The sequence below is a fragment of the Gopherus flavomarginatus genome, chromosome 6 (genome assembly GCF_025201925.1).
Source record: "Gopherus flavomarginatus isolate rGopFla2 chromosome 6, rGopFla2.mat.asm, whole genome shotgun sequence".
Classification (NCBI taxonomy): Eukaryota; Metazoa; Chordata; order Testudines; family Testudinidae; genus Gopherus; species Gopherus flavomarginatus.
In genome coordinates this window covers 128,278,636-128,350,724 of record NC_066622.1, presented here as the reverse complement: position 1 = coordinate 128,350,724, position 72,089 = coordinate 128,278,636, and the positions used below count along the sequence as shown (strand labels likewise).

Genomic DNA, 72,089 nt, shown 5'->3' with positions numbered 1-72,089 from the left:
CTTTTTCATCCGTGCTGTGAGATTGTAAATGTTCCACTTCAAGGAACTGAGCCTTTAGTTTAATTGTTGGCAAAACATCTGCTGTGTGAACTGCGTTTGGAGACAGGCAGGATGCTCCTTAGAGATCCGTCCACTAAAAAAGAAAAATGATATTTATTCACCTCCTTCACTATGTCCTGGCTAATAGCCTGGCCCCCGATTCCAAGAGCATCTCATGCCAAATCTGTCTGCTGTGGTTTATTGAGGACTAGCTATCCTTTTCAAGTGTGTGGGATAGGAGAGAAGGGGAGGGGGTTGCCTGGAGGAAGGTGGCCTGTGTGTGTGTGTGTCTCTCTCTCTCTCTCCCCCTCCGTTTTTGGGTTATTTTATGTTATCATTCTGAATGCTAAGAACTGAAGTAGTAGATACAAAAGTTGCAGTGTAATATCTTCTGTGTATCCCATGAAAGAGGTGGCAGCTGTTGTGTTTCATCTAGCAGGAGCCTCCGTCAGACCAGAGGGGATCCTGAGTCTATAAAGTAGATTCAGGGTATATCTACACATAACTCTACAGCAATACTGTAGTGCTTCAGTGTAGCCCCTACAGAGGCCGACAGCAGGGGGTTCTCCCGTCAGCATCGGTAATCCAGCTCTCCGAGAGATGGTAGCTAGGTTGACAGAATCCTTCTATCAACCTACTACTGTCTATTCCGGGGGTTAGGTCTCCCGGGGTGTGGATTTTTCACACCCCTGACACATGTAAATATGCCAATGTAAATTCCCAGTGTAGACCAGCCCTACAAGGGTCTGGTTTCTCCTCCACCTCTGGGTGTGGCTTGTAGCCAATGTTACATCAGAGGAAAGTAGGCACGAGTGCCTAGGCTTGGGTCTGGGGAAGGAATGAGATCATCATTCTCCCAGCCTTAACCTCTGGGGGTCACTTCCTCCCGCTAAATTATGAATAATAATCCTAGCGGCCACCCCCTTTGCAAAGAGCACAGTAAAAATAATACCTGGGAAGAGTCCCTTCTACCACCACCCTTGTGACAAAGAAGAAAACAAGAGGATGCCAAAAAAAGGGCAATTGCTCATGAAATATTTTCTATCCAGGAAAACCAGATAGCAAGGGGCTTTTCTCTGTAACAGGTGAGAGAGCAGGTCTAGTAATTGGGGATTAACACTGGAAAGGTTCCAAAGAGGATGGAGCTCGGCTATTCTCAGTGGTGACAGATGACAGAACGAGGAGCAATGGTCTCAAGTTGCAGTGGGGGAGATCTAGGTTGGATATTAAGAAACACAATTTCACTAGGAAGGTGATGAAGCACTGGACTGGGTTACCTAGGGAAGTGGTGAAACCTCCCATCTGTAGAGGGTTTTTTAAGGCCCAGCTTGACAAAACCCTGGCTGCAGGGCCGGTGCAAGGATGTTTCGTGCCACAGGTGAAACTTCCACCTTGCACCCTCCCCAGTCCCCGAGCCTCTGCCCTGAGGTGCCCCCCTGCAGCAGCTCCCCACCTGCCCCGAGGCACCCCCACACATGCCAGCTCACCCCTGCTCCGCCTCCTCCCCAAGCACGCTGCCATTGCTTCACTTCTCCCGCCTCCCAGGCTTGCGGCGCCAATCAGCTTAGGTGTCGCAAGCCTGAGAGGCAGGAGAAGTGAAGCAGCCACGGCGTGGTCGGGGAGGAGGCAGGGCAGGGGTGAGCTGGGGTGGGGAGTTCCCCTGCATGCTGCCCCCCACCCTTACTTGCTGCAGGCGGCCCTCCCCGTGCCCCAGCTTCCTCCGCCTAACTGCCGGCAGCGACCAGGGCAGCCGAAGATCCGGTCGCTGCTGAAGAAAATGCTGCTCCCCAAATCCTAGCACCCTAAGTCGCTTAATAGGTTGCAGCGGCCTTGCCTGGCTGGGATGATTTAGTTGAAGCTGGTCCTGCTTTGGGCAGGGGATTGAACTAGATGACCTCCTGAGGTCTCTGCAGGCTCTGGCTGAGGCTTTTTTGTTGCCCCAAGCGGCGAAGGCGGGGGGAGGGGAACCGCAATCGGTGGCACTTCGGCAGCAGCTCAACTGCTTCGCTTCATTCCTCGGCAGCAATTCAACAGCAGGTCTTTCACTGTGAGAGGGACTTGCCGCTGAAGACCCGGATGTGCTGCCCCTTCCCATTTGCTGCCCCAAGCACCTGCTTTTTTGCTGATGTGTGGAGCTGGCCCTGGGTCTCTGCTAACTCTAATCTTCTATGATTCTGTGAAACAGGTCTCGGAGGCCTTTGCGCCATCCCCCCAAGCCTACCCCACAGAATACAGTACTGCAGTAAAACAAAAATGACATGCAGGGTAAGACAATTCAGCAAAGCACTCAGCATGTGAGTCGTCCCACTGATATCCATGGGACTAAACACATGCTTTTAAATGCTTTGTTGAAATGTGCCTTGGACTGGAGAGCAGTCATTCCATTTGGTTTTATTGAATTTTAGATTTATTTCCCTGCCTCTTTGCTTTTATTGTCTGCAAGCTTACACATATCTTCTTTCCTTGCCACCATTATTACACATGACCCCACAGTTGTTACATATATGGTGCCCTTCCCATTGACTCTCTCCACAGTATCTATAGGGATGCTCAGGTTTTGTTTCCTTCCTCTGTTTTGTATCTGTGCACTTTCTTTTCCCCAAAAGTTTGATATATATATTTTCCTTTTTTATTTATCATGCTTTCTCTGCTATTCAGGAGCTATTCTGCTCCACTCCTGGTCTTCATTTGGATAGATTAGCATTCCATTAGCTTTGTATGTGTTTACAGCTCCTGGTAGAATTAGTGAGGGCTCTCTAAGCATTGTTTGAGCTTGTGCATCTCTCACCTCTACTACATATCTCAAATTAGTTCATCTTGTCAGATCTGATACAGTAGAACTTCCAAGTTACAAACTGACCAGTCAACCACCACCTCATTTAGAACCAGAAGTATGCAATCAGACCGCAGCAGACACCAAAAAGAAAAAGCAAATACAGTGCGATGCTGAACACAAACTACGGTACTAAAAAAGTAAAAGGGAAAAATTTTTAAAACCAATTTGACAGGCTAAGGAAACAGTTTCTGTGCTTGTTTCATTTAAAGTAAGATGGTTAAAAGCAGCATTTTTCTTCTGCATAGAAAAGTTCCAAAGCTATATTAAGTCAATGGTCAGCTGTAAACTTCTGAAAGAACAAAAGAAGGATTGGTGCAATCCTGTTTGTTTACAAAGAATGTGCCAAGTCCTATTTCCTGGAGCACAGTAGGATCAAATAGGAGGCAGGTTCCTTCCTCATATTCCAGACTTGTCCTTCCAACCAGCAATTTGCCCACAATGCTTTCTGAGCTACCTCTCAAGGACATACTACCAGTAGTTTCTCACCGTTTGCTAGCTTACAGCTTTCTTCTAATACAGACATGCAGCTCCACCAACTAGTCCCCCAGCTCCTGTGTTTCTGTCCCCAGGAAAACCCCTCTGCCTGCATGGCTTAGCCAATGCCCAAGCCTTTTGTATAGTCTAGTCCTTGGATGGGGACTTCCACTGTTTGAAGATAGCCAAAAGAAAGGAGCATGTCGTTTCCTGGTTTTACCTAGCTCACCCATCTGCTTCAATGAGATTTGTAATTGCCCAGAGATGAGATATGCTTGCTGGGAGCCACGTGACCTCCTCCATAATACCATGAATAATTGTATCAGAAAATAAGCAGTACAGTCCATGCAGGAGTTCTTATTTATTTTTCAAGCAAATAAACTAGACATAATCCATCTTGCACAACTGAATGGTGCTTCACTGAGAGAACAGGCTTGGAAAACAAAAACGAGAACCTGAGAAAAGGAAACTGTTTAACATCCTCTCGTAAAAATGTAATCTGGTAGCCTTGCTTACTGGCATATTTACCAGTTCATCACCGCTTGGTCCTGCAAGCTTCAGTTATCCCAGAAGAAACAAGGAAAACTCAGTTTAAGGTGAATGTTATAAATTTTCCAGGAAGTGGTTGGAAGGTCTATCTCCATTTGTCAAAAACCAATTCAGCTAGCCTATTTTTAGCCATGCTTTCTTATTTAAGAGCTTTGTGTGCTCGGTAGCTCTTCCTTCTGTGTCCCTCAGACCAAGGCTTCAGGATTTAGCCACACAACTCCCTAAGTGTATGGTTTCTCCAAGTCATCTCTCGTTGTCTATCCCTGTTGGCTTGCCCCCTAAAAACTCACCAGGGCCTGAATTCTCTAGTTATGGGCAGTAGGTGAACCCTTCCATCGGGGAGGCTAGGCCAATCCCCCATGGCCAAAAGAGCCGCGGCTGGCTTGCCTGCTGTAGCCAAGCCAGCCCCGCGCCAGCACCAGCCTATCTGCTGGCTGGCCCAAGCTCCAGGCCACCGGCTTGAGCTGAACCCCTGCTAGCTTCAGGGTAGGGGCCTCCCGGGGAACATGGGCAGAGCCACAGCTTGGGTCGGGGAGGCTTAGTCTGCCATGGCCTTTGACCAGCCGTCCATGCCTCCAGTCCTTACATATGCAAAACTTGTTTGACTTCAGTGGGTGTTTCCACTGCCCAGGGGCTGTGACCCAGATTAGAAAGGTGCTGTGATAGTGCGGGCTAAAACAAGAGGGCTTGCAACTATCACTGTCACCAAATTCCTAAGTACTCTGCCCACTGCCAATTACATCCAGAGTCACTGAAGTATGGATCAGTCTACACATCTCGCCTTTGAACTGGCTGCTTGGATTTGGGCTCATTTTGATACAAAACTACTCCAGTTCCACTCTGCATAGGAGAGTTGAGAGATTTCTCCTGGCTTGTCCTACAGATTTTTACAAAAAGAGTCTCTTTTTAATTACTTTGTGTGACAGGTCAGGTCTGAATATCATTACTCTTCATACTGATTCAATGCTTTTAAGTCCTTTCCAAAAACCATCTACTAGGGGTAATTTTAATACCAATTTTGATAGTGATGTTTTGTGTTCATTTTTTTTTCTTTTTTCGGCAATTGTAATGAATAGAATGAGATGAGACCAATAGCTTAATACAAGCTAGTGAACAGCTGTCTAAAAACTTCAGATAACCAGTTACTGGCCAGGGTTAAAATCAAAAGTGAGCGGGAGGGGAAAGGCTCTGTATTCCATTATCAGTCCCCTGAGCCATCCGCTCCAACCACTGTGCCTGGCTAACCTCTTCTAGATAGTGTAAATTAAGAATGAAATTTAGGTTAGAATTTTCTTTCTTTAGTTAGCTCTAATCATTACATGGATTTGTTTCCTTGACTTAAGTCTCAGGAATACAGTACACCGGAATGTCATTAAATAATTCATGTGCCTTCAGACCACAAAAAATCAAGTTTTCCAGGTACAACCCTGATTCAGGAAGGTACTTAAGCATGTGCCCAGCTATAGGCACATGATAGCCCCATTGATTTAAATAGGAATATTAACTTGTTTAAACTACCTTGCTCAATTAAGACTTCCCAATTATGTAGCACCCAGCAGACCCGAACATTCATAAACATACTGAAAGACGTATGTCATATTTACAGATCAGCTGAGAAGAACTTGTTCAGAGATGCTCTGGTATAACAGTCATCCACTTATGCATGCAAAAGTCTTACCACATCCAGCACAGGTCCATCTTTTTTATTTTTTGTTTTACTTTTCAAAAACACTCTACCCAGGGCCAGCTCCAGGCACCAGTGAAGGAAGCAGGTGCCAGGGGCAGCATGTCCGGGTCTTCAGTGGCAATTTGGCGGCAGGTCCTTCAGTCCCTCTGTTCCTCTTCGGTGGTAAGTTGGCAGCAGGGGAGGGATAGCTCCGTGGTTTGAGCATTGGCCTGCTAAACTCAGGGTTGTGAATTCAATCCTTGAGGGGGCCACTTAGGGTTCTGGGGCAAAAATCAGTACTTGGTCCTGCTAGTGAAGGCAGGGAGTTGGACTTGATGACCTTTTGAGGTCCCTTTCAGTTCTAGGAGATTTGTATATCTCCAATTTAAAAAAAAAACAAACTCAATTGGGTTTTTTTCTTTCCCCACCACTTGGGGTGGCAAAAAAGCTGGAGCTGGCCCTGACTCTACCTCTGTGACAAACCTCTGAAAACCAGGAAAAAGTCTAGAGTTTTCCAGCCCCCCTGGGCTGGGGGCCATTGGAATGTGGTTCTAGCCAGAAAAGTAACTGTGTAGATTTCCAATACTTTCCATATTTATTACCAATAATTTAATATCAGATTGGCTCAGTTTAAGACTTAAGTACTTATCTACTGCTTTACACCGTTAAAGCCCTTTACAAACACAACCTTACAATAGCTGTTTAAAGCAGGAATGCATCTTTGCCCCCTCTCCCCTATGTGTAGAACAGAGGTGAGATGTTACTTGCCAAACATTGCATAGCAAATGGCAGAGCTAGGATTAGTACTAGAGAATCTGCTTCCCTGCTCAGTTAGGCTGCTACTGTCAGGGCCGGCCTTAGACCAAATGGCTCCGCAGGCAAAGAACATCGTTGGTGTCCTCCCTCATTTGTTAAACTTTTACTTTATTTTTAAATTGCATGTGTAGAATGATTTATAGCTGTCATATAAGATGATAAATTTGCATGATAGGATTTTGAATCTCTATTTAGAGAAAGTCTGGAAGGTTCCACAAGATTCTACAAAGGTCCAGAACATTCTAGAGGTTAGTGGAAAAACGAATCCACATATGGAATACCTGAAACGTTACTTGGGCAGCATGGCTCAGGCGGTTTCCTTCATACTGGTGGGGGTGGGATGTAAGAGGCAAAACAAAGCTAGACTGAGCTAGTCTATAGAACTGACAGTAAGAAATGTTCTCCTCAGATCCTTATCCTGTTCCTATTGAAACCAGTTGGCATTTGCCATTAATTCCAATGGGAATAGAAAAGGACCTTTCTGTCATTTCCTGCCTTCACTTCAGGAGGGAGAGAATCTGATCTCACTTATCCCTAGTAAACATACTTCAAAAACTCAAGCCCCATCCTATAATTGAATCAATTAATGCAGATCTGTTGGCAGAATCCAGCCGTTTGTTGACCATTTTGGTTGAGAAGTGAAGCAAAATGGAACCCAGTTTGCTACTGCTCCAGTGGTGCTACTATATTCACCTTGCTGTCAGAAAACAAGCAGGTATGGCTTGTACTTATAAAAGCAGCTGATCTGTTAAGGTGCTGTTCTTGCAGTATTCTGGCAGCAGCAATTGATCTGGCCCATATTAGTGAATATTGGATTTTCAAGTTTTGTATTGGAGGAAAAGATATTTTAATGGTAAGGCCCAAATGTTGGAGCTGAATATAATAAAGAGACAAAGTGGAATGCCTTTTATTGGACCAACTTTCATTGGTCTCTCTAATATATATCCTGGGACTAACATGGCTACAACACTATAGTCAGAATAATACAAAAGCTCGATGTAGATCAGATCTACTGACAGTTTTATAGGATGGGAAAAAATCTGATTCTAGTTTACAGAATGTGCACAATTCTGAAATCAGTTTTACTGTTCGTGCAAGTGTATCTCCAGTATACAGTCACAATGCTGTACTGCCATCTTTTGTTTATGCAGTGCAATAGCAAGTTCTACTTACAGTAACAAGATTTACCAGGCCCAGTCTCTCAGCTTCTGTAACAATGGTTAATTAGAAACTATTGGCACTGTAGCATTTAATCTGACCACTACATTTCTAGACAGACAAGCAGTGAAATATATGCCAACTCATCCCCATTTTTTATTCAGTTTTATAATCCTAGATTCTAGTTGTTAGGGTCATATTTGAACAAATTCTGAATTTTGTTCTGATCGCTTAAGAACAGATTTGGGTAGTATTAGGTCCGATTTCTCTTGTTAAAATATTCTCTATTGTATAGTTTGAGTAATTACTCAGTTTCAGCTGTTGCCCCAGGAAATAAAGCCTCATCACCATGGTAGATTCATAGATTCTAAGGCCAGAGGGACCATTTTGATCATCTAGTCTGACCTCCTGTATACTACAGGCCATAAACTTCCCCCAAATAAATCCTAGATAGTATCTTTTAGAGAAACATCCAATCTTAATTTTAAAAATTTAGGAATGGAGAATCCTCCATGACCCTGGGTAAATTCTCCCAGGGATTAATTACTCACCATTTAATTTCCAGTCTGAATGTATCTAGCTTCAAATTCAAGCCATTGGATGGTATTACTACTTTCTCCATTAGAGTGAAAAGCCCATTATCAAATGTTGGTTCCCATGTAGCTACCTATTAGACTGTAAAAATCATCCCTCAAACTTCTTTGTTAAGGTAAATAGATTAAGCTCTTTGAGTTTCTCTAAGGCATGTTTTCTAATCCTTTACTCATTTTTCATGGCTCTTTGCTGAACCCTCTCCATGTTAACATCCTTCTTGAATTATATACAGCAGAAATTGGACATCGTTTTCCACCAATCATTCCACTAGTGCTGGACAAGTAACATAACTTCTCTACCACTACTCAAGATTCCCCTGTTCATGCATCCTAGGATCTCATTAGCTCTTTTAGCTGCAGTGTCGCAGTAGGAGCTCATGCTGAGCTGATTAGCCTCCTCCACCACCCCAAATACTTCAGTCACTGCTTTCCATTATAGTTCCTCATCCTATAAGTATGGCCTACGTTCTTTGTTCCTAGATGTGCATGTTTACATTTAGTGGTATTAAAACCATTTTGTTTGCTTGCTCCTAATTTACCAACTGATCTAGGTGAATCAGTGACCTGTCTCCTTCATTATTTACTGTTCTGCCAATTTGTGACAGCCACAGACTTTCAGTGATTTTTTTTTTCCAGGTAATTGATAAGTGTTAGTGTAGGGTCAAAACCAGATTCCCACAGGACCTCACTAGAAACAGATGCTCAATGAGTATTTTCAATTTACGTTTTGAGATTTAGCAAGTAGCCAGTTTTTAATCCTTTTAATGTGTGCTATGTTAATTTTATTCTCTAGTTTTTTAATCCAAATATGATGTGGTACCAAGTCAAATGTCTTGCAGAAGTCACCATAAGCCTGTGTTGATTTGCATTAATTATATTGCCCTCCTTTACTACTTTATTAATCAAGCTGCATATAAGCCACTCCATTATATTGCCTGGGATTGATTGTCAGGCCTAGACTTACCCAGTAAGTCATCCTATTTTACTCTTTTTTGAAATATTGGCACAAGATTAACTTTCCTTCAGTCTTCTGGAACTTCCCCAGTGTGCCAAGACTTACTGAAAACTAGCATCAACAGTTCAGCAACTTCCTCAGCCAGTTCTTTTTAAACTCTTAGATGCAACTTATCTGGACCTGCTGACTTTTAAAGTCTAAATTTTTAATAGCTTGTCTTACATTATTCAGAGATTCTAGTGGAATGGAAAGTTATCTTCACCATATGATGAAACCATATTTCTTTTTCCCCAAAGACAGAAAAGAAAGTTATTGAATACTTCTGCTTTTTCTGCATTAGTATTGATAATTCGACCATTTCCATGGAGTAATGGACCAATACCATTGTCAGGATTTTTTGTTCCTCATGTATGTTTAAAACAAAACAAAATCCACATCTTTTCCTTAGCTCTGCTGGCTATAGATTTCTCCTTGTCTTTTGGCTTCCCCTATCTAGTTTCTAAAATTCCTAACTTCTAACTTATATTCACTATCAAATTCCCCTTTATTTGCTATTTTTTAAATTGTTTGTTTGCCTTCACTTTGCCTCTAAACCAGGTGAGTTTTTTAACCAGTATGACATTTGTGGGATTGTGGCTTTTTTGGGCACTTAGTAAATTCTCAAATTCCCAATTATCATTCACATTTTCATTTAAATACTTCCTCCTCGTTCATTTAGCTCAATTGTTTTAAGCTTTGTGAAAATATATGTATTACTGGTCTGGACTCTATTCTGTTTGCATGACCAAGTCATGATCACTTGTACCAAAGCTACGGTTCACTTTTAGTTGGGTGATCAGTTCCTCTTTATCTGTTACAAGGTCTAATATAGAATTCCCCCATATTGGCTACAACACTTGAGTTAGGAAGTTGTCATCTATGTTTAGAAATTCCAAGGATGTCTTTAGTGCTGGAGGTCTCATGCTGCCAGTGCTAAACTCACTTCAAGTCCCCCCCTTGTGATCATGCATCTTTCTTTCATATGTGTTACAGATAGTGTGTGCTACAGACCACCAAATCATAGTTCAGAAGAGGATGACCACCTCCTTACACACTAACTAATACCACATCTTGAGCTTTCTTAGGACATTCATCCTTAACCTTGGAAGAAAGTGGTTTTGAATACTTGTCAGTGACTTGGAAACAGCTAATGCCATTTTTGACAGAGTGCTGGTCCTTCTCCCATTTTGCCCACTCAATCCTGCCTAAAAATAAGATACCATTAAATGTTAATCAATCAATGGTTGTACCAGTCATCCTCCCCAGGTTCAGTAATAACAATGCAATTCACTTTATGCTCAACAATGAGCAATTCTCTTCTTTGTTACCTAGGCTCCCAGCAATTGTGTAGAGGCAATTCAGTAATTTCTTTCCATGTCCTTTTGGTTCCTCTATCAATTTTGTTCTCAATAACTCATGACATCAGTTACCCATTTAGGGCAGATTTGCACTCCCACTCTGGAGAAAGAGGACTGGGCATGGCCCAGGATGTAGGCTACCCCTTGAAAGGGATATTGCATGGCCTCTCTGAAATATAGTAGCTATAACACTAGGTAGTATTAATAAGCCACATGTACATAAAGGGATATTAGAGGTGCTCCAAGGAGGTACAAAATACAAGCTTCTATAACCATATAACTGTCTGACCTTCCAAATACTCACTCTCTCCACCTTCTTAATTAAGAAATTAGGATGTAATTGAAAATCTGGGCTCTGGGCATATGAGCAAGTCTCAAACATCCAAAAATCACTTGATTTAAAATCATGTTTAGATTCTCCTACACAACTTGAACTCTCATACCCATGTCATAGGTTCCATCCCCAAAATGTTACTCCAAGTCATCTTATAAAGGAACATGCTACAAAAGCAAAGATTGGAATTGGGGAGCCTCTCCTTTTGAGGATCTGGGCCTTAGGTCTTACATTGCATGAGCAATGAGGATTTCCCAGCTGTGACACATACAAAAACAAGCATTCAGACATTTGCATGTTTATTATTTCAAAGTACACTATATACATAATGTGTAGTCATGTCTTGAAAAACTTCATTTTATACAGAAACATATCTACAAAATTAAATCAATAGTCAGTATCTTGTCAATACACATGTACATATTGGAAGATTGAACATTTTCACCAACAGAGAAGGGGTAAGTAAATAACCCCCTTTTTGGGGGTGGGGGAATCTCATAACTATCATTTTGTATCATAGCTGAAATACTTGGCAACATTTTTAGTTATCTTTTTGAGCATGAAAAGTTGGATTTCTTGTGCCACCTACTGTTACCATAGTTAAACAGTTGTGTGTCAATAGTAAAATAAGTCATGAATAAAAGTATTGATGATTTATGGACAGGCCTGTACATCTGAACTGCCTTGCTGCTCCCAAAGTAAGTTGTGGGTGTAAGGTAAGAACACACAGCAATTATACTGCAGTGCAGAACCAGTTTCAAAAGTTATACTTTTTTCAGCATGTGTTGCCAGCAACAAGCAAAGAGGATCAGTAAGCAACTGCAAAGCAGAAAGTGTTTTAGGAACAAACCAGATCTCATTGCTCTTAGAAGTCTATCCACAAAAATTAAACTTACATACACTTAAATGGAGTTAAAGGGAAAGCACAGCCAATCTCTGGTATACAACTACATATATACACTATTCAGATACAGGGGTCTGACTTTGTTTCAGGTCCTAAAGAAAATCTGCTTCTGACTGCCTAACTGTGGTGGGCTTTCCATGCCATGGAATATCCTATTTCAGATTACAATCAGCTTGGATGAGTGGTGTTACCAAAAAAAAAAACCCTGCAAATTCTACTTCAGCCTATAGATGCAACTGGCTAAAGGTTTAAATGGGTATTTTGAGAAGGAGCTTGAGGCAGTTAACTACCTAGTACCACTAAATTTCACTGGACAGTGGGCACCTAACAGCTTATGCCTCCTTCTGAAAACAGGAGCCTGTGGGGATACTATACTTTCCATAGTTCAACATACTGACTTTATTAAAAAACCCACTCTCTCCTCCCATATTTGAGAGCCTGGCTGATATTTATCACTGTGCAGTGGCCAGCACAAAGTGTGGCAACAGTTACCTTACCTAAACAAGGAAAGTGGATACAACTGTTGCACAGGCCTTGTGCTGATTCTATAGAGGGCTGGATTTCACTTTGATTTAAAGTGATAGTCCCCTAGAAAAAAGAGGCTGTTTAACAAATGTTTTTCCCTCCACCAAATAAATATCAGACTCTTGCTGTATACCATGAAAACACTAGCATATTAGTCAGACAAATTCATGAGGAAAATACAAGCCTCATAATTTGCAGCTGCAGCATCTTGCACATGAGAACTGACATCAGTAAAGTCAAGCAAAGCTTCTACAACTAATTATTCCTACACCAATCTGCCATCATACTTTTGAAATGATGCAAAGATGTGTAGAAGAACTAACAAATAGTGAAGTGTCATTTCCATCTGTGATAGGGGCATTAAAGAAAAAACCTATACAAAACATCTGACTAGAATATAATGAACACTAGAATGTCTTGGTCATGTACTACATGTACACTTTGTACTACCAAGGGAAAAAATCTTGCAAATGTGTAGTGTTTAACAGAGGAAGCAGCACTTTTCAGCAAGACAAAAGGATAACTGGGTGCCCGAAAATCATTTAAGAGCTGGAATGACACAAAGCAAGAATTTTCACAATATCATTGCACTTATCCCATCTGCATCACATTTCTTCACTACGTTCACATTAAACAGCTGCAGAACACCACATTAGAAGGTTACATTAATATTAAATACCATTTCTCTTTGCTGGAGTAAGCTTGGTTTCAGATTCTAAACATTAGAAACATTTTCTTTTTTTTAAAAAGCATGACAACAAATCTGGTACATGTAGGCAGGGCCAGCTCTAGCCATTTCGCTGCCCCAAGCACAGCGGCACGCTGTGGGGAGCGCGCTGCAGCTCGCTGGTCCCGTGGCACTGGTGGACCTCCCGCAGGCGTGCCTGCGTATGCTCCACCGGAGCCGCGGGACCGGCGGACTTTCCGCAAGGACGCCTGTGGGAGGTCCACCAGAGCTGCCTGCTGCCCTCCCAGCAACCAGCAGAGCGCCCCCTGTGGCATGTCGCCCCAAGCACACGCTTGGTGCACTGGGGCCTGAAGCCGGCCCTGTATGTAGGTATGAAAATTAAGTTCTCTTATTTAGAAACGTGACCTTTGTTCCTGAACACTTTGGGGTCTAATTCAGTCAGACAAACTTACTAGTCCACTCTGACTTCAAGAGGAGCCAGAATTTCACCCACTGATTTCAATGGGAGTTGTGCCAAGGTAACTAGGATTCTCTCTTTAAGAGGTTAACAGTTTCCTACCCACTTCCCCTCCTAGGAATGAAGGTGAGGTAATCCTGAGCCAGGGTGGCTAAGCTTTCATCACAAGGTTGCAGGACTGGCCTCATTTGTTCTTAGGTCTTGGGGGGGCGGGGGGGGGGGGAAGATGTATTTTAAAAAAAATTGTAATAAGGTTGAGAACCAGAGCTGGGGTTCTCCAAGTTTTAAATCAATAGTTTAGCTTCTTCCAAATAAATGCTCAATTTAAAAAAAAAAATTATTCAGGACTCAAAGAACTCTAAGCAGACCAGGCCTTGATCCTAAAACCACTTACATACACTGCTTAACTTTTTACATGCAGCAATAAATCTACCTGACAATCAATTGTTCTCATAGCTCAAGTTAAGCGCTCATGGATAAAACTTTCAGATGGGCTAAAGTGACTTAGGGACTTTTGACAATATGTAGGTACCTACATAACTTTTGCCCTGTGTTTGCAGGTTAGAGCTCAGTCTGCACATGAAGTAAGTGGGTAGGAGGTCAGTGGTATGAGAAACCATTAAAAGATTAATGGACAACACTGTAATAAGGTTTTAAATAAGTGGCCTTTCAAGTTAAAATGACTAATGTTAAATTGTGGAGTGTTTGTACGTGTGCACTAAATACTTTTCATGAGAACAGGAAGTGCAAATATTGAATAAATACAGTATAAACCCTAAACATATTTACAAGATGAACTGGTCTGACTTAAGCATTTTAGTTATGTGGGCATGAATTCCATAATATGCATTTACTGTAGGAGTGGAACCATTCCAGTCCAGCTCGTTACCTTTTTCTAGTATTAAACTAGAGAAAATATTGTGACTCAGTCTCACGGTGACACCATTCTTGTTATTTCTCCATCACTTTGTGAATGAAGGGTGGGGATATCAACTGAAATTTCAAATTATGGTCACAATTCCATCATTTTGAGACTTTAATTCATATTAGTAAAGTTGAGTCTGATTTTCGTACAGCTTCTACAGTTCCACTAAAATTGCAGCTCATCATTTAAATATACCTTTATGGTCAGTTTTACTAGTTGGGCTATACTTACAATTAAGATGACTAAACATAATGGGGGGGAGGGTTTTTTAAATGGACTGGAATGTCTTGGAATAAGGGAGTACGTATATAAATAATGGACAACTTAACTCTCATACTTTAAAAATTGTTAATTTATATTGAAAAATCAAATTTTACAAAATCTACCTGAGTTCAAAGTTATTCAGATTCATATGTCTAGAGATCTGGAGTTTATGAAAAACTTGGTGAGTTAATACAGTCTGCTATAACTGAAAATGCCTGGTATCAACAGCAGAAATTTCTCATTCTAATTTCTTGCTAGTTTACCTGCCCCTTCTCCTCCCCCCCCCCCCCCCCACAAAGTCAATTCATATTACATTTCCAGGGAAGCCATTAACCTTTTGTCCAATGGCAAAATATGCATCATGTCCTTAATTATTTTTACAACAGTTAATTATAAAGCCTCTTTCCCATGCATATGTTAATTTCTTGATCAACTTAAATATATCCAACACTTATAAAGTAGGGAATAAAATTCTGGAAGCTCAGTAGCACTGGGTATGTTCCACAGCAAATCAATTCCCCTCCCCTCCCCCTATCCCTCCAAGCTTTATCATTAGCAGGCTGTTTAATTGCACAGTGTGGAAATTCAAATCTCACTGAAATGGACTCTACATGCAGTGCACACTGCAAAGCCTCTGGATGCCTTAATTTCAGAGAAGAGTTCTAAGAATGTAGCCTATAGTAAAGTTCATCAATGGCTGAGGCAAAACAAATGTCTCACAATCCTACAGAGCCTCTCGTGTCCAGAAGGACAATTGGTGTGGTTAAAGGTTTGTAGGATTAGGCTCTACCATTGCTTGACAGTCGGTTTATAGGAGAAACATCAGAATGACAGTCTGCAGCACCTGTTTCTTTGTTCTGACTGTTCCATAGTTTGTTACACTTTCTTCATTCTCCGTTCCAGTTCATGCTGGTGCTTAATAAGCCGTTCTATTTCTGTTCCTAGTGTCTGCAGATTTTCCTTTGAAGAAAAGAGGAGGGGCAACAAGAGGGAAAGATCAGTAGATGCACCATACAATATTGAATTTAAATTACCACTTGCCATTAATATGAGTGGACTGCAACCTGAAAATAGCATGCTCACTTGGCAGTGAAATGGTGGGGAAGAAACCCTTCTCTCCCTGCATTATTAGTGAATGGGATGCTCTAAAGGAAAGTATCTTTCTTATAGATTTTAGGATTCTACTGAGCATGTCAAAGTTATACTGCTTCAGTTCAAAACTAATAAATATACAAAAAGATACAGACAGGGAATCAGAGCAGTTTATAGATACATTCCTTACTAATTGTTAGTCATGAGCCTAGTGGTAGGAGAATCATCCCCATTTTACACACACACACACACACACACACACACACACACCCTCCAATCTGTACAGAAATCAGAACGTGCGTCTCTAGAGCATATTTTTGCTCTCATTGAGTGCTATTGATATTACAAGACAAATCATAGTGACTTAATCTCTAAAGAGACCTCTTCTTTGGTACTTGTGTTCAGGGCAGTATTTATTTAAGAGCAAAAAAACTGACTCCTAGAATGAAAGGTACTCACTTTCAGTGTAATATTTTTTAATAAAGTATCCTCTAGCACAGCCTGTAGCTTTCTATTTATCTCTAGCGAGAGTTCTAATGTGAGCCCGCTGTCTGCGGGATGCGATGTATACAGGGATGCCATGATGCCACCGCGCCTGCTCAAATGGACTTTGTTAAAGTCCGAGGCTTCTGAGGATAACGTGCCGGCTTCTTCCCGCAAAATGTAACTCTGAATAATTCTGGAAAAAAGAGAGTGAAACTGCAGGTGTTGAGTTATAAATACTTCCTACAAAGAATCCTGTTCTATACTATATTTGGTTTACAACAAAATAGATCTTCACATGCATGATCTCAAGAGCAAAACGGGGATACAAAACTCCAGACTTAGAAGGGTGCGATCAGATGGGGGAGATGGCTGAAGCCATTTCTTGCCCCACATAGATTAATCTTTTTTCCACACATTAACAGCAAACATCACCCAAAATTAAAGATTTCCAGGGTCCACCCATAAGGAGGGACCAAGGGTGAAATCCTAACTCCCATTTAAGTCAATAACAAAGCTCCCACTGCCTTCAGTGGGGTTGGGATTTCACCCCAAGAGTATGCTTAGTGACAAAAAACCACCCCAGTACTGAAGGCCATGACTTTAGCAAAGGACTAAGCTCCTTGAGGAAAGGGGCCATCTTTCTTTTTTGTATTTGTACAGCACCTAGCACAATGAGGTCCTGGTCCGTGAGTGGGACACCCAGATGCTAGAAAAAGCAAATAAATAATAAAAGGGTGTGAACTGCAACTGTAACAGTTCTTGGAGACAGAACTTTATTATGTGCTTTGACTAGAATCCAAAGTATTTCCAGAAAAGGTTCTGTCAGTTTTATTAGCAGAAAAATTGAAGGGTGGGATTTTGCAAAGCATCTGAGTGACTCAAAAGCACAAATCCCCCAAAGTTGCAAGCTGTGCAAATGTAATTCAACACCCTTCTGCCTATGCATTATAATGTAGTTTTTAATTACATGATCACAAGACTTTTCCACAGTCCCCTGCCTCATTGTGTGCACAGGATGGAGCTGTTCTGGAGATAAATAAGAGCTGTGTAGTTAAGGAGACCCCTGCCTTGTCTGGTGAAGTTGGAAGGTGTGCAGTGACGGAGGCAAGGGATGACAGGAAGATAAAGAATGGTGTCCTAGGTAAGTCAGCTGAATGCTATCCTGGATAACTGGATACCCTACCTCTGCCACAGAGTTCTTTTGTGAGGGTGGGCAAATCATTTAATCACAATTTTCACAGATGGTTACTAATTGTGTGTTCCTCATTTCCTGGATACTATGCGAGACGATTTGCAGAAATGTTGAGCACTCATCCCTGCAACTGAAGTCACTCGCGGCCGTGTTTTGAATGTCTAAAGTGCTACATGATGCTAAGTACTCAAACGCTCGGGCCTGACTTTTCAAATTGGACACTAAGACCAGTAGGCACTGTCAACCATGCTCTCAATTCCCATCTGTAAAAGGGGGATAATATCTCCTCTTCTCACAGGGATATTGTAAAAACACACTGAAGTTTTATGAAGTATTCAGCTACTGTAGTGACGAGCCCCTTAGAAAAGCTAATGAGGAAATTAACAATTGCGTCTTCAGAGCAGGGTTTGAATATTGTGCACTAAATAAGGCCTAGGGCCACTCACTGAAAAGAGAGAGGATAAAATAAAATACTGAGTAGCTGCTTATTGGGTGAGCACTGTCCGTCTTGCTCAGATTGAATCTGCGCTGATTCAATTTACATGAAAGGCAGTAATTACTGAGAGTCAGAAAATTGCATTAGGTTTCTGAAAGTTTTTTTTTTTTTCCCCAATTAGTCACTTTTAAACCATGGCTGCTTTTCAGAACAGCCTGTATTTTTATACATAAGGCACCAAAACACATTACTTGTTTTTAGTATGTTTTTGAAGTGCCATATTTATTACTAATTGTTTGGCTTTGTTACACTCTGAATGAGCCAGCTTGTTTAGCATTTTGATTGTAGTAGTGCCTAAGCAACCCAGTGAGGGATCAAGGCCCTGTGTTACAAGGTACTGTACTAGCACTACAGAGGGTCCCTACCCCAGGGAGCTCACAAGCTATGATCTTTTATGAGACACCATCTAATGAGATGGCATCACCATAATAGATGAGTGCATGTGATAATGGTTAGATTTAATAGCAAACATTCCTTCAAAAAAGGTGAGTATACGCCAACTTCCTCCCCAGGACCCCCAGCAATACTGAACGAGCAGATCTTAGACAGGAACCTAGCCAGTAGGCTAAGTGACAGGAGAGCCTATAGCCTGCACGGCATGGAGAAGAGAAAACTTATATTGTATACTAAAGATGGATGGGCTTTGGCTCAGATTTTATTAGACTAGGCATCAATTATCATTTCTTATTTGTATTACAGTTGCACCCAAAGGCTCCCATCAGGAGTTCTACTAGCCTCTGCATCAACAGGGGACCTCTCAGCATAGAAGTGATACATCACAAGCAGCATCTTTTTGAGAGGGAAGAGCGTGACTCTCTATACCAGAGTCACACCTCAAACAGCCAGAGGGCGTCACTGTTAAAGCAGAGAGAGGCACTGTTGGCAAGGTGAGAGCCTGCAGCACTGGCAGCTCCTGACAAGTTCAAGGAGCAAATGGGACTAAGTCACAGATCCAGGGCCTTCCATTTGGTACTGCATAGTGTAGTAGCTGTTCACAGAAAATAAGGTCTGCTGTGGTTGCAATCGTTTTATCATTTAACATTTTTCTATCAAGTTAATTTTGTGCATTATGTAAGAGTCAGAGTGTTCTGGTGCAGGGCAGTAATTGAGAGCCAAGACTACGTGATCCAAATGTCATACATACTTGGTTTTTTTCCTGATTTCCTCCACCAGTTGCTTAATGTGATCTTCCATGAATTCCATCTTTTCATTTTTCCGAGCATGAGCCTTCTGTAGTCTTACTATTCTCTCAATCAGGACAGCCTTGTCCACTTCTGGGAAGCTATCCACAGCTCCTGAAGATCCAGTATTCTCAGGCGAGCGATCGTCGTTGCTGCTTCGAGCGTTAAGGGACCCTACCAAACAGTCACATGTTTATTAGAACACACACAGTTTCCAAGTACACTATTCCATCTCATCACAAAAGCAATAGCTCCAGACCGTGCCCAAATATTTTCTTAATAAAATGTTGATCTGTTTAGCTACTCATGGAGTGGCTGCACGTAACTAGTAGCATTTTCACTATATAGGTTCAGACAATGGTAAACCCCTCACTGTGAACACAGCCATACTGGAATAAAGGTGCTTCCATCAGTATATAGCCTATTTCTGTACAAGAACCTTTATACGGATAAAACTCTGCCCACGCTAGAGAGTTGGATTAGCTCAATTGTATTGTGTTCTAAACAGAGATAGTTAAACCTTTACCAAAAAACTGTGTATAGACCAGTGAAACTATTAAATACAAGAGTGCTGCAGGGTTAACCCCTTTCAGGTTGATAGCAGGAAAAGTACCGAGAAGCTCTGGAAGCAACTTTAAAAGTGACAGGGTGGAGAAGGATTATGAACGGAAAAGAAAGGGCTACATATCTCAAACACAACCTTATGGACTAAAGGTACATCAACTCTGATATAATTAACATTTTAAAACAATATGATATTGATCAGGTAAATAAATGCCAATGATACTGCAGAAAAAAAATTATTTTTCTTCATGGTAGAACAACGAAGAAATAAATTTTACACAAGCACACTAATGCCTGTAAATATGCCAGCTGATTTACCATTTACACAGTGCCAATTGTCAATTAGTGCAATTAATTAAATAATGGAGGCAACTACTGATTTTTGTTTTGCCTTTGGCTACATTTAAAGTGTCATCTAAGGTACCTCCACAGTAAGTTCAAAAAGACAGGAGTAAAAACAAACTAGACTGTCTATAATAAATAAGAACACAGGGCTTCAATTACATTAACAAGTGCCATTATTAGGCCTGAGACCCCTCTATCTATATTAAGGTTTTGAACCTCAATGAATTCCCCTGACTTTGCAACATGAGAAAGATATTACTTTCTCTCAGTTATACATACATTGACTTTTAGTTAAGGATTACTCATATGGGCAAGCACGGCAGTTATCAGGTTTACGTATCTCGAGACTCAAAGAAAAAGGGAGGATAGCAAGTGAAAATGGACCCCAGGATTTTTGCCACCAAGACTGACAATATTCCATAAGTCCTGGTGCTCTACAGGAGAAAGTTTTGTTGAAGTGTTAACAAGAGCCTTGTTCAGAAGTACATAACCCACAGAAATAACCAACAACTATTAAAAAAACAAACACCCTAAATCTGTGCCAGTAAAATAAGTTTGAGTTATTGAAAACTGAACAGTGAAGGCAGAATTGTTGTTTGTTATGTTACCTGATGAGCTGGAACGACTCCCCATACTGCTAACTTCTTTATCACAGCTGCCATTTTCAATCTGATCCAATTTCCTTCGTGCTAACAAGAAAACATGATGAGGGTTACCAAAATGGGGAAAAAATCTTAAGGAAATGGAACCCACACATACACACCACCCCAATCCACCAGGAGCTGAGACAGTTTTCTTTAATTGCCAAATCATCCATGTAAGAATACTAGTGACAAACAAACCATGGGAATATTATTAAGTGCTTGGTCTAATGCCCATTGAAGTCCATGGGCTTTGGACCAGTCCTCAAGTGAAGAGGTAACACAGAACATGTGTTGGGTTGTCTTGAGCTAATATTTAAGCTATGCTTCATCATTGATATGGCATGCTATTTAAATAGCAATGAGTGATGTGTAACAGCTCTGCTCTCTGGAAATCAGTTATTCTGTGACTGCTATCACTACTGGGAGCAGACAGCAGTGTCTGTGCCCAGATGTTGAATAGTGCTGGGAGAAGAAATATGAGCACGTGTGTTCATACCTGTATAAGGTAAACAGAATGTCCTCTCCCAATATATGAATAGTACACAACAGTTATGTTTTCACCTAAATTCCGAACACCTCATTAAGTCAAACTGCACTCTAAATTCAGAGCACGTGCACTTCTGAATTATAAATGTTAACTTCCCGAAACTACAAAATTAATAATCAGTCTCTATGCATTTATACATTTAAACAGATAAATCACTTCCTTAAAATTAAACAACAAATGCCACCACCAACAATTCTGGCTACAGTAGGCATTTAGAAAGCTTCTCATGCATCTTAAATAGCCTTCTGTATAGTGATCAGAAATCACATGTATCTGGTTACCATGGATGAAGTCTCAATTGTCACTGCCATTTGACTTCAGCTAAAAGGATATTCTATGAATACCAAGAATGTGTAGATCCCTTCCAGTACTTTTACATTTTAATATGAAAATTACACACGTAACGTGCAAGCAGTTTACTGCCTATGCGATTCATTTATGGCCCAATCCGGCAAGCCCTCCATCCACAAATCTCCTATTTGATACAAAGAAGACCTGCAAGTATTGCACCCTAAGAGAATATACAGATGCAGGCAGGAATCCTTCTCTAATAGTGTATGCTGGGAGTGAGGAGGACTATGTTAGTACACTCTAGCGCAGGGGTTCTCAATCTTTTTCTAAGCTCCCCACCCCAACATGCTATACGAACTCCATGGCCCACCTGTGCCAGGGCTGGCATTAGGAGGTAGCAAGCAAGACAACTGCCTGGGGTCACACGCCATGGGAGGCCCTGCAAAGCTAAGTTGCTCAGGCTTCATCTTCAGCTCTGGGTGGCAGGACTCAGGGTCCTGGGCTCCAGAACCATGAGGTGGTGCTTTGGCTTTCTGTCCTGGGCTCCAGCGAGTCTAACACTGGCCCTGATTGGCAGATCCCCTGAAACCTCGTCGCAGTCCCCCAGGGTGCTCCTGGACACCTGATTAAGAACAACTACTCTAGTGGACACAGGACTAGATCTGAGGGGGACGTGAAAAAGTTTCAACCTTGCTGAAGTTGCTTGGTGAGGTCTTTAAGATTTGCCACATGTTTACGCTTTTGAGTAACTAACTCGTCTTTTAATTCATCTACTTGAGTGTTCAGTGCTGTTTGTTCTTTCTGTTGAGAAGCCAACTCTGTCTGCAGGGTCTGGACTTCATGTTTGCGTAGTTCTTCCTCCTTTTGCAGTTTGTTTGCCTGAAATTTACAATAAAAAACAAACAAACATACATCTAAAATCACTAGACATAACCATATGCTTAACGTCAACATCACCACTGCTTTGCACCTATCCTTCATCTGAGAATCTCACATTTTATGAGCCATTAATTAAGCCCAATACCACCAGTGCGGGATAGCCCAAGGGAATAAACAGGGTGTACTACTTATTCCAGAATTTAGCCCAGTACAGAATAAGATTTAAGCTCCAAAAATAATCCAGTTTGTAACTTTTCAAAATATATGTGAAAACAACCTATCTGCACACAGTAAAATGGAATCATCATTATGAGGCTATTAGTAATAATTTTTATTATAGCCACAAAATTATTCTTATAGCTGATGGGAGAATGCAGATATAAGCACAAAGGCTGCTCTAGGTTGATTTTAGAAAGTCATTTTACGAAAGGACCTCCAGTTGTGGCACACTTGATACACAAAATCAAGCTGCAATCCTGCAAATGCTTACACAAGGGAGCAGTCCGACTGAAATCAAAGTGGGCCTGTTTAAATTATACTGTTAAATATGACAGGAGTACCTCTGCACAATGGGAGGAGCCTAAAAGAATTCTAGTCTTCCATATGACAAACAAGTTCTTTAAACATGAATGATTTGCAGAAGTCAGTTTCATGTGTGAGTTAAATCCTGCTGGGTATAAAAACTGGATTAAGGCAACCCATGGCCCTACGCATGCTGTGACCTTGGCCCCCTGCTATGACTCCAACCCCACTGCCCTACTTCTGTGCTGAGACCCCATCCTTCCTCTACCTAAATGACGAGGGCTGAAGTCAACTCTCGCCTCCTAGAAAGGCAGGAGAAGCAGCAGGGTCCGTCTCCAAGAGCAGTGGGTCTTCCATTGACACATACAGGGCAGTTCACACATCAGAGCTATGGTTCTATGGAGTCTGCAGGCTCAGGCAGAAGTTTTTGGTTACATTCAGATCACATTTCCAAGCTTTTATTCACAACCACAAGGGCTAGAAACTAACTTTTTAAACGAAAGCTGAAATTTTGCACTCGCTATGACACTGCAGGAGCTGGAGCCTCGGCACAGACCTTTGAGCCTTTGCCTTAATCCAGCCCTGATCAGATAATCTATTAGTACAAAATCCATCTGCATGTCATACTCACCAGATCATCTTTAGTCTGTCTCACATGGTCCAGCTGACTCTGTAACTCTCTTTCACTGTAGGTAAGCTTATCGAGCTGGGTCTGTAAGAAGTTGGTTTCAGACTGCAGCTGTGCATTCTTACTAGTTAGTTTTTCAGTGAATACAAGCAGCTCAGATTCTCTTTTCCGACTGCCTTCAATATCTTTTTGGAGATCAGTAATCAGAGAGTTCAGACTATCCAGTTCTTCTTTTAAAGTGTCGATTTCTTGTTCATCTCTACCAAAACAAGTGTATGCTTTAGGGGTGACTTGAGGTTAAATACATCAAATGTGAAAATAATGAATATTTATCACAGATATGAAATGGCTTTCAAACTCCAAGCCATTTCATATCTGTAACAACAACATCTGAAAAGTATTTCTTATCTCCAAGCTGTTAGTGATCCCAATCATATTACTGCTGGGTGAATTCTGTGCCACTGCACATGCACAGAATTCATGTCCCCCACAAATTTTTTTGCTTTCCTGCAGAAAGATGATTTTCTAACAGGGAAGCAAATAGAAGCTGAAAGAGCAGTCACACACCACTCCCTAGCTGCGCAGGTACATCATTTCAGGCACCCGGAGCAGCCAGTGGAGAGGTAAATCACTGCAAGTTTGGAGCACCCCAGCCAGTGGCTCTTACCCTGAGCCGGGATCAGCTGCTAGTCATGACTGGCTGGAGGCAGGAGAGGATGGGACTTCCTCTTCCCCTGCAAGGAGCAGCTGGCCTGTGTCAGACCCACCCCCAGAAACCTCCCCCAACTGCAGAAAGCTCAGCATCCTCCCATGCTTCCTGCCCCCATCACTCCTCAGCTGCAGGGGGAAGGGTAACTGTACGCAGAGCTGCTCCCCAATCCGCCAATCCCCATGCATCCAGACCTCCCATACCCAGACACCCCTGCCAAGCCTCACCCCATACACCCAGAACCCCCTTAGCCCTCCATACTCGAACCCCACCACACTGAACCTCAACCCCTGTATATGGAGCCCCGTGCACCCAGACCACCCCCCACTGAGCTCCCTGCACTCAAACCCCAACCCTGATGAGCCCCACCCTCCTGCGCCCCTACATCCACCCCTCCACTGAGCCCCAACACTTTTGCCTGGAAGCCCCTGCAGAGTCCCATTGTACCTGCATTCAGAACCCGCCCAGAGCCTCTTTGCATCCCAATCCCCCCACACCTAGACTCCCCACTATGCTGCCTGCATCCAGATTGTCCCACACAGAATCCTCTCATTCCACACCTGGATCTCCCACACTGAGCACCCCCACACTTAGATCCTGTCTGGTTGAGCCTGCCTGTCCCACACCTGGTGCACCTGGCGCAGAGGGCCAGGGCCCCATGGTGTTTTGGGGGCAGGCCTAGGCCTTGTGCTGTGTCAGGCTCGGGTGCAGCCTCACCATTGAGTCCGTGTCCCCGGGGTGGGTGGAGAGGCTGCAAAGTGATCTCCCACCTTCGTGCTGCCAGTGGCCTGCACTCCCCACTGCCATGCTGGAGCCTCTGCATGTATTTATTGACAAATAAAACTTGCAGAATTTTGCAGAATTTTAAAATATTGAGCACAGAATTTTTAATTTTTTGGTGCAGAATGCCCTCAGGAGTATCATATCCCTGATAACGACTAGTAAATATAGGAGTCTGAATGCTATATGAATTTAAAAATTCCATTTCATAACAGTAATACAATATTAAATCGACCCTGATGGGGGATTCACCTCATCAGAGTTCAAGTGGCTGCCTCCCCCTGCCAAAGTGTTCTACCAGTTTCAAAGCACTGCAGGGGCTCCATAAGAAACGTGATAGAGGAAGCCTGGAAGATAAGATGAATCCAGTGCATTCTCCATGACCCCAGCCCAGCTCCCATGACTAGCCTTGCCTATTCTGTAGGCCACAGCGCAGTAAGGTTTGCATGCACATGTCTAATCCAAAACCTCAGAATGTGATATCCCAAACTTTGGGGAGATTTAGAATCTGAATTCAGATCCAAGTTTTGCAACTGACCCCTATTCTTTACAAAGACTATGCCAAAATCCCAGATCCGAGTGTCTTGTGAAGTCTGGAAGGGTGGGTTCAAAAAAATCTGGATCCAAATTTTGTAACTTAATTCAATTCTAACCAATTTATTGGGCTTAACTTTAGTCTCTTTGGGGGACTATGGTGTGGTGCATTTTTCCTTAATTATCATTTGTCATTAAGATGTCAACTACAATATGCTCCTTGACTGTGCTAGGTGGTTGACTACCCATCAATCACCATTAATAAAAGCACAGAATGAGAAGATCTATTTGAAAACTTGTGTGAAGTCATAGGGCTTGATCTAAAGTCACTATGAAGTGAAACCACTCCGAATTTTGCAAGAGGCATTTAGCAACTTGCAAAAGTAGTAGCTTATGGGGTTAATTCTGCCAGTCTTTCCCAGTTAACTAGCTTGAATTTTCTACAGGAATGTTTTCATACTTTCTCCTTATGGAAGCAGAGCACCTGTATTATGAACAGGACCATTCTGATTTATATCAATTCAATACTTCGCCTGTCATGTCAGTAATCAATGGGTAACTAAACTTCTTCACAAACTTTTGGGAAATATTAGTAACTACATAAATGCATCCTCAGTAAGTAAAAACCTCCCAATCTTTTCATGCTTTTTTTGTTACCACAAAAACATCTAAATCTTACCTAAGTGATTTGTTGCCATGCATTCATATGGTATTTGACAATTCTTTTAGACCCAGGTATTACCATAACAATCCTCCATAATAACTTAGTTAAGACATCAGCTGTTCTCTACATTAGGAAAGACCGAATTTTAGGTCACTGACTATTACATGGTGAAATATTTCATTTCATTCTAATTCCAACTAAAGCAAAAATCTAATAGTGATTTATGATTTTTCAAAGCAGACAGCTTTCCTTCCATCCGGTAGATTAGTCAAGAGTTTTGAGTTAACCTCTATGGAGAAAAGTCACAGCACTATATCATCCTGTCCCAAATTTATAACTTTTCTTCTTTGATATAAAGAGGATGAAAAAATTTGCTCTTAAGAGGTATATTTAATAGAAACACCTTTGCTTTCTCACAGGAGAAGTCACTTTTCTATTCTGATCACATTTTCTACAAAGATTTGATTTATAAATAGTTTACAGAGGGTTAATGAATGATTAGATGTGTTAATATATGATTAATTCTCAGACTGTTTTAGAGTCCAAAAAGGTGCTTATAACTAACTAGCTAACTAATACCTTCTAGTGATGCATTTATAAAGCCACCTATGACACACATTACTCCGGTATGTACTATACTTAAAAATATTTATAAATGGAATCTTAATGTAAAATGTGACCTCTATTTCTGATGTAGCTACCTCAAACAAGGCAGAGTTGTCTTTCTGGATTACTAGGGCAGCTCTCTCATCAGTCAGCAGCACATACTTACTTCCCTTACAAAAAGAAGGGAAGAAACTTCCACTATACTCAATGAAGACTTCCTCAAGCACGAGAGTACTAAAGGCCTCACTCTGCTGGTAGGAAGGAGGTTGGCACTGAGAGAATTACAACATGATACTTCTGCAACAGGGTACTGGTTTCTTCTCCCTGCCGCCAGGAATTGGATCTCAGCATTAAGGAATGTTCTCTGACCATGCTGCTTTTCTTATAATACCAGATTAAATACAATTTATGATTTTTTTTTTTTTCAGTTCTACAAAACTAGATCTAAGGTTACAACATACAGATAGATGTTCAGGAGAATCCCAACAGGAGACTGGCATCTAAGCCACAATGTTAAAGGACACCTCAAAAAGTTTTGTTTTTTTTTTAAACGAGGTTGCACTACTTTATTTTTGTTTGTTTAGTATACAAAAAGGCAGCCTGAGAGTTTGGGATTTTTTTTTTGTTTTGTTTTCTACCACAGAAATATGAATAATGTCACAGCTGCTCTTTCTTGCCTTTTATGGAGAACTTCACTGTCCTCCCCGTCCCTACCCCTGAGTAGGTCATGTGCATTGCGTGCAATCACACTTTTAATGGAAGGGGCACGATGCTGAATCTTCAGTGAAGATGTCCTGTTAGACACTGAGGCTGAAGTGATGCCAAAAACAAGTTTTAGGAACATACTAAATATCTCTTTCCCCTCTGAGTTGCATTTGTGATATTATTTCCTGAGTCCTCCAGTCACTATAGAGGAATCTAGCTTGGACAAGACCTGAACTAATGTAAAAATACCACCTCTCTCCCCAGTAAGGGAGAAAAGAGCAAGTCAAAACCCCAACCAAGTTACATGTACTTATTATATCGCAAAAAAGGTGCAGGCCCATTTTGAGAAATTTCTCTGCAGGTAACTTTAAGATGTCCAAGTCACACTGCACTTAAAGAAGAAATAAAATCACTAGGCCATCATGCGGATCCATTTTTGGATGAACTCAAATGCATTCTCCACACCTATTCATAATTTTGAAAATGAAGCCCTACTCTTATAAAACTAGATAACTGAAACCTGGCATTATCCACATTGCTATAAGCTGCGCCCTCTCTATGGCCGTAGTATGGTAACTAGTAGCATGGTGACCATAGTGCTAGTTTGGTGGCCCCAAAAAGTATGGTGGGCTGGGGAATGTTAATGATTTATTGCCTCCTTTGTCTCATTCTCTTCTATGCTAATACAGCCAAGTATCTTGTTTGCTCTTTTAGAGAAACATAATACAATGAATTATGGCAGTACACTGGGTTGAACTCAGCTATTTTCCTTACACTAACCCCATTTATATTTCCAGTTCCTCCCATACCCTTTGGAGGAGGCTGTTTTCCCACTGCACATTTCTAACGGTGTTGTTTCACTATGATTAACAACAACAACAAAAATCCTAAAGGCCATAAGCCGGCATGAAGCAGTTTGGGCATGTTAGGGTAGAATACCCTGCAGCCAGCAACTTCATTATACAGAATACGCAAGTGTTATTTAAAACACTACCCTCGCAAACCAGAGCAGTTGTTATACAATCTCCATTCAGACAAACTCCAGCAAAGGTGATTAAAACAAAATTCAGAGCAAGGCTACAACTTTCTCTAGCTACTTTTATGCTAGCAGATGCTCCCTATCCTGCAACTGGCCACCCACCTGCAATTTCTGTCACTGCAGGGTTGGCCTCTTCTAGATCAAGCACTAATAGCACCGACCAATGTGTATTTTGCCCTGTGTATCTATAAAATACACTAAATATTAATGTAAATTTAAATGCAAAAAATTAGAAAGCCCTGCTTTCCCTTCTTCCTCCCGTCCAACCTAATGAAATTCTTGTCAAATATTTGTTCAAACATCAGCAGAGGAGGAGGAGGAAAAATGTATTAGCCCTCCTGTAGTTGAGGAATAACTGATATTGATCGAGGTGTAAATTGAAGGTGTCAGACTGACTGACTGACGTTTTCTAGAAAAGACTGATGCCAAGATGTTAATGGGAGCCAAGGTCTATATAAGGAACTGAAAACGTTTAGTTGTATAAACTGTAAGGAAGCAGATAATTGATGAAATGCTGTTCAACTTCACATGACGATTGCTTACAAATTCCGCAGGCACATGCGGATGTTTCTGTTTAAACGATGGTCATCTGCCTCCATTTATGCAACATTGTCAGAATCCATGAAAATGGATAGTATGTGTTTTTGCTCTAGTTCACATGTACCGTATGGAAATATGATTATGCTCAGACATTGCTCTGGAATGTCTGTGAGCCACAGTCTCCTCTAACTTACAGGGGTATAAATCTGTATGAGCTACATAGCACTTAAATAAACTACACCACTGTCAAACTGGTGCAAGTGAAAGGAGAATCAGCTTGTCTGCGCCTTCACTTCCTTGAAGCAATGGCATTTGTTACAGCTGAACTGATGCTAGGGTTTTTATTCACAGAAATGCTCATAAGTATTAGTTAATATAATAATTTAATGCATCATATGTTAAAAAAGATTTGTTAAGTTTGTATTTTTATAATATCTTAATTTATCCATCACATTCAGAGAGGGCTGATCTTCCCAGCTCAGCAACCTCTCCCCTTCCTACCGCCAAAATACTGGAGACACTGGCTCCATTTCTCTCATCCCTTCAATAAAATGAGCGTTGGCTGATTTCCCTGAGCGGAGGCTGTCCAGAGTCAGCAGTAGAACGAGCATCTATCAGTAAATCTCAGTGTTATACAACCTATTACCATCCACCGTCAGAGCTAGCTCTAGGGTTTTTGCTACCCCAAGCAGCAAAAAAAAAAAAAAAAAAAAAAAAAAAGCGCGATGGCAATCAGCTCTACTGCCTAGAGCCAGCCCTGTCCACCATACACCATATCTGTCACTTTTACTGAAATCTATTAAATGATTAGGGACCAGCAACTGAATTCATCCCTATTGGAACACTACCAAAGTCAATGGAGTTACCACAGAGATTACATTTTGCCCTGTACTATTTCAAAGGTAATTTGTTACAGCTATCAGTTAACCCTAGAACTGTCAGGTTTCAAAGTATTGCTCTTGGGTGCCTGTAAGACTAAATAATTTATAAAGGTTCTACAAGGAACATGCCACAGCTGGGAGAAGATACAGATTCTCTGAGTACACCCCCACGTTCAGTACATTGTAAAGGCAGCAACACCTTTAAAGCATAGAAATGCTCCAGGTCTAAAACAGAAATCTGTATCATCAAATACATTCTTTAAAATCTTTAGTTTATACCTTTGATGTTGCTCCTGCAGCTTATCTACAATTTTCACTCTATCCAGTAAATTCTGAATCTCGGCCTTCTGCCGATTAATAATTTCTTTGTACTTTGATAATTCATCTTCTGTTCTCAACCGTTCATCCTCCAGACACTTTACCTAAGTGCAAAAGAATATAATCTTAATTGTAAATTAGTTATTTTCCTGCCAAACTCAGAAGATAGTACGTGTCATCCAATAGATCTAAAGCTCTAACCACAGTTATGGTAGTACTCCCTCCCTGGTTTTGAACAATGTATAAAGACAGATGCAAAACTATTTCACAGATCAAAAAGCTAAAATAGCAGTTCAGTCACATAAAAAACATAACAGCTATAAGAATTAGCTTCTAAAAATGGTCACATCATACCAGCTTTAAGCAGGGATAATGCCATCCCCTTCAAAAGATTCATAAACCCACACATATGGGTGGACCCAAGCCAAGCTGCAGTTTCATCTTCCTACAGTTACCAAGGCCAACCCACGCCATGGTCACCATGCTTCTGTTTAAGAACTGAATGTTTCTCCCTACAGAGCTAGTCCATGCTGCTCTTGAACTGGCCAACAGATTGATAGACAGGTTGCTCATCGGTGCTGTGTGGCGCTTCCTCACAGCTAGTACACTCCCAAAATGCAGCTGTACTCTGATCTCTTACATGGCAATATATTGTGCTGGCACAACACCTTTGGGCCAGCACCACTAGGGAAAAAAAATCTCTGTGCAATGATCTGTATATTGCACTTAGAGGTACATACAGAAACACCCCCACACAGATAGTGGTGATCTATCATGAACTTCTGGCCTCCAAACCTATACTCTGCACACTGACCTACCTATACCAGGACAAATGCTAACATTTCAAGTCTCCAAGAATACTAGCCACTCTTTAAAAAACAAAAAACGAACAAAACAAAGTCTCAATATGTACAATGCTCTCCCAACTGATGCTGCTCTAAGACTCAGATTCGTTATTTATTCAGTCCTGCACCTTTCTGTTGACCTTAATGGGGGCTTGATCAGGACCTATACAATTAGAAAACCAGTTATAACAAGTTACTCAAGTCCAAAGGAGTCACTGCAATGGGTTGCAAAGGTTTCTCACAAAACTGGATGACTGGGCAATAAAATGGCAGTTGAAATTCAATGCCGATCAATGCAAAGTAATGTCCATTGGAACACATAATCCCAACGATACATATGAAATGATGGGGTCTAAATTAGCTGTTTCCACTCCAAGATCTTTCTTGAGGCATTGGGATAGTACTCTGAAAACATGCGCTCAACACGCAGTTGCTGTCAAAAAAGCCAACACAATGTTAGGAACCATCAGGAAAGGGATAGATAATAGAAAAAAATTAATTATATTGCCAATGATATAAATCCATGGTATGCCCACACCCCTGGTCACCCCATCTCAAAAAATCATATATTAGAAATGGAAAAGGTACAGAGGAAGGCAACAAAAATGATTAAGGGCATGGAACAGCTTCCACGTGAGGAGAGATTAAAAAGACTGGGACTATTCAGCTTGGAAAAGAGACAATAAAGAAGGGACGTGACAGAGGTCTATAAAATCGTGACAATGTGGAGAAAGTGAATAAGGAAATGTTATTTACTCCTTCACATAACACAAGAACCAAAGGTCACCCAATTAATTAATTAATAGGCAGCAGGTTTAAAACAGCCTAAAGGAAGTACTTCTTCACACAACGCACAGACAACCTGTGGAACTCATTGCCTGGGAATGGTATCAAGGCCAGAAGTATAACAGGATTCAAAAAAGAGTTAGATAAATTCAAAGAAGATAGCCATTGGTTGACCTATTAGCCAAGATGGTCAGGGATACCACCCCATGATCTGAGTATCTCTAGCTTCTGATTGCCAGAAGATGGGAATGGGCGACAGGGGATGGATCATTTGATGATTGACTGTTGTTCATTCTCTCTGAAGCACCTGGCACTGGCAACTGTTGGAAGATAGGATACTGAGCTAGATGGATCATTGGTCTGACCCAGTACGGCCGTTCTTATGTTCTATCCTCCTGAAGTGTGGTACACAGGCCTTTTAAAAACAGCCTCTAGTCTAACCTGGGCAGCAGGGCATGCTGGAAAAGAAGGCTACTATATAAACCTTGTCTTCCTGATAGTAGGGGGAAACTCCAAGCAGAACTGTGGCTGTTCATGTGTTTCTCCAGGACAAAAACGTATGAAGTGACTAATACTACTGAAGAAGAAACCCTGGACATGGGAGTTCATTTATTTTTGGGCTTGGGCTTTGATTGGAGTTGTTGTTTTTTCCCCCTGGGTGAAGGAAGTGAGCTTGGGAGTTTGAGCAGTACTTGTGGCAAGCACAGGGCAAGTACTTGCTTCCTTTCCAAGGTCCAGAGTTGGGGAGGGAGGAAGCCCCCTCCATGTCATCTTCTCTCCACCAAAGCTGGATGGGAAGGTTTGTTAGGCTGTTTCAGCTGGGAAAACCTGTGATCATGTAACCTCTGGCCAGATCTTCAGCAATTATTTTGGACCCCTTTTTGTTTTTTTACATTCTTGCTTTCTATGTAAACTAGCCAGATACAATAGGATCTGTTTTCAAAATCCTTATGTTCCACCTTCAGTCTCGTGGCAAGAGAGAACTCTTTAGTTACCTTTGTTCTTAGTGTACGCAGCTCATCCATGCCCTCTTTAAATGTTCTCTTCAGGTCCTCAAGTTCTTTTATTTTGGCATAATGTACCTTTTTAAAGGGAGAAAGCATCACAACACTGTCATTTTAGGGGACACAGGATCCCCTCATCCATTGTAAGACTACACCTACCAACAGAGAACTTATTTGCTGCCTTCCTAACTGCCTGGGTTGTCTACCATGCCCATCACCATGGTATCAGAGTATATATACTTCATAACAGTTAGTAGGTGATCAGATAGCAAGTGTGGAAAATCAGCCCAGAGTCCTGTGCAAAAAATAGTATGTGATCACATAACTAATAACTGCATCATAATACATGTGCACCAGAGGCCAAATTAAAGTTGCACAGAGAACCTTAATTCTGGCATTTCCTAATTTTTGAGTGCTTGACTTTGCAACCTGAATGTTCTTTCAACATCATTTTTTGGGGGATGTAATTTCCTACGTTTTTTTCCAAAAGGCAAACTAAAAAAAAAAAAAAAAGATGTTTCATCATATTGAATCACATTGAACTCCAAGATGGATCATCAGATAGGACTGGGATATTTTCATCCACAAACAGTCTTTTAACACTTGAGCTAACAGTAAATGGTAGCAGCTGAAAGCTGTTAGGCTTTGTGGACCAGCCACTAGAGGGGGATGAGACATTTTGCCAGAGGGTTTCATAGCTATTTGTTAGACGGAAAAGGAATGTGAAGACTCAGGCCTTGTCTACAATACTGAGGTAAGTCGACCCAAGTTACACTACTCCAGCTATGTGAATAACGTAGCTAGAGTTGACATAGCTTAGGTCGACCTACTGCGGTATGTACACCATGCTACATTGACCGGAGACAGTCTCCCATCGATTTACCTTATTCTTCTCATTCCCGTGGAGCACTGGAGTTGACCAGAGAGTGCTCTGCAATCTATTTAGCAGGTCTTCACTAGACCCGCTAAATCAACCCCCCATTGAATCGATCACAGCAGCATCGATCCCTGGTAAGTGTAGACAAGGCCTGTGGAATCCTAGGTTTAATGCCAGGTTCTGAAAGGGAGTGTACTCTAGTGTTAACAGATCCTAGTCATACTGCCTATAATAAATAAATAACAAAACAAAAACAAACAGTTTACCTCCAGCTGCTCAGACTTTTCCTGCATTTGTTTTTCTAGTTCTCCCTTTGTTACTCGGAGCTTTGCATCTAATTCATTTGATTTAATTTCTTCTGATTCCTAGTTCAATTGGAAGAAATGCAAAATCAATAAATAATAATTAATTTGAGCTTTTTTAAAAAAAAACCAAAAAACTCTTTACCTATTTTACAAACACAGAAGACACATTCTTATCACTATCTGTAATTTGTACTACCACAGATAGTAGTTTTGAACATATAAAAACACATTGCACTCTAGAGAAATCTGACTCAAGATCTCACCTTTTTTCCTATTTTTTTTAAGTTATCTCTAATCATTGACATTTATAAATTTAATGGCATGACAGCTCACATAACATGCATGCATGCAATAATTTTTCACTTTATTACAATTTGAGATGAAAATAAGAAAAAAAAAATCAGATGTTAAACATATTAATTTCACCTCATGAGAAAGTATGCCTACTTGATATGTTTTTATCATTTCTTGGCAGTTTTTCCGTATTTGGTCTCCCTCCTCTTTTGCTTGAGTTAACTTTGTGGTTGCATCTTTGAGTCGATCTTTGGTTTCCTAGAAAATAAACCATGAATAACTATTTGAACCTACGGAGTGTCACAGAGCAAGATTCTGAATTAGAGGGGAAAAAAGGGAGTGATCATCAAAACGTTTTCAATTCTAATGGAGTTTCCAACTCATGATTTTATTGAGAGTCATAATATTTGCTTAGAAAGTGCTGCACCACCAACTGTTAAATCATCTGTTTATGGCTCTCCAGAACAGCAACACCACATCTCAAAAACTTCAAGTGAAAATCTGCTTTTCCCACTGTGTTCCTACGGCCATATTACCATGAGCCAAATTGAAAGCTCCCTTTGGTAACACTGAAAAAACAAGTGGCCTGTAATGGCTTACTCATTATCTCCAAACAAAAATCATGTAACTGAAAACTTCCCTGTTCAATCACAACAATTTGTTACTTCCCATCCCATCCTTCATTCGCTAACACAGTTGTAAGCTCTTCAGAACGAGGATCTAGTTGTCATATCTCTCTGTCCTTATGGCAATTCAGCTCTCTCTGTTTCTGCAATATACATATTTAAAGAGAACCAAGTGCAAGGAACCCTGTCCAGTTGCTTTCCTCTTTTCCAATCAGACTGTTACAGTTTGTGATTTAGACCATGCACACATTCTGAACTGACTTGTTCAGGAGAAGTGAGAGAAGAAATTCTTAGCAAGGATTGTAGGGTGTGTCACTCACACTGTGTTATGACAGACTGAATTAAAAGCACTCTTGCAAATCAGAGTAAAGCATAAATCATCTTGGACATATTCCAGTGTTTCTCAATCTTTTGTGCTGGCAACTCCCCTTGGATTTAAAAATAAATAAATGTGGCCTCACTATTAAGACTTGAAAAAATTGTAACCCCTTCCGTTAAATATAATTAAGCAAATAATTAATAATACTCAGAACCAGCATTAGGGAGTGGCAAGCAGAGCAACTCCCCGGGCTCCTACACCACAGGGAGCCCTGCAAAGCTAAATTACATGCTTCAGCCCTGGGTGGTGGGCTTAAGCCCAAGCCCCGCTGCCTGGGACTGAAGCATGTAATTTAGCTTTGCGGGGCTCCCTGTGGCGTGAGGCCCCAGGCAATTGCCCGGCTTGCCACCACCTAACAATGGCCCTGCACTTGCACCCTAAACCCATCCCAGGTTGAGAAACACTGATATATTCTATCATCCTTTCACATTTTCCACTTCAATATCACTATCTTTAAAGTACTATTCCAAAATCCATCTGTAGATTGCCCCAAGTTAAAAAATAACACGATTTTTTATCAATTTTATTGCTGAGTAGAACTAAAATGGCATAGCAACTATATTGGACTCATTACGATCTTATTTCATGGTGTTGCTTTACTAACCTTGTGTGAATCCATTTCAGTTTTCAATTTGTTTTGGGCCCATTTTACTTTGATCGTATGAGAACTGATTTCTTCTTTCAATTTTTCTATTTCTCGGTTGAATCTAGTGGCTTCACCTTCCTAAAAAAAGGAAAAACAACATCCACAGATTACATTTTATTGATTTTAAATCCCGATTTTTACACAGCTATTTAATGAGACTCAGACATGAGTGATAAGTACAGCTTTTCATCTATAAGGACCCAAACCTGCAAAAAACTGCATACTGTTAGCCAGATTAAGGGTTTACAGGATTGGGTCTTAAAACCTTAATTATCTATGTCTGGACTCCCAGTGAGAGACTGCCTCTCCGTCCTTGTGTGGTACTGCCACACTTGTGATCAGAGGAGATGTTCTAGCTGAAGCAACCTTGATTAATTCTGAGACAGTTTCTAGCAGACTGTTTTCCAGGAAGACTCTTACGACTGGAATTGCATAGAATGATCCATGACAGAATAGACATGGACAAGTGGCAAAGCCCCTTTTTCGTTTTGCAGGCTTAAGGGAAAGATGCAGGTTTTGGGGCCGGAAGGAAGTCAAACTATAGGAGAATATAGCAGAAAATGTGAGGTTTACTAACTTCTGTGGGTAGTCTGACAGAAGCATTGTGTAAATTGGATGTGTGACTAAATGGACAATTATTGGGAGAAAAAAGTGTAAATTGTTCCAATAATGATATGCCAACTGCCCAGATATAATGGGTCGGGTACCATTAGGCTGCACCTAAATATAGTCATTTACATCAGTCCAGGTGGGTGTAAAAACACTATCGAATCAGACTTCTATTGTTTGACACACTTTGCACTGATGTAAACGACTACACAAGGTGAAGGGCAACAGTGACTGTTGGCCAATAAATGCACACCACACAAACCACCACTCTATTTTTCTTCAAGTGAACATCAAGTGGTATTAATCAGCTAAGCATATTACTGAGATAACCTTAGATACTCACAGCTACAAACTAATATTTTCAATTAAAAAACCTGTGCATTATAATACAATCCTAGCAGCCGACAGTATTTCTGAAGTAACAGATCTACCTTAACTAAAACCGGTTTACAAAAGCACCATGTGAGGGCAGCAGAATCACTCTAACATAAAAGAACAGGAGTACCTGTGGCACCTTAGAGACTAATAAATGTATTTGGGCATAAGCTTCCTACTGTATTTTCCACTGTATGCATCCGATGAAGTGGGTTTTAGCCCACGAAAGCTTATGCCCAAATTTGTTAGTCTCTAAGGTGCCACAAGCACGCCTTGTTCTTTTTGCTGATACAGACTAACATGGCTACCACTCGGAACTATAATATAAAGTCTCCAAGCAATGTTGTCCTGACTGTTAAACTAGAAGTTAAAACGTAGCTGGTAGCTCTGTTTTGCCGACCTGAATAGGTCATGCTGTCCATTCCAATCTGTTTAATTCTTAGGAGCAGGAATGGCAATGACATATATAAAAACTATGCTCCAGGAACCAAAGTTCTCAAGTTTCAGTAAGATGGTTTTTTTGATCTTCCTCTTGTGAACAATAATTGCTTGGACCAATGATCATCATCAAATCCATCAGAGTAGTCTGAGCCCTCTCTGTTTTGGGGAGAATACTGGACCTTTTAGGAGCACAAAATCAGTTTGTTTAATAGTTTAAACAATTATTATATTTTAAAATGTTGAGACTGCTGATAGTTTAAATGTTTGTCTCTTGCTTCGACACTGCACTTGTAATGAGAATTTGCTGAACCCTAGTACTGTAAGGAACATATCTGCACAAATGTCTCAAATTCAAACAACCCGGTGGAAGAGTACAAGGGAAAGGGACTGATATAGTTATTGCAGTATATGTGGAGCTCTCGTTGACTTCCAGAAAGGAGTGCAGGCTTTGATGACTCGGTCTATTTACTTGATTCTCTAAAAACCAGTTTTTAAAAAACAGTATGGACAGCCATAGGGGAAGGAAAAAAATGCATATAACAAAATTCTACAGTGTTTTTTTTTTTTTTTTTTTTTTTACACAAGCAGTGAAGATTTATTAAGTGATTATCTGTAATATAATGGCTGCAAAAAGAAAATGGTGCTGTTAGCAGGCTACAAACTTCAGTTCAGAAGAACACACAGGAATCTCAGGAAGATGACATAGGATCTCATTCCCCCCGCCCCCCACAAAAAATATATATTGACATAAAATGGGTCTTTTGAAGCCACACAGTAAAAAGAAACTTAATAAGGTATCGTAATTATTAAATGAAAGGTGACATGTAAGTGCTTTTCTGATTATTTAAATAGTGCTTTCAACCATTTCTTTAAAAGTACCTTGGTTTCATAGAGCTGGTGCAATCTTCCTTTTTCCTGAGAAAGTTGCTTGATTTTATTCACGTGCTTTTCAATTTCTTTATTTGCATCTCTTAGTCTTCTCTCCAGTAACTCCTTTTCCTTTCGGAGATCTAGAGACTCTTTTTCTCCTCGAACATACTTCATCACCATAGTTTCCTTTTCTTGGCGTGCCTCTTCACATTTCTTGTTTGCCTTTAAAAATTTAAATTCAGCCATAAGTTTACATTTCACTGATAATAGTTTTTAATACATGAACAGTGGATACTCACAGTACTCCAACATAGTAATTAAAACATAACTGAAGGCAAGTCTTAAACTCCAATTCTGCAAGCAAGGTACGCACTGGCTTAACATTACTACCATGAGCAGTGCCGCTGATTTAAATGGGACTACTCAGAGTTGTAACTACAGGTATGTGTTTAAGTATTTGCAAGCTGAAAGCTAAACATTTTACTTTAGCTGCATAATCAGCAGGCTGGTGCAGTTGGAATGTATTTGATGACTCCTAAATGGAGAATATATAATTTGATAACTCCTAAGTGGAAATATATTTTTGCAGATATCCAGTTCCATTCCTCCGTTATTGTAAATAATTTAACAGTTACTATTCAGCTGTACATCATTTCTCACATAGAAACTCTGTGGTCCAAATATTGCTAATATTGTTTCATTAAAGAAAAGAAAACAAATATGATGTTAAAAAATTCTTGTTACACAGCAAAAGCCTTTGGTTTAGCAAAATCTTAAGGGAGAAAACAGATGACCTTCCAGCAACACAAAATGAGGTGAAAATATTATTTCTTTGTATCTTTTTAATTGTGCTTGAAAAGATCAGGTAAGTGTGCGTAATTGTGGACTTCTTCCTCCACTCAAAAGCAATGTAAATGTTGATCAAATCAAATTTTACAGGCCTCATTATTTTACATATAAATACACAAATGGAAGAGCGTGGCCAGACAAAGCATATGTGAGTGTTAGTGGCTCTACAAAAGGCTACAAATTCTTGAAAGCTCACAAGCCATCAAAATGCCTGAATAATTGAATCCCATTAATTAAAAAACATTTTGGAAGCCTTGGTGTATCAATTTTCAACATACTTACTGACTGCAACGCTCAAGCTGCTGAATGTTTTCTCCAGCAAGCTAATTCTTTAATGAGAGATTCAATTATTAAAACTTCAAAGGAATTCAAAATTACCTGGTCCATACGAAATGCCATCTCTTTATGCAATTGCTGAATAGTATTTTTGACTGCAGCATCTTGTGTTACAAGTTTGTCTTTAGCAGTTTTAACTTCTTTTTTAAGGTCTTCTATTCTTGATTCTAACTGCAAAGCAAACATTAGCAGATAATTATAGAAAAGTCAGTAAACATTCCATCAAGTTTTGTACAAACATTGCTTACAAATTAGATGTTACAACATTTTTTAAATATATACTGCACTTGCCGAACTCTAATCAAACTGCAACAATCACTAGTAACAGCCCAGCTTTTGTATTGCAATACTAAAGATGAAAGGAATTAGGATCATCTGTCAAGGGCTGATAGCACCATACAGACGCTCCCTGGGTTTCTGCATTTATAGAAAAAGTTCCGTAAGGTTTTTTTTCCCCCCCCGTAGTTGTTGGAGATATGTTCCCGACTTACACAAGCGTTCCGTTCCAGAACACCTTGCGTAAGTCGGGCAGCGTCTGTATTGAGCACAACCTCTGGACTAGAATAAGTTACTATGTGAAAAGGTAAAGAGAAATGAGTCAAATTATGAGGTTCTTATAAACCAGGGGTGGTCACACCATGGCTCATGAGCCATATGCGGTTCTTTTACAGTTAAAGTACAGCTCGCAAAGACACCCCGCCCCCCATTCTCTACCCACCGGACTGCAGGGGGGAGCTCGGGACCTCTTCCTAGCGGTGGGGTGGTAAGGGCTTCTGTCCAGCGGGAGGGGGGTCTTGAGGCTTCAACCCCACAGGGCATGTATACTGGGGCTCAGGGCTTCAGCAGGAGTGAGGCTGAAGCCTCAAGTTCTGGCAGGTGTGCCCCCACTCTCAGAACTTCTGAAGATTGTCATACGTGGGTCAATAAGTTTGGCCACCCCAATTAGAAACACTTTCCTTGCTTATGTAATGTTTCACTGAGCAATGACAGAATAAAAATTGAGAGCTCAGCATTAGGTCTTACATTTTTATGAAGTTGCCTATACAGATATACATGTCCAAAAGGCAAGAATCAGACAAAACAGTTTTGTCACCATGTCAAGGACTTAATCCTGCCCTCTAAAGCTGGGAGCATGAAAACAAACATGTAATACACTTGTGTAAGCATGCACATATGGTAACAGGTTTTGCTTGCGGTTGTGAACGCATTTGAGAGCTGTATGATTTTACTCTGCCGATTGTCAGACAAGCTAAGGAAATACCTTAAGGACTTTCTGTACATAAATTTACTGAGCAACAAAAAAAAACCCCACCCCTAAATCTGTTACTGCAACCCAGGAATCTAGTTGCTGCCAAGTTTCATTTCAAGATGCAATATCAAAGAGCTACTTGAATAACTTCTTTAAAGTAATCTCTTTTATAACCATCCCAAAGCGTGCAATATTAAAAGCACTGAAGATCTGACTTAACCGACAAATGGAATTAAACAGTAGTAACAGAAAGGCCCACTTATCATTAGCACTTTCCATTACATCACATATAGTATGAAATATGAAATAGCAAACCTAAGATTCTCATGCAATGACTGAGTGATATTGGGGAATATGAGCAAGGGACAGTGTGTGAGCTGCATTTGTTGGTTTATGCAGAAATTTGTTTCCATTTAGCTTGTAATGTTTTTAAAATGTCATTTCCGTTCCATCCATACTATGTACTTTAAAAAATGCTTTGAGATACACAGAAAACAGACAAAGCTTCTGTACCCTCAATGCATTCAAGTACTGTATAAATCTTTGACACAGCTCTTGAGAATGTCTCCTGCCAATTTGTGTGGCACAGAAATTAATAATCAGATCTATGGCATGACTAAAACGTTAACATTGATTTTAAAATATAAAAATTAATTTGGACACTATTTCACCACAGAACAAGTTCAATGTCAAGTTATAAACACATGCCTAAATAACTTTTATAGCAGTAGCACTAGCAAACAAATCCTATAAAATGTGTAATGACATTCAGCAGGATGCCACACTGGTGATATTTTGCACCAGGAAACACCAAGTATACATTTCTTTGGTTTGATACAGTTCTCAATAAGTATTATATTGGAAATGCCTGGGTCATATACAGTAACTTGAAGTATCACACAATATAATGGATCTGTATGGAGCATATATACCTAAATAGCATTCTTTTAAGTGTGTGTCTATTCTAGAGTATATTTATATATCAGAGATTTTCTCCCTTTTTCTAATTAATCTCTCAACTTGAGGGGTTTCTTTTCATTTTCACTAACAAACAGGAAAGAGGACAGATTACTGTTTAGATTTCTTCTGAATCTCTGTAAGCTATTCGTGGAGACATCTGCAGAAAATTCCACCTTCTATCTACACATAATACCTGGTCCTAAAAGGGAGTGCAACTCTTTAATATGTTAAGAGATTCTTCTAATGTCACCAATTGCAACAATGCCTTAAGTCAGTGGTTCTCAAACTGTGGATCGGGACCCCAAAGTGGGTCCCAACCCCATTTTAATGGGGTTGCCAGGGCTGTCTTAGACTTACTCAGGTCTGGCACTAAAGCCTGAGGGCTTCAGGACTCAGGTTACAGGCCCCCTGCCTGGAGCTGAAGTCCTTGGGCTTCAGCTTTGGTCCCCGGACATGTCGTAATTTTTATTGTCCGAAGGAGGTCACAGTGCAATGAAGTTTGAGAACCCCCGCCTTAAGTGGTCAACAGCTGCAGCATTCCCAGATTCAATTATAACTTTAGCCTTTCTAACTTTAGCCTTTAATCTTGAGATTATATATAGTTATCTGTAGCTGGTAGTTTAAATACTGTATTATATACAAATTAACAAATAAATAATCCTTAAAAGGTGGCCTCACACACATGCTACAGAAAATTGGCAGGCCCAAACAGTAATATCATTTTCAGATAAATGCAGTATACAGTGCATGCCAAGGTTGTGTTTTGCAATTTGAGTATGAATCCTGGTGCTACCATTTAGTCATCCAGTCATCCTCAAATGGGAACTGAAGGCACTTACAGGATATGGATATATATGAGATATACCTATCTCATAGAGCTGGAAGGGACCCCGAAAGGTCAATAAGTCCAGCCCCCTGCCTTCCCTAGCAGGACCAAGTACTGATCTTTTGCCACAGATCCCTAAGTGGTCCCCTTAAGGATTGAACTCACAACCCTGGGTTTAGCAGGCCAATGCTCAAACTACTAAGCTATCCCTCCCCCACAAAGAAGCCCCATACCCAGAGATGCTGAGCATGTGCAACTCCCATTGACTTCAATAGACTTGGATGCTTAACATTTCAGTGGTTTGAACCCAAAGACAGCAGTAAATGGTTTCAACAAACTAATAAGGCTTCGTGGGATGGAAGAATGAGTCAATAAATGCCTGGGCTACATTAGCATTGGGAGTTTGTTCCCTCCCTCGCACACAATGCTGGCTAGAAACTCCTACTAACATTAGTGACAGTTATATGTACATGTCAATGAAAGGTTAGACATCATAGTCAGCTCTTGTGTTTTCTGTACCTGTTTAATAATGTTGAGGTGCTGCTTTTCTGTTTCTGTTCGTTTTTTCAGTTCATCTTTTAACTTGTCCTTTTCTGAACAAATATCCAGAATCAGTTCCTGATGCTTTTTGTTTTCTTTAATCAATCTGCAAAGATGAAATAAAATTACTCTGCTGTCTGTGTAGAAGACAAGGAAAAGTGATCCGAACAATTGGGCACCGGTACTTTTTAACCCAGAACAGCTTTGTTGCACACCCCTATATGCAACGCTTTACAAAGAGCAGACAGACCCTAAGGCCATGGCTACACTGGAGAGTTGCAGCGCTGGTGGTGGGTTTACAGCGCTGCAACTTAGTAACTGTCCACAACTGCAAGGCACATCCAGTGCTACAACTCCCTGGCTGCAGCGCTGGCTGTACACCTGGTCTGCTTGGGGTATAACGATTGCAGCGCTGGTGATGCAGCGCTGCTCCGCAGGTGTGGCCACCAAAAGCGCTGTATTTGGCCTCCAGGGTATTAGGAGGTATCCCAGAATGCCTGTTCACAACAAACCAGAAGACCGGGCTCCCCGGAGCTGCTTATCTAAAAAACAAACACAGCGCTGTTCCTGTTTGCTCGAGAAGAGGCAGCGGAATTGCTTTGGAATGTTCACAGCTGTTTGCTTGAGTAGAGAAGCCACAGGGCGGAGGGGGGGTGGGGAGTCCGTGTTGGAGCTTGGCGTGCATAATTTGCATTTAGTGAATAAGAGAGGGGTGGGGGAAGGGCTTGAAACTTTTAAATTGATTGCAGGTTGGTGATGTGTATGTTCCAGTCCTTAGAACTTGCAAGGCAGGGAGCTGACAGCTCCAAAAATCCACTCTCTCTCTCTCTCCCCCATGCTCCCCCTCACCCTCCTCTTTTGAAAAGCACGTTGCAGCCACTTGAACGCTGGGATAGCTGCCCACAATGCACCACTCCCAACAGCGCTGCAAATGTGGCCACACTGCAGTGCTGGTAGCTGTCAGTGTGGCCACACTGCAGCGCTGTCCCTACACAGCTGTAACTCCCAGCGCTGCACACCTCCAAGTGTAGCCATACCCTTAGCTACACTGCAGCAATTGATGCTCCACTAACAATGTGGCTGGCACTAACGTAAGTGATTACTTGCATGGTCTCCATCACCATGACACCAGAGTACTTCCAACAAGTGACTCTACGCTTACAACAAGGGATGTAAACATACAGATATTATCTTCATGTTACGGTTGTGTAGAGTGATATGACTTGCCCAAGGTCACACAGGAAGCCTGCAACACAGCCAGAAATCAAATCCAGTCAGGTCCCTTAACCACAAGATCCTCTTCTCTCCCCTACTCGTAGGTAGTTCAAATGTTTTAAAACAGTTTGTTCCTTTACAGCAGTGGTTCTCAACCAGGGGTACATGTACCCCAGCCTGAGGGTATGCAGAGGTCTTCTGGGGGCACATCAACTCATCTAAATATGTGCCCAGTTTTACAACAGATTACATAGAAAGCACTAGCGAAGTCAGTACAAACTAAAATTTCATATAGACAATGACTTTATACTGTTCTATAGACTATACACTGAAATGTAAGTACAATATTTGTATTCAAAATGATTTATTTTCTGATTATATGGTAATAATGAGAAAGTAAGCAATTTTTCAGTACTAGTGTGCTGTGACACTTCTGTATTTTTAGGTCTGATTTTTTGTAAGCAAGTAGTTTAAGTGAGGTGTAAAGTGGGGAGTACGCAAGACAAATCAGATTCCTGAAAGGGGTACAGCAGTCTGGAAAGGTTGAGAGCCCCTGCTTCAGAGTTTAGCAGATTGAAGGCTGAATCAAAGCTGTAGCCTAAATGATGGCATATTTGTGTTGAGATTATGGCTACATACTGCAGCATTCCAGAAGTGATGCAGAAGACAGTTATACCTATAACTCAGGGGTAAAGTTTTCAAAAAAGTGCCTTAGGGCCCCATTTACAAAGCACCTAGGAGTCTAAAGATGCAGACAGGCACCGGGGGGGATTTTCAGAAGCACCTAAACAGGTTAGCTAACGCCAAGGCACTTAAGCAAGTGGAGGGAGTTGCAGGGCTCACTGTTTTGGAAAGGGTATAAAAAGGCAGAAGACAAGCAGCACTGGTTTGTCAGCATCTCTTTAAGACAGTGACCAGTTCACAAGACTGATCTGCTGTAATCTAGTATTTACAAATGAGGGGCAGAGTAAACAAACAGGTAAAACCCAGCTAACTTGTTTGTACACAATACCCTGGAATTACTGCCATCTAGACACTCACTGCCTTCAACTCTCACTCCCCGAACACTCTCAAATTCTTTGTAATTGTGAGTCTGGCATGTGTATATTATGCGTAAAGCAAAAAGTCACAGTTTTTTCCCCCCACTTAATGGAGCAAGGTTACCAAAATCATAGCAGATCTCTCCAGAATCCCATGCTCTGAATGGAAGTTCTCTCTGGGAGATTTTTTTTTTTTTTAATGTGGTCAGCCATTACTGTGGTCACACAGTTCTTCCCACAAGAAGTTAATAAATATATAAATAAGTCATTTTCACTTCCAGCCCTGTCAGCAGAAAAGAGTTTAAAGAGGAAGGTTAGGTTTTTCTAGTGAGCAAATACCCCTCCTGTTATTCAGAGAAAGCAATATGAAAGATAAAAGGAGAACCAAGAATTCAAGCAGTGATCCGGGAGAGAGTTTGAACAATCTTCATTTAGTAAAACTGAGTTAACAATTCTAATACAAAAATTTCTTGTAGCAAACTTTGTACATATACAGTAAATTATACATTTCAAAAGCTTTCCTGTAACTTTTTACGGTGTTACCAGATATTATTTCAATGTTATTTGATGCTTGAAGATGTATGCATAAAAATAAAAGCTCTTAATTGCTTAAAGATTTCCTTTTCAAGCCTTCTTTTTAAAATCCGAACTTGGCCATCACAGATTGACAGAGGAAACTTCAAGTTAACAAGTATCAGAGGGGTAGCCGTGTTAGTCTGGATCTGTAAAAAGCAACAGAGAGTCCTGTGGCACCTTTAAGACTAACAGATATATTTGAGCATAAGCTTTCGTGGGTGAATACCCACTTTGTCAGTATTCACCCACAAAAGCTTATGCTGCAATACATCTGTTAGTCTTAAAGGTGCCACAGGACTCTGTTGCTTTTTTCAAGTTAACAATCATAACTGGTTTAACAATTGGAACAGCTGATGAAATTCTTCTGGAGGAGATATAAGCATGAAACTGAATAAAAATTAGAGCGGATTAATTTATTGTATTTGACAAAGGATTCATGTCACCAGTACTTTGATGGACTTAAAAAGGAATTTTAACTAATGGTAGGCTGACCAAGGATTTCAGATTAAGGATTAACAAATGTCTGTTCAGTTCTTGCCACATTCAACAAGAAGTTAGAGGTCTCGCTGTACTCATTGTACATATTTGTAAATTAAATTTAGAATGTTTATAGAGCTTTTGATCCCCCAGCAGCACTCAGCTTTTTTTTTTTTTTTTTTGCTCCACCAGCAAACAACTCTCCCTCTCCCCTCATGTGTCCAGATATTTTTTTCCTCTCATCTGGTCACTCTAGTAAGGTTACTCTTGCATACACTTATTTGTCCTGCAGTTAATCTAGATACTCACTTCTTTATAGTTTGCTCCTGTTGGAGGTATTTATCTTGCACACATTTTTCAAACGTTGCAAAGGCATGTTCACCCTTCCTCATTCCATTTGGGAGCTTACGCTCTTTCGTAAAATCTGTAGATAATAGTTCAGATTCTATTTCTTCTAGCAAAGCCTCCTGTGATGATGATTGTTGAATTGTGGAAATAAGTTTCTTGGTGCAGTCTGTGTCATAGGGGCTTTCTGAATAGATTCTATTGCTAGATTTTTTCGTGAAGTCAGACTCCTCCCTTAGCTCCTGCAGTATTTCCATTAGGGATTGTTCTGTGCCATTACTTCTTGAAACCTGTTGTTCAAAATCTTCACTAGGCAAATGTTCTGCATTCACAGAGCCTTCTACTTGTCTTTCAGAACATGTATTAGCACAGCAGTCCCCACCTTCACTATAATCAGGTGAAAGCGGCAGCTCATGTGCTTCAGTTATGGCTCCATCCCCTCTTATGTCAGTAGCTGTTACATCGTAATTTGATGCCAACGATTTAGGTTCCCTTCCCAAGCTGGAATCCTCATCACCAGTATAACCAACATCTGAGCAGTCCTTCACTTCAGATGTCTTGCTTGTGCTCTCATTACTTGATGAGCCGGAAGGTGTACTGTCTTCCTTTGATAGATTGACCGGCTCCAATATGCTCTGCATTCCCGGTAAATGCTCTTCCATCCTTCCGTTTTAGGAATCTAGAAAGAAAATTTGGACGATATATTACATTCAAAAAGTCAAGATTAAAATGGGGGAGAGGAAAAAATACTTCGTTGTAAGTTCAGACACTGAAGGAAGGAGAATAATTTGGTTTTACATTGCCAATGGTTAGCCAATGTTTTTGTCTGCTAAACATTTGAACATTCACTGTTTCAACAATTATAAATCTCTTATTTAAAAAAAGGATATGTTCAGGGGATGGGGAAGGATATCAGACACTGAAATTTAACTTAATTTTTATGTAGTGGAGTTTTTTTCTCCCTTTCAATAACTCTTGCAGGAAACTGTAGAGATGGCAAATGTTTTGTTCATTCTACAGTGTTTTTTAAAAACAAAAATGAAGCACTTCCTGTTTTCAGATAAAAAAGCAAAAACAATGCTTCCAAAGAATAAAATACTGTAAAGGTTTCACTTTAAGCTTGCCAATGAAGGTGATTTAAAGACTCACAACAATGATTCCTTAGAGTACAAGGTTTCTTGCTATAGACTGGAAACCACCAGCCATCCATAACAATCCTTCAGGTAGTCCACAGGTTTTTCCTCTTTCACAGTCAGTGAGCGCACATACCTACACTAGTTTCTCATCACCAGGTACTGACCGATCAGTTCTTTGCTTGTTGTGACCCTTGAGTACATATGGAAGTCTCTAGACCCAGCAAACTGGAGGGGTTCTTTTCACCTTCTTCCTCACATGAAGCTGCAATGGATCAATGCCCAGCTACTGTATTTTCAGTCAGTCAGTCTCCAAGGTTCAGAACTCCTTCAGGCTACACATGGCTTAGCTTCTGCTCAGCCCTTGCCATGCTAGCCACCACCTTGAGCAGTAGCTTGTATGGCTTCAGCTATCACTAAACAAAGGGACATCTAGTTGGTTTCTCTTTTCGCTTGAATTAAGGGGTGCTCAATACACCCATCAACTTTATCAGGTCTGTGATCCATAGCCACCCTTAATGCTTTCCACTATAATATGTAAATGCAGCTGGAAACAACAAGGAGCCATCTGCCCTGCTGCCTCTACTAGGACCAGACAGGAACTACACCCAGGGATGGTAGCCAGCAGCTGCACAGGAGCTCCCAGCCATCAACAAGAGGAAAATGTACAGGAGAGCGGAGAGTGAGACAGACAGAGACAATTTATCGGAGGAGGAGCATGCCAGGGAGAGCATCAGATGCCTGGGCAACATGGATAGGGGAGCCTGTGGAGAATAGGCAGTCACAGAAACAGAACACATAGGAGAAAGATATACTGAAGACTTCAGCTGTTTTCAAAAAGGACAACTCACTTTTCAGATCCTTTAAAAAAAGAGACGCAAAACACGTTCCTCTCGTCACTTTCAATGCAAGATGCAATGTGCTGAAGCTGCTGAAGATTTAAATCATCGGGAACAGGCGAGGAAATAGTCTGTGCCGTCACAACTGAATGGGGGTGGCATACAAGACACTATTACCATGTAGTCTGCACTATGAAAAAGTGAACCATGCCTGCTGCAGCTCCCTTGCTTTCACACAACACTGGGGCCGATTCCTGTTGCACTCTTCCCCCAGTATCCCCTGTACAGTCTTTTCACAGATGTTCATGTTTCTGTGACTGGACTGCAGCTCTGGCTGCATAGTCTTGTCTCTCCACAGACCCAGGACCTCTGTCTACTCCAGGCAACTGCACATCTAGAACATGTAACTGGCAATGTCAGTTGCTCACAACAAGGGAGAGCTGCACAGTGCGTTCACTTAGGTGGGCAATCAGGAAAAAGTATTTCAAAAATAAACATTAACATGTGGGAGGGGAGGGGAATGACTTCTGATCTCCATGACCCTGGTTTGGTGTTCACAACTGTGGCCAGAGTGGTCACTGTCAGGCACTGTGGGACAACTGCTGGAGGACTGTTATGGTCGACATAGGTCACACAGTGTCTACACTCACATTACATTGACCTCAGTAGGTTGACCATGGCTCAACGCTGTTTGGGGAGGTGGTGTTACTGCATCACTGTAGCAAGGTGTTTACATCAGGGAGTGACAAATTTGAGCACAGACATATGTACAAATAGGTTGACATAAGTTGCCTTGCATGAATCTAATTTGGTAGTTTAGACCAGGCCTTAAAAAGGAAGTCATACCAAAATAACAGTCTACATAAGGAGTTTTACTGTCCCACCTTGATCCAGGTCTCAGAGTCATAGACTAACACCAGAAGGGACCATCATTATCATCTAGTCTGACTTCCTGAACATCACAGGCCACAGAACCTGACCCACCCATCCCTGCAATAGGCCCACAACCTCTGGCTCAGTTATTTAAGTCCTCAAATGTTGATTTAAAGACTTCAAGTTTCAGAGTATCCACCATTTATTCTAGTTCAAACCAGCAAGTGACCTGTTAGAAAGCCTAAGACCTATGGAACTCTTCATTTTGGTGTACATCTTAATATGAACTCCAGAAACAAATGTGTTTCAGCTGTCTTTTTCAGCACACTTTTGCACTGGGGAACATCTTTATGGTGCAACAGTTGGCTTTATGAAAGCAATATCTTGTTAGACAACATTCTCAACGCTTTCTGTTCTGAGATAACAAAAAGAACATTAAATCAGAGCCACGTGCTCAAAGTAACACACTTGCATTTTTATTAATCTTGCATTACAGCATCTGAACACAAAATCTACCTCTAAGGCTGCACGGATACGTTATCATTGTTTTACTTCGGAGGCAATTTTATGTTGTTTTACATTGTGTATTCAGAAAATCTGGTGTACTCAGATTTGAACTGGCAACAAGTTTTCACAGAAATTGCAGTTTTGTCTCCCCTCCCCAAAAAATGCAGTTTCAGTCAACTAGAAACTATTTGTGAATTTGACACAAATTTGCTAAATACTAGATTGTGACTTAGGTGCTATTCACAAAATAGAAGGTGGTGTTGCTGCCCAGACTGACTTATAATTTTTAGCCCGGTGGTTAGGGCACTTACCCAGCATGAGGGATGCCTGGGTTCTTTCAACCTCTCCTGTTGTCAGAGAGAGAGAGAGAGAGAGAGAGACACAGAGAGAGAGAAAAGAGCTAGATAGTCAGTCAGTCACTGGAGAAGGGACATGAACTTGGGTCTCCTACCTTCCAGATTAATGCCCTAACCATCAGGCAACTGAGTCACTTTCTCTGGCCCAATGACTAATCATGTATTTTATACAAAATGGAATACCTTCAACAGGAGAGATAGAGGCCCCACATCAGAATATTCTACAGCCCACTGGCTAAAGAACTCTCCTGCAGTGTATGAAACCGTGGATACGTCTACACTGCAAAAAAATCAATTCAATTAAAAAAAGGCGTGAGAGAGTCTCAGAACCCAGGTCTATAGACTCAGGCTTGCAGGCCTTGCACTACAGGACTAAAAATAGCAAACATAAGACATTCCCGCTCAGGCTCTGAATCCTGGTGAGGGGGGTGGTCTCAGAGCCCAAGTGGGAACATCTACACTGCTATTTTTAGCACCAGAGTGCAAGCCCAAGTCTGCAGACTGAGGCTCTGAAATTTGCTGCCAGGGCTTTTTTCTTTTTGTTTTCTGCAGTGTAGACATACCCCCAACTTCAAATCTCTGCTCCACATCAGGCAGAGGGGAGGGGAATGGAAAAACTGAACTTGCATCTCCCATATCCCAGGTGAGTGCCCTAAGCACTGGCAGTCCCACCACTTTTGTGAATCTAACCTCTCATTTTATTTGATTTTTCATTTCGGGTCAAACAAACCATTTAGTATGTCCGGAAATTTGTCAACTTCTTCATTTAACTGAATTTTTTTTGAATTTACTGTCGGTTCAAACTGAATTTCTTTTCTATTTTTCTTATTTTATTTTCTTGCTTTTAGCATTTGCATTTAGTTATGCAAAAGTAACAGAAAAGTTTTAGAATAATTTGTGTTCCTAATGACATCTGCTATTTAGTGCATTCAGCACACACTTGCAGGGTCAACACGCACACGCACACACCCCTCACATAAAAACACCACAATGCTTTAACAAGTAATATCCACTCTCCCGCTACTACAGCTTTCCTGACACACACACTGGTTCTCTAGATTCTCATTCTCTTGATGGGGTCACTTTCTCTTAACATTAGTCTGTGACCTTATTTTACAAAAAAAATGGAAGCAAGAGAGAGACTAATAATATTCATTTTGTTAATAAGAGCAACAAAATACCACCACTTTGCCACATAACTTTGGTCTCCTATTCTATGCCTCATGGTATACTCCTGAGGGCATTCTGTGCCAAAAAAAATTAAAGTTCTGTACATAGGATTTCAAAATTCTGCATATTTTATTTGTTAAATAAATGTGGAGGCTCCAGCATAGCATTAGAGAGCACAGGACACTGGCTGCACAGAGGTGGGAGATCACTGTGCAGCTCCCGCCTGGGACACAGACTCAGCAGTGAGGCTGCACCCACCCTGACACAGTGCAAGGACTGCCCCAGAAACTCCGCAGGGGCCTGCCCCTCGATGCCAGGTGCACCAGGCATGGGCAGGCAGGATCCAAGCATGGAGGGGCTTAGTGTGGGGGGGATCCAGATGTAGGTTGAGAGGGCTCTGTGTGGGGCAATATGGATGCGGGCAGCTCAGTGGGGGATCTGGGTGTGTGTGAGGGGGATCTGGATGCACAGGGACTTGTTGGGGGGGGTTCTGGGTGCAATGGTAATTGGACTCTGCAGGAGAGTCCAGGTGAAGGTGGTTGGGGCTCAGCAGGTGATGGTTTGGGTGTGGGGAGCTCAGATGCTGGTGGAATGGGGCTCAGTGGGGTGGGGATCCAGATGCAGCTGGTTGGGGCTCGGTAGGGTGGGAATCCAGCTGGCTTGTTGGGGTGGTCCAGGTGCAGGCGGAATGGGGTTTGTTAAGGGGGGTTCTGGGTGCAAGGGGAGTGAGGCTCAGCAGGACGGTCTGGGTATGAGGGAGTCTGGATGCATGGGGGTCGGGCGGATGGGGGAGCAACTCCCCTGCAGTGATCCCTCCGCCTGCAGCTGAGGAGCGATGGGTGTAGGAAGTGCAGGGAGAGGGAGACAGTTTGCAGAGCTTCCTATAGCCGGGGGAGAAATCCAGGGGTGGGTCTGACACAGTCCCAGATGCCGTGCAGGGGAAGAGGAAGTCCCGTCCTCCCCAACCCAGCCGGGACTAGCAGATGAGCATGGCGCAGGATAAGAGCTCCCAGTCAGGTCTTCCCCAGTCCTGCCTCCTGTCCCAAAGTGATTAACCTTTCTGCTGGCTGCCCCGGTCACCCAAAACATACTGCTGGCAAGGGTCGTACGATCACTCTTGTAGCTTCCCTTTGCTTCCCCATCAGAAAGTCAATTTTCTGCAGGGAAGCAAAGAAATCTGCAGGGGACAAATTCTGCACATGCGCAGTGGCACAGAATTCCCCCAGGAATGATGGTAACCATGGGTAATGTGTATGTTTAATGACAATTAAACATATAGGGAAACTATACAGAGACAAACACAAACATGCTAAAGGAGAAAAACCAGCAGATTCTGACATTTTAGGGTTTCCTGCAAATTTAATTGTTTCCCAAAACAGAACATTAAAAAATACAAATGTTTCTAGCCTTCCTGATAGTGAAGACTGTACTGAATCTTCATCCTTTTAAGTTTATAAACAGACTGAATTTGGGACAGGAGCGGGGCTGAAATTCATCTCAATAGGATCTGGTAACTAATTTTTTCATTTCAACTGCTAACATTCAAATGGAAACAAATGCCAACATTTTTCACCATTTCACTGCTGAACTTCATATCAGAAACATCCATCCAATATGTTTACATAAGCATGGATGGCCATCCCACCTCTATTTTGATATTTATGTAAAATAGCCTTTGCAAATAAATAGAACAAGGCAACAAATCTGAACATGTATTCAGCAGAATACACCAGATACTCTTTCAATTATTGAAGCAATTACTTTCTATAGGTCTTGTAAATTAAGGAAAGAGATAGTCATCATTTTGTCAACTAAAGTGTGTTGGTAATGATGGAGCTTGTAAAATTTCAATAAAAACTTAGCCTAGCAGTAGCAGTTTTCTGAAAACAAACCTGACATTTTGGCTAATATCTATGATGCTGTCTGCTGTGCCCTAATGTAGGTTGTCAGATGTCAGCATGGTTATGGAAAAACGGCACACTGACACAAACTTGTGACAAGATAAAATATTTTATTGATCACTATAGAGGTGGCATTTATTTATATATTGTGAAAGCAAGTGGCGTGGTTAATCTCTACCTGGCATCAGCACACGACATGATTAATAGTCTATTAGTAACCAAGGCAGCTAACCTTGTTTTGACTTTGCCAGATACCTAGATCCTGTAACTAGTCCATGACACTTCGGTGCTCTGGCAGAACCCTCCAAACATGCCTATACCACTAGTATGACCAGTTCTCCTTCCTCCCAGCTCTCTACAGGGTAGGGCATTCCAAAGTGCATTGTCTCAACATTTCATTTTCCATGCATATCCTCCCAGCACTTTTGCCTCTGTGCCGCAGCCCATACGGGGTTAAGCAGCATGGATGGTGGAGATAAACAAATGTGGTTTGCAAAGGAGCTGCACAGTGGGGGGAGAGGAGACCATCGCATCGACACAGTTCAACCAGACTTGATGCAGGACTGAATTTTTCAATATACACAGCAATGCACACCCGCGAGACAAGAATCATGTCTACGTTTATAAGTTCTGTACTGTCTGCTAAAATGAGTAACACTTTTTTGGCATGCATGACACACTCTGCTGTAGGAATGTTAGGGGGAAAGTAGACCTGGAAGTGGGTGGAGGGAAGATGGATATAGCCACTGACAAGGTCTTAGAAAGCTGAAGGATGTGTATTATTACTTCTGCTCTGAAGGCTGATGAAGAGGAACCTTGTTTTTCATTATTTCCTTTTAAAATTGGATCTTAAAAATACAGACTAATGTTATGATTACCACTTACGTAGCTTCTTAAGATTCAGCATTTATCATAATATTCAGAGTAAACTGGTTTAAAATCTTTGGGTCACGTTTTGATCTTCAGCTGGAAAACTTAAGCTGGAAAACTGTCAACTTGAATATCTTGGAAATAAATATTTAAATTATGCATTTTTTGCCGAGTGTATGCTGAATATTTTTTTAAGTTTCCTTTAAAAAAAGTTCAAGGGTTTTTCAGCGCCCCCTTTAATGTTTATCATGGTCTTTTCAGCAAGCAAGAAACTGATTATATAAATGGGAAAACCAGTGAAGCTGATGATACACAAAATACTATCAAATGCACAAACTGAAACTGTTTTGCTAGTGTCTCAGTGTCCATAATCTTAGAGGCATGTTGTAATTATGGCCCTGCTTCCACAGTTAACTAAACTATCAATATCTTTAAAGTTAAGCATCTCTGCATTTGCAGGACCGTGGCCTTTACCAAGTATAAAATTTCAGATAATATCATTTCAAGTTGAAGGTGTCAATTTAGAAAATACTTAAGTAAAAATATTTATTTTTCCGCTAGTCTTTTGTCTGACCCAGAGCACTTCTGCTGAGCTTGAAGTGCCCTCAAATCCACTTGGGAATTTTTTTAAAAGTTTAATATATTTATTGGAATCATTTAACACAGTAGTGGCCTGATCCGCACAGTATGGACCCGATCTGCAAAGTCTCTCCTGTTGGTAGCCCTACTGGTCTGCAGAATTAAGCCCTTAACTTGTTCATCCGTTTATGTCTGATCTACCCCATGGCAATTATTCAACTTTAATTCTTATCCAAGGTTCACTCCCATACTCTTGCAAACTGACAACCAACTATACAGCACCCTGTTAACTTCATTTTAAGAAATGCAGTAAGCAAAGGATTTGGTGGGGGGTTTTTTTATACAAATGTCTATCAGACACTGATTTTTAATTTCTCACTACAAAATAACATTAAATCAGAAGGAAGAGCACAAGAGTAAGTTTATGCTTGCACAGCCATGTGACAGATCATAGTAATAAGTTTATCATGCTGAATTACTACATGAGGAAAGTATCTGTGATCACATGTCAAATGTCAGTACCTGAACTAAAAAATATTTTTCAAGTCTGCCGAAAATAATAATAAGCTTAAGGAAATTCACTCACTGAAAACTAGAGGATGCAGAAAGCATTTGTTTTAACACATTTTCAAATTAAACTTCTAGAATAATAAGTTAATCAGAACCAAAATAATGCATGACATACTAGGCTGTGAGAGATTCAACTTTAATTTGCAATGGTAACTGCGCAGACCAGACCTTAAGATTTCTTCAGAAGGACTCATTTATACCCTCCAATTTTAAATAGCAAAGTCCTTAAACTATTTAGATCCTTTGTTTATATTCATAGTCCCTTCTCAAAACCTGTGTTGACCAACAACCTACTGCTCCCGTGACTTTTAAATGTTGCATTTTGTCAAGGTCGATTCCCTTAAAAATCATCATAGAATATAGAAGCAACCACCTCTAAGCAGTAATCCTTCAAATGCTCTGCACTTCCACCAATCCTCCATATTGCCAACCCCACAAGCTCAGAAATTAGAGGGCAGACTATAAGATTTTTTTTAAACTTGAATTGCACATAAAATAGATAAAAGTAAATTAATGTATAGCTTGCTCTGCTGGTCTCTGGGAGAGGGGACTATTCATCGTCTCTCCCTCCTGATTGGTAGGGTCACTCCCCTCTATTGGCATCTCTTTTTCTCTTCCTCTCCGTCCTACTGATGAGTGGAAGAAAATACAGAAAGATCTACTTTTTCTTCTCTATTAGTGGCCAGGACTGTGGGGCAGCTGTCTTACCCACAGCAAAGAACTGGTTGCCTGTTCTACATGGTGCAGACTCTCTCTCCTTTCTGTGCAAGGAACCCCATAAAGTCAGGTCCACTTGCTCCTCCAACTCCAGTAATGCTCATTTGGTCTGCATAACACTCGCTCAGGCAGACTGCCCATCAGCACACATGGCCAGCAGAACCCAATAATAAGGTTACTGTTATTCACCTTTCCCTATATTGCCAAGAGGGAAAGAATAGCATCTTCATGCTGCTTACAGGAATCATGAATGGTACTCAAAGATGTTAGGTGCATGGCACCTGCATATCATTCAAATACACCTCTACCCCGATATAATGTGACCCGATATAACACAAATTCAGATATAACATGGTAAAGCAGTGCTCCGGGAGGGGCGGGGATGCACACACCGGTGGATCAAAGCAAGTTCGATACAACGCAGTTTCACCTATAACGCAGTAAACTTTTTGCCTCTCGAGGACAGCGTTATATCAAGGTAGAGGTGTACTGTTGAAGCTGAATCCAGAGCACAGTTCTCTAACCACATGAGTTGTAGCACTTTAAGTACACCAGGACATTTAAACTGGTACAAACCTCCCCTCATCGCCCCCAGCATAGATGTAGTTATCACATAAACACTTTTATGTTGATACAGCCATTCCCATATGGAAAAGAAAACAAGCTACTGGGATAAAGTACAAAAAAGTATATCATCAGCTCTTAGTGGTTAGACAAGAAGGTGGTTAAAAGACATGTGCCTGGTCCTTGCTAGTGCTTCCAGCTGTTACTATTACTGGCAGAGCTGCAACAGTGGTGAAAGGAAATATAAAGAAATTCTAGCCTAGACCTAGCCTTACTGAGCTGAAGAACAGAAGTCAGAGTCCCTCTGGGAGCGTGGGTTGCATGATTTCTTTTATTAGATATACTTGGGAATCTCTACATATCAAGTAACACACCAACAAAAAATTAAAAAGTTACTCATTCTTTAATGCAGGCTTGTGATGTAAAATTAATGGTAAAATTCTGCTTTGGATGGGACTTATAGAAGCTGGTCCTGAAGCCAGATGGCAAACTTGAATCAAGAAGGAAAATCAGCTGCATTACGTGTAGGCTATGGTACAGTTCACCACACTTTAAAATACTTGTCTCTATATTTTTCCAGCGTCATTGCTTCTGACACAGTACTGCAGGACTAGTACATTCTTCAAAGCAGTTGAAGCCAATTGTCACTGGTTTCACTCTTACAAGAACTCATCTGTGGGCAACTAGTCCAAAAAGAATCCATGGCTTTTCCTGACTCTTCCACTAGCAAATATAAGCAATATGGCTTCTATTTCTATGAGTAAACTGCATGCATTACTGCACTTACTTTGAAAACTCGTGGTTACAGGTCATATAGTGTTGCAACACAATTTCCTAATCCAAATGAAAAAAAGAGAGAGAACTCCACCCACAAAATTACAGATTGCTGTAAAGCATACCAGATGTGTGTTTGACTTATTCTGCTCCACTTGTTATAAACAAAACAACGTCACCTTTGTTAATTAGAGAAAAGAACTAAGTGGCCTGATTTTCAAAAGTACTAAGCACCTGGTGCTCCCATTGACTTCACAGCGTGTTATGGTTGCTCGGTACCTCTGGAAGTCAGGCCACAAGATTCCAAATGCATCCTCAGCTGAAATTCAACCTCTTTTTGTTAAAATGGAATGTAGTTTATCTATGTCTGCAAGCTGCACTTTGATTATCATCAAGATATTGTTCCACTAAGAAAATACTTTATCTGTACATTTACTGACTTTAATTCTCCAAAACTCATGTTAAAATATGTCAGTTTTATAAGTCTATATGAACCTGCAAACTCTCCTTAAAATTATCCTTCACTGTGATGTCTGCAACGAAAGCCAGCTATAAATTATTTTTTTAATTCTTTTTTGCCTCATGATGAGGTACACATGCCTAAACTGAGTAACGGGTCTTATTGCTATAACTAACCCTTTACTTTCATCCCATCTTCTTTTTTCCTATCATTTGCTACCTTCACTCATTTCTTCCATTCTGATAGTAGGCCTCAATCTTGCAAGATGATCTGCACAAATGGGCCCCCTACATAGAAGCACTTTTCTGCCAAGGAAACAATTGTTAAAGCTAATGAAACAGTGATCTGAGGCCTGGTCTACACTATGCTGTTAAACCGATTTTAATAGCGTTAAATCGATTTAACGCTGCACCTGTCCACACTACACTACTCTTTATATCGATTTAAAGGGCTCTTTAAATCGATTTCTGTACTCCTACAAAACGAGAGGAGTAACGCTAAAATCGATATTACTATATCGGATTAGGGTTAGTGTGGAAGCAAATTGACGTTATTGGCCTCATTATTTTACAGTCGCTACCCACAGTGCACCGCTCCTGAAATCAACACTAGCCTCGGTCCATGGACGCACACCACCGAATTAATGTGCCTAGTGTGGACGTGCACAATCGACTTTATAATATCTGTTTTATAAAATCGGTTTAATCTAATTCGAATTTATCCTGTAGTGTAGACGTAGCCTTAGTTACACTAGGAACATTTGTAAGCATTTTTCTGCTGCAGTACAATCTAGAGTGGATGTTGCAGGGTAGACAGGGTTCAGGTATTTACCAAATCAGATCATCCAGCTCCTACGACCTGTCTACACTACAGCTTCCATCACCACAAAAACCTATCAATGTAGTTTCCAACTCCTCCAAAAATAAAAGCTGCGTATAAGTATCTACAGGATAATTTATTTATAAAGCTGTTTCTGTGTTCAAGGATTCTGAGCAATCAACCCCCTACTCCAAATGGAAATACAAAAAAAAAAAGACAAGATAATTTAGACTTTGTAAGGGTATGTCTACACTACCAGCCAGATTGGCAGGCAGCGATCAATCCAGCAAGGATCGATTTATCATGTCTAATCTAGATGCAATAAATCAACCCTCAAACACTCTTCCGTTGACTCCTGTACTCCACCACCACGAGGCGCAGGCAGAGTAAACTGGTGAGTGGCAGCAGTCGATCCACCGTGGTGAAGACAACACAGTAAGTCAATCTAAGTATGTTGACTTCAGCGACATTACTCACGTAGCTGAAATTGCATAACTTAGATCAATTCCACTCCCCCTCCCCCCCCCACACACCCAGTGTAGACCAGGCATAATATAGAAATGGGTGAAGGATTTGTTTATTGGGGGGGCGGGGGGAGTGTTAATTGTTAAGATTAATTGGACGGAAAGTATTCAGAGTGTATAAGATTGTTTAGAATTTTCTTGATTAACATACACAGTAGCTAGCAAATTCAAAATAAGACTGGAAATGATTATGTGCAAAGACCTTCATTAACAGCATTAAGTATTATTAGCAAGCCCATAACTGTTTAGATAAATTAGCTCTATGTAGAAATTTTCTCCTAATAATACCATAGTACCGAATGCTGTGGCACCTTATAGACTAACAGACGTTTTGGAGCATGAGCTTTCGTGGGTGAATACCTACTTCTTCAGATGCATGTGGTGGAAATTTCCAGGGGCAGGTATATATATGCTAGCAAGCAAGCACATGCATCTGAAGAAGTGGGTATTCACCCACGAAAGCTCATGCTCCAAAACGTCTGATAGTCTATAAGGTGCCACAGGATTCTTTGCTGCTTTTACAGATCCAGACTAACACGGCTACCCCTCTGATACATAGTACCGAATATCGTTCCATGTCCTTTACACCATCCTGTAATCAACACCTTAAAAAGGCTATTGTAAAATTAAAAATATATTTTCCACTATCCTTTAAAAAGTTACTCTACTACAATACACAAAAACAGCATTAAAATATTATCAAAGATCTGACAACTGATAGAAACAAGGAAACTTGTAATTACAACTGTCACTTTGTTACTAATTCAATCTATTGTACTTAGTTACTAACTATTAGAAAAACAAACCCACATGATGTTGATGCGATGTGGCATGGTCTACACTTCAACAAACAGTAGTAGTTTCACACTAGGGTAGTATTAAAGGATTAAAGATTTGATACTACAAAATATTCTGAATTTTTATATAATTATGTGATTTGTGGTAAAAAAAAATCAAACTTTAATTTAAAACCATGAGTCTCATGGGCCAAGGTCCCTAACTATAATTATTTAATTAGGAAAAGAAACAGGTCAGCATGTCCAATCAGTGTCTATGAAATGTATAGATATGCATTTGTCATCAGAGCAGGCTTTATGACACATGTACTGTACACATACTACAGTCTAACAATTAAAACTGAACAGAGAGCTCTTGCAGCTTGGACTATAAGACAGCTACATTACCACCCCAAATCTCAAAGCATTCACTCAGCGGAAAGTAAAAGGACTGAACACATCTTTGTACTTTAGTAGTTCCACCAGTTGGGAGTGGGGGATTGTTTTTTAATAGAACAGTATATTTTCAGTTACTGTTTTATGTTCATTGCATAGATCAAGATGACTAGATTTCCTGTTCGATTTCCAAGTCAATAATACATCACATCTTTAACTTGCATGATGTTTTTCATACAAGCTTCAGAATAGCAGCCATGTTAGTCTGTTCTTTTTTCATACAAGCTGCATCTCAACACACTTTATTGAATTAAACAATATTACCAGAGGTAAATGAGAGAGAATTTAAGTGGTAAAGGCAAGGGAGAAAAATGTGTTTTTAACCAAGCTTCATAAGGAGACGAGGAATCAATTGACTGGAGAAATAAAGAAATTATGTTCTAAGTGACAAGAATACAGAGGAGCAGCCTCTCATACAAGTCCATCAGTTATGGCTATAATTAATATTGTGCATTATTAGGTTAGCATATTTTATTCTCTCTCTAGTATGCTTGCTGCTTGTTATACATATATGCTATAGAGTTCACAATTATGGTCAGAGCATTTGCAGAATTGACAGAGAAGAGACTGCTGCTAGAAGTTCAAAGAAGAAACAAAGGTCCATGAAGTCAGTTACAGCAAGTCTATGGAGGATTTTAACAAAGGGAGGGTTGGAATCAGATCTTTAAATAAATATTGGGCCGGTGGGGGCTGTTTGAAGATGATGGTCATATAATCATGGGAGTTTTGGTACATGTGAAAGGGCAGGTGGAATCTGGAGAGATGGGACGCAGAGAAGCCAGGGCAAAGGACTGTGCAATAGTCAATAAGAGAGAAGTAAAAAGGGATACTTTCAGATAAGATAGAATTGAGTCAGTGACTTGTATAGGCATCATTGTGGTTGCAGCAGTGATAGACATCAAACAGCAATGAGGTTACAGAAGTGTAAGCAAATTGACAGTCAGAGTCAAGGAGAGTTATGCTCGATTGCCAGCTGGGCTTCTCAAGAGTTAGACTGGCTTCAGTAACCTTGTTAACGATCATATCAACAAACTCTGCATCTAGACTGGCCAGCAACTCCCATCAGCTCGATGGCTCAATTTTCTGCATGTTTTCAGCAGCAAAATCATGCACTTTTGCATCTGCTCCAGTCTCAACACTGATTTTGGTTGGTAAGATAGGTATCTCTCTAGAATCATTCATCTAAGTTATGGTAATAACTGCCTTTTTAGCAGTACAGATTCCTAGGGTTCTAGCCAATTGTTATCTTGGGGAAGTTATGTTATGTCAGTCTAAAATTTCTCTTATAGGTTCAAGATTCCCCCTCCCTCCCACACACACACTTCCGCTCTTTATAAAACAAGCACAAAACCCTACTCAGTAATACTGTTCGTGCAGATCAGTTGCTGTGACCCAAATTATGCAGCTACCAATGATATCACAATAGTGAGCTCTATAGCAATATAATGAACTCCAAACATACTAGATACAATAAAATATGCTAACCTAATAATGCATAATTTTTTTATTATAGATATGATTGAGCCAGCCATTTCTGACTGAGAACTTCATTAAATCATAAAGCTCTAGACAGACCAATTATTTTGTAGCATGGACAGCTTAATAATACAGAGAGTCTCATGCACTCCTCCTTTTACTGCTGGGGGAATTCTGTGCCACTGCACAATGCAGAATTTGCACAGAAATTACTCCCTCAACTCCGGAAATAAGCTGCTGGCGGGATGGCTGCCACTAAGGGCCACTGGACGTGGCAGAGCCCAGCTCCCCAGCTCACAAATAGAAGACACAGCCAGAGGGACGGGGTAAGAGCTACAAGGGTTCTGGGCAGCTGCAGTTCCTGGCATGCCCTGAAGGAAGGAGGCAGCGTGCAGGAATCTGCACACAAGTCTGAGACCCAGCATCAGGCTGTTTCTCCCTCTGGCTCCCTGGGCTCTAGGGGTGGAGGTGCATGCAAGTATCTGGGCTGGGGAAAAGAGGCTCACAGGTGGGCTTTGGGGGTGTGTGAGTGTCTGAGTGGGGTGGGACCCCACCGCTGGACTCTGAGGCAAGAGGGGTGCAAGTGTCTGGCCCCCAAGCTGCACTCCAGGGGAGAGGTGGCAGAGAAACAGAAACTGGGTTGTTCTATGGGTTTCTTTAACTCTCTACTCCGGCGGGACAAATTTTTTGTGTCTCTGTATTGTTACAGACATAGTTGCTGATTTTATTTTTAAATAAATTATAAAAATAATTGAAACTGGAATGATTATATAGTGTTATTTGGACAAATAAAATATGCAAAATTTTAAAATACTGTATTGTGCACAGAATTTTTATTTTTTTGGCACAAAATTTCCCTATGATTATTGTTTCCCGTTTATAACCACATGGACCACTTCCCCTGCTCACTCAAAAACTGCATGGACCACTTATTCCTAGCCCTAATTGTGTAACATCCCTGTGGCAATTGCAGCGATTGCTCACACAGAAGTATAATAAGGGGAAAGTCTTTAATGTAGTTTAGTAATTTTTAATGGAATTTAAAAGCTCGAAACAAGATAAAGAGACATCACCCTGTGATCAACTAGCTGCCAGTCACTGGTCCACAAACAGCAGTCTGAGAACCTGTGTGTTTAAAATAAAGAATTGTTTCTGCTGCCTCTTGTACTGCATGCAATTCTTTCCAGGACACCTAGTTTGATCACATTATTGTACCACTTGGCAGCATTCCCTTTGTTTGCTGATTTCCAACATAAAGCCAGCTATCCTGTATTAAGTTCCATCTCATTGTTTCAGAACAGAGTATGTAGGAAAGACTCCATGTAAAATAAAGTTGTAGTTTAGTTCTGTGTACTAAATAAGATAAGAATGATATATTCCATGCACGCAACAGGAGTAGAATATGTCTCTCTGTGCTGGTATACATGTATTTAAGCACCATTAAGGAAAAGTACTTGAGCGCAACATGATTACAGATAAGATGGTTTCTAACATGGTTTGGCTTCAACTAAACCATGTTTAAAATCTGTGTTTTAAAGGTCTTAAGTAGTTTATTACCATTATTACTATTTAGACAGCACAGGTCTAGGCAAATTGGCAGTAAAACCACCTGAGCTCCATCTACACTAGCACTCCCTTTAGTGGTAGGGCAAAACTAGGAGATTTCTCAAAATTTGCTAAGGTAAGACACTAGTCCTAATCATGTTACTCCAAACATCACTTGCTTGGCTCATGGAGGTAGAACCAAACTGTGATACAGGCTACCTGTCTACACAGGGAAAGTCAAAGAGGATTGTAACCATGGTCAGGGCACAATTCTGTCTGTAACAGGAATGGAAAAGTCTACTGTATATTAAGGCTGTAACACTGCTCTAAACACAAGTATAAGTTGACACAGCTCTCTGTGTAGACAAGGCCTCACTGTGCTATGAGCACTAAGCTTCAGCAGATGGGAGGGATAAGGGTAGACTGGCAGTGTACATAAAAGCAAGGAAATTGAGAATATCAGACTATCATTTTTACTTAATTGTTTTTAATCCTATTATATATATTTTTAATGGTTGCAGGGTGCTCCATTTCAGTGCTGAGGTGCAAAACTCAGTACTGTATATCTTCAAAGCACTATGACTCATTCTAAAGGAACTGGAAAACAAGATATGCTCCTTTAACTGGGTTTTCTTTGCTTGTGTAACAACTTGTGCATTACCTTAATGTATATTTTTTACATGATTCCTTTGAGGTACCTCTGAGTTTTTCTCCACATCTTGCAAAGGCTTCATATTGTGATCTGATTGATGTTTTGGCAGTGAAACCAATCACAGCTCAACTTGAAGATAAACTTTAACATATTTAGGTTTACCATTGCGGCTGGATTTGTTACAATTACAATGCAAGTCACTGGGTAACCAGAGTCTATTAATATTTAGTCTATCTGGTTCCAAGGTTAGTGTACATGTGATGGTCAAAGTGGATCTATTCATAATTGTCGGGGGGGGGGGGGAGATAATCCTAGAATCCTAACAAGGGGGTTGGCCTGAGGCCCCAAAACAGTAATCTTTAAACAGGGTTTGGAAACAGCCTTTAAGCTCTAAGGGCTTGCATACAAAAGGGAAGGGAGGGACAATCAGATAAATAATCCTTCACTGGGGGAGTTGCAGCAGTGCAGAAACATATTTCTTAATTTTTCCAGTGTAGAAAAGACCTAGCACCCTTCTAGCTAAACTGACACACTCCTAACCCAATCTGGTCTTTTCTATACTGTTCAGCCACCCATGTCTGAAACCAATGCACCTCCACTGGCAACAGCCCTAGTGTAGCCTTGCTGCAGTAGCAGCATTTTAGACACCATGTCATCCAGACTTGCTTTGGGCAGGGGTGAATGACTCAGTTGTTGAAGTGCCAATTAATCCCTAGTAACCTGTCTATGTGAGAGCTCACCCCCCCCCCCCCCACCACTACCATTGCTAGTTACAACACTGTAGCATCCGGAGTTGGCTAAGTCAGTGGGTTTTCAACCTTTTTTCATTTGCAGACCCCTAAAAATTTTTGAACGGAGGTGCAGACCCCTTTGGAAATCTTAGACATAGTCTGCAGACTCTCAAGGGTGTGCAGCCCACAAGTTGAAAACCACTGTACTAAGTCATGGCTTGAGCCAGTATGTACTAAAATGGGTTTTTAATTAAAGGAGTTTCCAAAAGTTGCTACAACCCTGCAAGTCCAAAGTTATAAAACAGTTGAAATATGGTACTGTTCCATATATACTGATCAGTCAGACTCATGTGTTAACTGTGCTGGAGCATTACTATATTATAACAAGGTCCTCCTGCAAACTTCTAAAAGTGCGGCTGGGACCAAAATATCAGTGCTCAGGAGACCCAGATGAGTGAATAAGCTTTAAAGGTAAATTCATTAACAGAGGTCTGGTAAAGATGAGTAGTATAGTGGGCACACAATATTCACTTTTACAATATAAATCTCATGTGCTCCCAGGAGTTAGGAACTATAAGAACCTATGCAAGAAAACAAGATCCCGATTCCCACGAGCGCATGAGATTTTACATTTTAAAAGCGACTACTGAACTTGTCCACATTTCTGTATAGCCAGTTTCACTGTTCCCCCTGTATAGTCAGTTTATCAGTTTCCCTTGTTCATGGTCTTCCAAAGAGCAACAGCACAGAAATATACATTGATTTTTAAAATAAAGCAGGAAGATGTGACTGTATGCTATTCCAGAAGTTAGCAGGGAAGACTCAAAGGAAATGAAACTACTTTTTTAAAAATTCTTTATTTTTATAAAGGCAACTAGATTTCACCTGGATAATGTCCCTTTAAAGTTAGCATCTCTAAATTTGATATTATGAAACACTCGGATTTTTGTAATGAGAGCTGCATTATTAGTATTATACTGTATTATTTTACCTTTCATAAAGGAAATTCTACTATAAGAAAAAGTAAACGAGACAACAAAAATAAGAGTACTGTATTAAAAATAAATAAAAGGGCAGATTGGGATCTTCATGTGTAAAATCAATCCCACAAAGCAACCTGCCCAGGTCTTCACAATGTCTCTCTGAGGTTACTGGAACTCTGTGTGGATTTAAAGGCTCCACCTGTGTAGATTGCTTTCTCAGGATCAGAGCTAAAAATATGGACTATGAAAGCAGAATTTTTCCTCTTGCCTGTGTTGCAATAAAACTCCCATTTTTAAAGTTGGAACTTCAGATAGCTCTTATAAGTAAAAGTGGAAAATACATATTGTATTGCAGTAAACCTGCAAGGTAAAAAAAAAAAATTCCTTCACGTAAGCTATCCCATGGCCTTCACATAGTTTTACCACAAAAACTGCAATTGTATAATAGAAGCTTCAAATGCAGAAACAATGGGAAGTGGGAAGGCTTTGTACACTCTATGCATTAGAACAGTAAAAATATAATCAACATTTTCCACAGAGGGAAAAAAAAAAAAAGGGGGGCGGGAACCAGACAATACACAGCAGGAGCTATACAATTTAAAGCTTCTGAATGAGGAAATGGTATGAAGCTGCCTAGTCAGGACTTTAACCTCCTTGTATTCAATTTCATTTTGCTTTTTTCCTCTCTCCTAAACTTGACCCTCGCCCACAGAGGACACAAGTTACTGATATCACTCCAACTACAGCTACCTGGATTCCTTTGTAACAGATTCACTGATCCTCATAGCAACTAGCAATTGAAAAGACTACACACAAAAGCTCAAAGTAAATTTTGTCTGCTGTAGTTTCCACTGTACAGAATAACCAATTAATATTTTATTATTAAAGCAATAATTAAGTCTTGCCATTTTATGATTAGTTTTCAATGCACATTTAGGGGCAGCTCTGGCTGTCAGTACTTAGAGAAGCATCAAAGCTCCTTAGGGTTTTATTACCTAATAACTTCAGGTACTTTGGAGAAGGAAATAAAAGTACTAAGCTGTGAGACAACCCCGTAGGCAGCTGCACACCGGCATCATCGGTGACGAACACTAACAGAGGCATCTCTAGAGTGCTGACTAGCAAGAAAGTCACTCCTGGGTTCCCTCTTCCACAGTCACTGTGTGACCTCTACTTGTATGCGTCCCGGGTCAGCTGCGGTAGTCAGGTTTCCCTAACTCCCAGGCAGAGGGGAACTTCAACAACCAGCCCGTTAATAACGCGCTGCGAGATCCTTAGACAAGAGAGGCTGGAGAACCACAAAACATCAGTGGGATCCTATCTCCCTTGCCCACACCAGGCATCCCCAGCGAACACTGCAAGGCGGCGGGAGGGGGGACAGTGCCCTAAACATCAGGGATTAAAACTCTCCAGCAGCAAAGTAGGGAGATGAACGAGCGAAGCAAGTACACGGTGGGGTGCAGCCATCAGGCAGGGCCGGCCCGCTACGGAGAGCGAGACAGGGGGCTGAAATGCACCGAGCCCACCTACATTTCAACCCTCCCTGCCCCAACCCCACTGATTCTGACCAAAGCCTCCCCAGCCCCAGCCTCTTACCAGCTGGTTAGGAGGGCGGGAGCCAGGACGGCAGCGGCAGCAGCTCCTCCATGGCCGCGGCGCGATCCCCCCCTTTTTCCTGCTCCTGCGGCAGCTCCCGGGCGCAGCTAAGAGCTGACACATCAACAAAGATGGCCGCCGCAGACAGCCAACCCGCCTCCGCCGGGCGGGAGGCGGGGCTCGTGCTGGCGCGCTGCCCGCAGGGGGCCTGGCCTGAGAGGCTCTGGCAGCCGGGAGCAGCTTGTTGACAGTGCGGGGCGTGTGGGAAGGGTTCGCCTGGTTCCCTGCCGCACCTTTTTGCATTGCACTTCTTAGTCACAAGCCCTGAAGCTAGCAAAGGCCTGTGATGATGCTGAACTGCAGCACGAATCCGACTGGGGGCCGCCTCCCACTGGCACCTGTTTCAGGCTCCAGTGCCATATGAAGGAGGAACCACAACCCCCCCTCAGGGCTTGTCTACATTTACAGCGCTGCAGGATCGCTTCTCCTGTCAGAGGGGTATTGTGAGGATAAAACCTATTAAGGACTGGAAGGTGCTCATGGTGAAGAGTGCCATATAAGATAAAGAGCGTACACACTAAAATAGACCATGCTGAAGCATTCTTAGCACTATGTGTAGACCTGGATTTCAGGACACTGTGCTGAAAACACCTGCAGCCTTTCTTCATTAACACCACTTTCGTTGCAAAGCTGCAATGGGGCTGGAAAACGGATACAACATTATCTTGTGTAGACACAGCCTAGAAAAAGGGAAATAAAAACTGAGGCCATGTCTACATCTAAAATTTTGCAGCGCTGGTTGTTACAGCTGTATTAGTACAGCTGTATAGGGCCAGCGCTGCAGAGTGGCCACACTTACAGCAACCAGCGCTGCAAGTGGTGTTAGATGTGGCCACACTGCAGCGCTGTTGGGCGGCTTCAAGGGCTTTCGGGGAACGCGAGAGCAAACCGGGAAAGGAGACCAGCTTCGCCGCGGTTTGCTCTCGCGTTCCCCGAACCACCCTGCAAACCGCAGGGAAGAAGACCTGCTTGCTCGGGGTTCGGGGAACGCGAGAGCAAACCGGGTAAGGAGACCAGCTTCGCCGCGGTTTGCTCTCGCGTTCCCCGAACCACCCTGCAAACCGCAGGGAAGAAGACCTGCTTGCTCGGGGTTCGGGGAACGCGAGAGCAAACCGGAGAAGGAGACCAGCTTCGCCGCGGTTTGCTCTCGCGTTCCCCGACCCACCCTGCAAACCGCAGGGAAGAAGACCTGCTTGCTCGGGGTTCGGGGAACGCGAGAGCAAGCCGGGGAAGGAGATCAGCTTGATTACCAGAGGCTTCCTCAGGTATGCTGGGATACATGCTTATTCCACGGAGGTCAAGAAAAGCGCTGCTAAGTGTCTATACTTGATTACCAGCGCTGGATCACCAACGCTGGATCCTCTACACCCGAGACAAAACAGGAGTACGGCCAGCGCTGCAAACAGGGAGTTGCAGCGCTGGTGGTGCCCTGCAGATGTGTACACCTCCTAAGTTGCAGCGCTGTAACTCCCTCACCAGCGCTGCAACTTTCTGATGTAGACAAGCCCTGAGCCAGAAAAAAAATACTGCATAGTAAAAGGAAGGGGAAAAGAATAAAGGAAAGGGGGGAAAGAGAGGAAATGAACTGAAAATAGAAGACAAAACAGGACATTTTCTAGGGCACAGTGCAAAACCCATTTAAAATGTTTCAGAACAAAATGTGCTCCTAGGACAAATACTGTGTCCTAAGTTTCATGCTGCAAACATATTTTTACAGCAAAGTTCTAAATTCATATAAAATGAGGTTGGCACCTGGAATGCTGACAGACACTTTTTATTTTATTGGTGCTATCAGACAAAACTCTAGTTATTGGAACATCCTTGCTTGCAGCCTGCTGCTGAAATGTGACATTTAGCACCTGCGGCTGACAAGAGTTGCCAGCTGTGGAGTGTAGCCAGTTAAATCCAATTTAAGAGAAACCCAAAGTTGCCCAAACATGTTTTGAGCGAGACAGCATCTTTTGTGGATTCAACTGAAATCTAATGCCTGAGGGGAAACGGGTACAAAAGTTCTCTGTAGCCAACATCTGAGAAAAAGCAATCACTTTGATCTTCCATTGGCAGTAAAGTCAAGAGCACCTGTGTGATCCCAACTGCACTTTGTGTGGCACTTAAGAGGCTAATAGTGAAGCTAGTGAATGTCCTTAGCCTTCATAGAACTCAGTTAATGTTCTGGAGGGACAGAGTGAAAACAACTGCAATAATGTTGCTGAACAAATGGGTGAGGTCTCATGGAGCATGATCAGGGCGGGTGCAAGCAGGGCCGGCTCTAGCCATTTCGCTGCCCCAAGCTCTGCCGCTCGCCGGTCCCGCAGCTCCAGTGGATCTCCCACAGATGTGGCTGCAGAGGGTCCGCTGGTCCCACGGCTCCAGTGGACCTCCCGCAGGTGTGCCTGCGGATGCTCCACCGGAGCTGCGGGACCAGCGGACCCTCCGCAGACATGCCTGCGGGAGATCCACCAGAGCCGCCTGCCGGCAACCGGCAGAGCACCCCCTGTGCAGGGCCGGTGCAACCATTTAGGCAGACTAGGTGTTTGCCTAGAGCGCCAAGATTTGGGGGCGACAAAAAGCGGCGCCCCCCCAATTTTTTTTTAATGGTTGAGCAGCCGCTGCTGCTGGGACAGAGAGGGAGTCTGAGCCGCCGGCGGCCCAGGATGTCCCCTGGATCAGGGTGCTGCCGCAGCAGCCGGCAGCCCAGGGTGTCCCCTGGGTCAGCGCGCCGCCGCGGCAGCCGGAAGCCCAGGGCCCCTCTTGGGTCAGTGCGCCGCCGTGGCAGCCGGCAGCCCAGGGCGTCCCCTGGGTCATTGCACCGCCGCGGCAGCTGGCAGCCCAGGGCGTCCCCTTGGTCAGCACGCCATCGCGGCAGCCGGCAGCCTAGGGGTCCCCTGGGTCAGTGCGCCGCCGCGGCAGCCAGCAGCCCGGGGGCCCCCGTGGGTCAGCGTGCCGCCACGGCAGCCCAGGACCCCCCCGGGTCAGGGCGCCGCCGCGGCAGCCCAGAGGTTCGGGCTGCCCGCGTCACGCTGACCCAGGGGAATCCCTGGGCTGCAGGCAGAGGCTCAGAATCCCTCTCCCTCCCAGAGCAGGGGCTCCAGCCTGCGCCATTTTTCTCGTTGCCAGTGGGGGCGCCGGCGGCTGGGCAGAGCTGCGCAGCTCTGCTTAGGGCACGTGGCAGGAGCCCTGCAGGGATAGCGCGACACCAGGGCTTCTGGAGGAAAGCGGGGGCTGCCCCCTGGCTCAGCCTCCACGTCAGCCCCAGCGAGGGGCATGGAGAAGAAAAGAGCCTCAGCCGTGGTCTGGTGAAGTGGAGGAAGAAAGAGGACTGTGATGCTCATGCGTTGGGCAAGGTAAGCAAGTGCTTCCCCACAGCTCGGCCTCAGGTGCCTGTGCTCCTGCCCCCTTGGTCCTTGGCTGGTCCCTGCTGCTGCTCCCCTTGTGCCTGGATGGCTGGAGAGAACAGCAGCCTGCAGAGCTGAGCTGCCCCAGTGCCCCCAGGCACCCACCTGACCCCATCCCCCCCACAGCCCTGACCCCCAGCTCCAAGCCCAGTCCCTCTGAGCTGGAAACCCCCCTCACCCCATCCCCCCACAGCTCTGACCCCCAGCTCCGAGCCCAGTCCCTCTGAGCTGGAAACCCCCTGACCCCATCCTCCCCTCAGCCCTGACCCCCAGCTCCGAGCCTAGTCGCTCTGAGCTGGAAACCCCTTCACCCCATCCCTCCCACAGCCCTGACCCCCAGCTTCGAGCCCAGTCTCTCTGAGCTAGAAACCCACTGACCCCATCCTCCCCACAGCCCTGACCCCCAGCTGACAGATAGTGTCCCTAACACAGTTATTGCTCTTCGCATCCTCTTGACTCTCCCAGTTTCTGTGGCCAGTGGTGAGCGAAGCTTCTCAAAGCTCAAGTTGATAAAAACATACATGCGAACATCAATGTTGCAACAAAGACTTGTTGGGCAATCTACCTTGTCACTAGAACATGACATTGCTCACAGCATTGACTTGGAGGAACTTGTTTCTAAATTTGCTAAACTTAAACCACGGAAACATAAATTCTAAATTATAACATGTTACTCTGTGACCGTGTATTGTCTATAATGTATGTGATTTTTTTTGGAGGGGGGGGCGCAAGATGGAAGTTTCGCCTAGAGCGCAAAATATCCTTGCACCGGCCCTGCCCCCGCGGTATGCCACCCCAAGCACGCGCTTGGCGTGCTGGGGCCTGGAGCCGGCCCTGGGTGCAAGGATGTTTCGTGCCATTTGTCCCGATATTTTGTTTCCTGGTCTTCAGCAGCAATTTGGCGGAGAGTCCTTCAGTCGTGGATGGTCTTCGGTGGCATTTTGACAGCGGGTGCTTCTGTCTTTGGTGGCAAGGTTTATTACCCCACTCACTGAAATACTGTCGAAGACCGTCCACAACTGAAGGGCTCTCCGCTGAATTGCCACCAAACTCCTGGACGGGTGAGTGTT

At 41.9% G+C, this 72,089-nt stretch overlaps 1 protein-coding gene across 3 annotated transcripts; it reads right to left on the bottom strand.

Moving 5' to 3' along the window:
• Nucleotides 1-14,650: 14,650 nt before the first annotated feature.
• On the bottom strand, nt 14,651-67,704 carry CCDC186 (coiled-coil domain containing 186). 3 transcript variants are annotated; one of them, XM_050958955.1, is made up of 16 exons: nt 67,537-67,704; nt 46,658-47,372; nt 43,020-43,146; nt 39,508-39,636; nt 38,290-38,502; nt 35,944-36,063; nt 34,467-34,592; nt 34,002-34,100; nt 32,850-32,936; nt 30,185-30,327; nt 23,451-23,706; nt 22,108-22,297; nt 20,545-20,625; nt 18,991-19,201; nt 16,132-16,351; nt 14,651-15,540 (listed from the first exon to the last, which is right to left on the bottom strand). In XM_050958955.1, the coding sequence occupies exons 2-16, from the start codon at nt 47,353-47,355 to the stop codon at nt 15,457-15,459; spliced, it is 2,784 nt and encodes a 927-aa protein (XP_050814912.1). In that variant the 5' UTR covers nt 47,356-47,372; nt 67,537-67,704; the 3' UTR covers nt 14,651-15,456. The 3 variants fall into 3 exon arrangements, with proteins under 3 accessions (XP_050814912.1, XP_050814911.1, XP_050814914.1); XM_050958954.1 differs by having other exon boundaries at nt 67,565-67,704; XM_050958957.1 differs by having other exon boundaries at nt 34,488-34,592; nt 67,565-67,704.
• Between the last annotated feature and the right edge of the window lie 4,385 nt (nt 67,705-72,089).

Excerpts from the sequence above, each read along its gene's own strand:
- CCDC186 (XM_050958955.1), bottom strand. The coding sequence starts at position 47,355 with ATGGAAGAGCATTTACCGGGAATGCAGAGCATATTGGAGCCGGTCAAT. Across the intron at positions 38,503-39,507 it reads TGGCATTTCGTATGGACCAG|GCAAACAAGAAATGTGAAGA; the intron begins GTAATTTTGAAT and ends AAATTTTTAAAG. Across the intron at positions 34,593-35,943 it reads CTGAAATGGATTCACACAAG|GAAACCAAAGATCGACTCAA; the intron begins GTTAGTAAAGCA and ends TTTATTTTCTAG.